Below are 68235 nucleotides of genomic sequence, written 5' to 3' on the forward strand. Positions count from 1 at the left end.
CATTTGGCACTTGGAAGCAGTGTGGCCACATCAGCACCTTGCTCCAGCTGGACTAATTCACCCAAAATTCTTGCCAGGACTGGTCTCCGTGAGCAAATCCGTGTCCACACAATACTCTGCAGCTCCTGCTGTGGCCTTGCCTTGAGGTTTGCTGCTGGCAGCTACGTTGTGTGCAGCATTGCCAGGAAGAGTGGGGTGCAGAGAAGCACAAACTGCCTGACTCTGTGTTACAGGGTGGCTTTACATATGAGTGCTTCTTCCATGTGGTTAACTGGAGCATACTAGGGGGTCAGCTCAGTTCTTTAAAACTCTGGGTCTTGTAAGTCTGAAGTTTAGTTCACCTGAAGTAGGCACTTGAGTCTTTCTTCTCAGCTGGGGTTGTGCTGGGCTGATTCTACCCAGAAAGGCTGCAGCTCTGCTTTTTCTGTTCCTTCAGTGCCTGTTCATCCTGCTGTGAGAAATTACAAGGAAAATGTTTAAAAAGTCTGCTGTGTTCCCTCATCATTGCAGTTGATGTTATGTGAAGGGGGAATCAAGACACCTCTGAGCTATCTTCTCTTAAATTAAAATGACCTTCTTGGATGCTCTGGTGAAGACAACTTCAAAGTAGTGATTAGTGGCAGTGCTTGCATTAGCACTGAGCGATGACATGGAAGGATCATAGGATTGTTGGGGGGGATTGGAAGGCATTGTTGGAAGGGACCTGAAAGTCCATGTCATTCCAACACCCTGCCATGGGCAGGGACACCTTCCCCTAGACCAGGTTGCTCCAAGCCCCATCCAACCTGGCATTGGACACTTCCAGGGAGGCGCAGCCACAGCTTCTCTGGGCAGCCTGTGCCAGGGCCTCACCACCCTCACAGGGAAGAATTTCTTCCCAATATCCCAATTCTGCCCTAATCCTGCCCTCTGTCAGTTTGGAGCCCCTTCAGGCACTCCAAGGCCTCCCCAGAGCCTTTTCTTCTTCAGGCTGAACACCCCCAGCTCTCCCAGGCTGTCTCCAGAGCAGAGGGGCTCCAGCCCTCAGAGCATCTCTGCAGCCACCTTTGGACGTGTTCTAGCAGCTCCACATCCTTCTGATGTTGAGGTCCCCAGAGCTGGAGGCAGCACTGCAGGTGGGATCTCACCTGAGCAGAGAGGGAGAAGATGAGTATGTCTTCCTGGAATCAGCCTTTGCCATCTTGACTGTGCCGCTGTGTTCCTGCTGTTTGAAATGAGGCCCTGCACAGAAACAGGAGAGTCACAGTGAAGCACCTTCTACCAGTGGGTTCCTAACTTGCAAGAAGTGCTGATTTAGCACCTGCTGTTTCCTCCTCTTCCAACAACAGCTAGACTGGCTCCAGTCCCCAGCCTGGGGCTGCAGGAGGGGATGTAAATAAAAGTCTTCCACAGAGCTTACGTGTCACAGGCTTGTGCAGACATAGCTGGGTGATTGGAAGGAACTGGAAATGAGCACAGCTGCTTCCAGTGGTCATTCCTGCTTTGTTTTGTCTTGCTTCCCTGGCAGTGGCACAGGTTTGGTCACCTGAGGAACTGAAGCACTTAAAGTGCTTGGCTAAAGTTGTCCTTCCTTGGGAGGCTGCAGAATTAGGCCATGTTGCTAGAGCAGTGTCTCCAACTGTATTCTCTTTGTGTTTCCTCTTCAACCTTTGTTTGGTTTATTACCAAGTCAGTAGAGTTCAGTCTCTGTTAAGACAGCTTGTACTGTTGCAGACACTTTGCTTGTGCTAAAGGTGTAGAGGGGAAGATGCCTGAAACTTTTAATTCATAGGTTTCCTTGTTTCCCATGCTTTAATGCAGCTGAGCTTTAAGCAAAATGGTAAAAAAAAAAAAAGTTGTGGGAATTCTTCTCATTGCATATCAGTAATGTTCAAAATAAGATCAGTTCTATTCTTTATGATATATTTATGTTATGGTTTTTAGCATAACACTTTATTTTTTATCACACTTATGTTTATAGCGTATTTAACATAACACTTTTCCCTCCTTTGCTTAATTATTTTCACAGTCATGGTCCAGTGGAGGACTCCAGTGTGTGTTCAGTGCATTTGCTTCCATTTAAGTAGGACTGGTTACCTGCTTGGAACTGTGTCTGTGCATAAATCCATGCCTTATTCCACCAGGCTACATCTATTATGTTTCCCATGGAGCCTGTCACTGGTTATTAAATGACACCAGTGCTCCCAGCAGGTTTCTGTTGGGGAAGGAGTTTGTTAGATTTGCTTAAAGATTTTTGTCTTTCGGATTTTGTGTCCTCTTGCCTTTGGAAGGGGAAATTTAAAACTGGGTTTGGCCTCAGTCAATACAAAGGCTAAAGATCTGGACAAGCCAAGTGTTTCCACTGAGTAACAACCAATCCTCTATACTTCTTGCTCAGTTTACCCAGATGGGAGAGTGTGCATCTCTATCCTTCATGCTCCCGGGGATGATCCCATGGGATACGAGAGCAGCGCAGAGCGGTGGAGTCCCGTGCAGAGCGTGGAGAAGATCCTGCTGTCAGTTGTTAGCATGCTGGCAGGTGAGCAGTGCTGTTCTCTCAGCAGGTCCTGAGTTAGCTGGAGCTGCCTCTTGCTGCTTGCTTTGTTAAGTGAGCAAAGCACGTGTAAAGCTGCTCAACAGCAACCACAGTTCTTAAAGCCTTGTTATTTATTTATTAATAAACCAGTTTTCTGAAAAGAATTGGAAAAAAATGCGACTGAATCAGTAACTAGGTGTTCCCAGCAAGGCTCTCCTTCCAGGTTGGCAGCAACCGAGCTGGTGGCGCTGGTCAGGTGGTTCCAGAGGCTCAGCTGGTTCCCTGCTCCTGGACAAAAGCTTCTTTGTATTTGCTGTGGTGTCCGTTCAGCTCTTAAAGCTGTGGATTAGAGCCAGTGTTGGATTTGGCTTTGGCAGCTGGAGTGTTACCAGATCTAACCAGTACAGTAAGCTGGAGCCCATGGCCTCTGTGATTCAGAAGCCAGCACCCTCCATTTCTCTTTGTTATTCCTGACCTGGGAATGTGCCCCACTCTGCCATCTCTGGTTCAGGGGAAGGCTTCTTGAGAAGAGACCTGGGGTGAAAAACTCTTTGTGCAGCCTTTTAAATGTTTTTTCCTAAATCCAGTGAGGGCCATGGATCAGCTCTGTCACGTACAGCTCCCTGAAAGATGGATCCTTTTCCACATAGTGGACAGAGCCACTGAACTGCCTGAAGAGGGCAGAGCCGTGTCCCTTAGAATTGGGTTTGAAGGATAGATGGGTTTAGAAGCAGCAAGGCTGATCAAAGGGCAAGCAGCAGATTCCTACGTGGGACTGTTTTAGCTTTGGAATAGTAACCTGCTGATGGGAAGCTGTGCAGGCAAACAGTACCTTGCTGGGCTTCCCATGGCCTCGAAGAGCTTGGTTTGTGGTGCAGCCTTACCTAGACTGGTAAGTGCAGGAGTCAACATGGTCTCATTCTCTGCCTGTGCATCCTGTTTTCCCATGGCCTTTGGAGTAATTAGGCTAAAACATCAGCTTCTTTCAGGCTGCTGGCCAACTCTCAGCTCTGGCTCTGCAGGTAGCATAAGCCCAAGTTTGCTAGACTGGGTGACCTGCACACCTAGTGGTTTTTACAGGTGGACCATCTCATGTTGAGAAGGATGTGAGCCTGAGGTACCTGCCATGAACTGGGCCAGAGTGGGTTTGGACTAGTGTGTGAAGGGAAATGGGCAGTGTGTGCTCTGTCTCAGTGCCTCATGTAATCCTGGGACAGTGTCCTGCTGTAGGCTGCCCACAAACCTGATGAGTCCTGTGTTTCCACTCACCTCTTTTCTAATGGGGAGCCTCCCTGACCCCAGCACTTCATGTGCTTTCTAAAGCGCTCCGAAATCCTCAGATGAGAGATGTTGCAGAAATGAAAGCATTCTCTGGGTTTCCTTGGTTTGTTTTGTTGTTTTCTAATAGAACAAGCCATCTCAGTGAGTGACAGAGCCTGTTTGGGTGGCCTGGTTGTGGGGGCTTTGTGTCTGGGAAGCTGCAGAACCAGGAAAGAACATTTTGCAGGGAGCAACGCGCGGTTTTAAAACCCCTTGACGGCGCTGGGGGTGCCCCATTGTGTTGGCCATGTGCGTGGTGGGGCTCTGCTGCTGGGAGCACAAACAAAAGGAAGTCCTTTTCCTCTGCCACTTGTTTCTCGCCTAAACTCGACCTTGCTGTGATATCCTTTCTCTTGTGGTCAGTTAAATCAGAGCTGTTTGGGAATCTGGGAGCTATCACTGGGTGTTCTTTAGTGGTGTTTCTGTAGTCCCAAGGAGGAGAAGTGTGTCAAAGCCTCGGGGGAGTGGCATTCTTGAAGAAGAAAGGAGGTCTTGTTCCATTGCCCACTTACCTTTCAGTCTTTCTTGTTTCAGAGCCAAATGATGAAAGTGGAGCCAACGTAGACGCCTCCAAGATGTGGCGGGAAGACAGAGAACAATTTAACAAAATTGCCAAGCAGATTGTGCAGAAGTCACTCGGACTTTAAGCTCACAGAGAGACTGAAGTGTTTTGTATTTCTCTCCACCTGGAAACGAGCAGTGCTCAGTGCTGGTACCAAAAAGGAAAACTTTGTAAAACTATTGGCCTAGTTCTTATCATTTGTTATTTATTTACCATCTCTTTTCTTCCGCTGCTCCAGAGAAGCCTCTAGTTCACAAGCTAAACTGTGTGGAAAAGGGATTCAGTGCTAGGGAAAAAATACAGAGACAATGCTGTTTCAAAGGCTGCTTGTTGCTACCTCACTTTGTGGTGTGGAAAGCCTGGAGACTTGGCAATCTGCAGCCCACCCTCACCCATTTGCTGTTGGAGAGCAGTGCTGGTTTGGGTCAGCTGCTGGAAGAATTAGTTGTGTTTTTTTAGGTAGCGTTGCATCTGGAGCAGTAGTAGACAGAACATAATCTATCCATTTTATGATACTCTCTAGGTTAAGGGCAGCATTTGCAGTCAGATCTGATTTGAAAAGTATAGTTAGCAGGAGAGGCTGCAAAGCAAGGTTATAGTTGGGGTGTGTTAGCAAAGAAAGGAACTTCAGAGAGGATGTAGGGAGCTGTGAGGACTGGCTGGGGATCTGGAAGGTGCTGGTGTTCCCGTGTGACACTGTGAGTTTGTACTGAGCCTTTGAGTCAGTGTTGGCTTAGCAGAAATCCCAAGAGCTGCTTTATTACTCCTTGAAGACACTCAGTTGTAAACTTTACACTCAGTTAGAGGGACAAGGTGTAAAGACTGGATTGTGAAACACTTGGATCCAGGTTCAGCCGGACAGCTCTGTGAGCTCCTCCTCTGGTGACACGTGGCTCTTGAGAGGATTCGGCGCTGCTGGCCTTTGCTGTTACAGCCCAGGTCACCCATTTTCAGGTGAACGAGCGAAGAGGAACACGATGAACTTGTTAAAATTACCTGTGACACTCTATGCTGAGTGCTCTTACGTATTAAATAGGAGCCAGAGAAGACAGGGACTGTCTTCTCGAGGATGGTACGATGCATGTTTTGGACTGCAGTGTTGTAGCCGATGTGAAGGGTGCAGGAAAAACCAGCTGATCAGTTCCTAAAACTGCTGAGGGGCCTCTGCTGACCTTTCTGCTTTGCAAGCCAATCTCACGTGTAGGTCCAGATCTTCAATTTACTACAAGCAATAACATGCCCATTGACAGCACACAGAGTCCAATTTTGTTGGCAGCTTTAAACGGGCTAAATTTGAGAAGGGCTGGTTTTCTTCTAATGTGAAGAGCGTGTGACATGGAAGGAGTCTCAGCGTGGAGAAAGCTTTACAGAGGTGGTTGTGTGCATGTGCGTGGTACAACTCGTCAGTGTTTCTGTCTTGCTCTCCGTGGTGCAGGTTGCACTGTGCCATCGTTCTGCACCTCTGAAGGGTTTGTATTGCTACAACTTGCTGATTTTTACCTCCTTGTAGAAGTAATTGTTGCTTTGATGTAAGGGTGGGAGGGGGACCGGGCATAGCTTGGGAGCAGAGATGACAAAATAGTGTTGTACCTAACTAGTATTTCAAGGCATACAGGAAAATGTAGCACTTTACACAAACTGGGAGCGTTTTTTGAATTGAAGTAGAGGGAGGATTGCTCCTGGGAGCACTGCAGCCACTTTGGGGAACAACGCTGGAGAGCTGCAAGGGCCATGTGGCCAACGATGGATTCAGCAGACGTGGCAAAAGTGGGGTTTGGTTAAGTGCAGAGTGTTTTATTCATGTGTGCTTGCTCATTATCTTGATTTTATGGTGGGATTTAGTCTGTATACTGAAAATAAAGTGATTATATTTTCTCCTTTCATAGGTGTACGCAAATGTATCGCAGTGGGTGTTTTGCACGGGTAACCACCTGGCCAAGATACTTGCTCCAAAGGAGTGGAAGGGTTTATTCTAACCCAGTTAAAACACGGGGAATACTTCAGGGCAGTGGAGGAGCTGACATGGTTGCTGTTGCTTGGCCTTGCAGGCAAATGTCTTGTCTCTAATGATGGCAGTGGGTGGGTAATTCAAAGAAAACTGCAAAAACCTGACAGCGGGCAGATGTGCAGTTTGTTTCTTGCAAAAATCTTGTTATAACCATGTGCCTGGCCTAGGAAGGTCTCGTGAACATGCAACAAGTGAATTTATTTGGAATGTGCTGATATTAGCCCTTGCATTTGAGAAGGACACTTAGATCATAGAATCACTGAATGGTTTGGCTGGGAAGGGACCTTAAAGACCATCTCATTCCAACCCCCTGCCATGGGCAGGGACACCTTCCACTAGACCACATTGCTCAGATGTCCAGTTTCTACTCAGAATTTCCATAGTCCCCAAATCTCTCTGTTTAGAAATAAAATCTTTTTTTTTAAGTGACTGGCATGCAGCAGGCTTGCTGACTCGGGTGTTTAAAGCCACCCAGTGAACATGCCTACCAGGCAGTCTTGCAGGTGACAAAATGTAGGCAGAAGTTCACCTCAGAGGACTTGGTGTTGAGGTGAGAACTGTCCTAAGTGGTGGCTGTTTGCTCGGCTGAAACCAGCTGTGAGTGTTTTTCATTGAAAGGAGTTCGTTGTTTATCATGTTCTTTGAGGAAGAAATTCTTCCCTGTGAGGGTGGTGAGGCCCTGGCACAGGTTACCCAGAGAAGCTGTGGCTTCCCCATCCCTGGAAGTGTTCAAGGCCAGGCTGGATGGGGCTTGGAGCAACCTGGGCTAGTGGAAGGTGTCCCTGCCCATGGCAGGGGATTGGAATGAGATGGGCTTTATGGTCCCTTCTCACCCAAACCAGTCTGAGATTCTGTGAAAGGATTAAAGGTGGCAGCGTGGTTGGCATGCTAGATTCCCTGTTTTATTTGCAGGAAAGAAAGAAACCTTTATTTTTCTACAATAAACTGAATCCTTGCATGCAGCACAAGGGTTCAGCTCGCACAATGGAGGTGTGTGGGCTCCTGCTGTGACCAACTGAGAGGGTCTCACAGTACAGGCACCTTATTGTAGGTAGGGAACACCTGAAAGTTCAAGCTTGTGAAGCTGCCCTGTGGCTCCCAGGATAGACTTTCCTGAAAGGCTTAATCCTCTCCCTTCCTGAAGGAACACACATATTGGCAGCATGTGCAGTACTGGCCAGTAGCAACGTTTTTCTGAGCAGTTGCCTTTTTTTGGCCTGAAACACTTATTATAAAACACGTTCACTGGGGAGTGTCAGAGCTCTACAGGTGTTACGCATGCAGGTAAAGTATGAAAGATTTTAAAGAATCTTGTTCTCTGGATTATATTTGCTTTAAGGTTTTATATATATAAAAAAAAACAAAACCAAAAAACAACAGAAAACAAACCAACCCCCTTCAACAAAGCTGTAAAAATGCGAGCAACGTCCTCTTTAAAGCCTTTGTATATACACACATCCACACACACATGCTGTTGTTTTTCCTTGGCAGAGGGGCTGTGTCAGAACACACACAGTGGGTTGTGAGACATCCATTAACTGGGTTGGTGTGCCTGTGTGCAGGCGGGTGGCTCTTTGAAAGTGTGAGAGGCGTTGGAACCACATGAAACGGCTGCAGCTTGGGGGCAGAGCCAGCCCCGGGCTCCCTGCCAGCATTTTTTTTGCCTTTCTGGAGCGATATCATGAATGGAAGGTGGTGTGCTGCCTTGGGATGGGTGAAATAGGGAAGCTCTGCTTCTCAAGAGGGTCCCTGCTGTCCTCCCAAAGTTGTGTCTTGGTGAGGATGCTCTGTGTGTTTTGCCCCTGTGAGAATGGAAAGAAGAAGCAGCACAGACCTGAAATGTCCATACCCAGTGCCAGCTGTGCTGCTTACACTGGGATTGTCTTGGATATGGGATGGGTGCAGCTTTTAGCTCTAGAAAGGGGCTGGAAGCAGCAGCTTCCCCTGCCCCAGGGGGCTGTGTGTGCTGTGACTGAGCCAGGGCAGTGGCAGGGATGGAGGTATGAGCACTGGGGGTTCCCACACTACCCTGACGAGAAGTGGCACTGGTCACATGCCCTATGTGGCTTCTCTCTCAGATTTCCATTGGAGGAAGAAGAAAATCATAGAATCACTGCCTTTCAGCAAGTTCAAGGGCTGAAGGAGTGTGAGGAAAGGGATGCTGAGGGTCTTGCTGCCAGTTGGAGGCATAGCTGGGGGTCTCAGAGGGAGGAAAAGGTGAAGGAATCTGGAGAATTCCTCTAGCATCTGAGGACCTGAGCTTCCAGCCCCAGCGAGGGTTCCTGGTGTCCCCTCTCCTGCAGCCAGGTCCCATCTGATGTCACAGGCACCAAAGTGCTGTGCCAGGCTCTGTGGTGCTGCAGGGATGAAACCCAGCACTGAGGAGGGAATTGCTCAAGCCAGTTAACATTTGGTGGTCCTGCTCAGTGCTCTCGTGGTCCCCTGGGAGCATGGGATGGCTGGGAGGTTTGTGCCTTTCCCAAGACTCCAGCACTGGTGATCTTCCTGTCCATCCCAGCCTGCTGGATCCTGGTCCTGCCTCGGCTGCCAGCCCCTCTTCCAGCCTCAGGACAACCAGCCAGGTGGCTTTTGAAGGTGGCTTGCACCCCTCGAGATGGGACTGGGTAGCAGTTGCGATGATGGGACTCGTTAGTACATAATTGATGGTGGTGACACGGGCTGTGGGTTATTACAGGGGAACGGCCGGTGTGAGCAGTGTGTGCATGAGCACTCAGGAGCAATTTGGGAGCAGGTCTGTCTGGTCATGTCCCTGAGGGGCGTGGGGGGAGATGAGCCAAGTCCTGGCCTGAGTCCCCTTCCTCCATGCATGGGGCATCTTGACTGGGGGATGAGACCGTGGCTCTGTCCCAGCTCTGACAGGAGCCATACGGAGGGGGTGGCTGGGAAGGGGGGTTCCCTGGGACAGGGCTGAGGAGTGAAGGCAAATACCCCCACTGGGGCCACCCCTTTGGTGGGTGTGGGGTTGGGTTCAAAGTGGCAAAGATGCAGGATACAACATGCAGGGGGTGGGAGGCACCCACACGCTTGGGTGCAGGGCCTAGCACAGGGAGGCTCTCCACCCACGGCCAGGATGGGAGTTTGTCCCTAAAGCAGTTTTCCCCACGCCAAAACAATTTGGCAAATTGAACCCAGCTGGGGTGGCATGGGGATGTTGGGTGAATCAGGGTTTCTTTGCTGAATCTGCCTGGGATGGGCTCACACAGACTCCTCTCCTGCTGTGGTGCTTCACCAGGATCCCTGTCTTCTTCTGCCACTCAGAAGAATATCCCTTGGAGATCTGATAAGATCTGATCCCGGTCAGGTCCCTCCAGGTTTGGTCAGCAGGTCAGGTGCTGGGGGATCTCACCCTGTGGAACAGGCATGTTTAGGATATGCCTCCATCTCCAAGCTGATTGTGAACTGCAGAGCTTGTCCCCAGGGATGTCTCGCTTCCGCTTGCCATTCATCCTTCTGGGAGCTAGGAAGTGGTGAAACATGTAGTGGACCAGGTCAGGGGGATTTGCTGTGATGCAATGTTGGAGGCCTCTGCGGTTGAAGTTCCTTCCTTGAAGTCTCTGGGCTTGCTGCGAGGGTGGCTCAGGAGGGGCCTCGCTGAGCTGGAGCTCAGCTTTGCTCACTGGTTCTTGCAATGGAGGAGGATGCCAGCTGGGCAGGGTGGAGGGCAGGTGTTTTCAAACCCACTTTCCCTGGAGAGGCAATTAGAAGTTGAGTTTTGTCCTTCACCAGATCCTGCTTTGACACGGGAACCTAGACATGGCCTTAGTGGGAGGGCAGGGGTTCAAGAACTGCAGTGACCTCTGAGGGCTCTATATGAAACTTGGCTGTATGAAAACACTGGTATTGTTGGAGAAGCCTCTTGTCCAGACTGTCTCCATCCAGCCTCACTTTTAGCATTTGATGCTTTCAGCATCTGTCCCTTGAACACCCAGTCAGTGACGAGAGGGCACCTGATTTATTTTACCAATTCATTACAATCCCCATCCAACAAGGCTCATAGGTTGAATTCCCTCTCATATGTTAAATACTTTCTTCTCTACCCAGAGAAGCTTTGGCTGCCCCATCCTGGAAGTGTTCAAGGCCATACTGGATGGTGCTTGGAGCAACCTGGTCTAGTGGAAGGCGTTTCTGGCCATGGCAGGGGGGGTGGAATGAGATGAGCTTTAAGTTCCCTTCCAACCCAAACCATTCTGTGATTCTTCTGTAGATACTCCTGTTCCTCCTGTGAGACCCACGGAGAGTGACAAGGGTGATCTCCTTCCCTACCACTTCGAGCCTGGGCTGAGCTTGCCCCTTCCCCACCACAGCCATTGTACTTTGGCCGGTTACAGGAAGCTGGATGTCACCACTGAATGATTTAGGTTGGAAAAGACCTCCAAGATCATGGAGTCCAACCATTAACCCAGCACTGCCGTGTCCCAGTGTCTGAGAATCTTGGGAATGCCCAACAGTGCTGGGGAGCAGGGCAGGAGCTGCGGTGCATGGGGTAACCACTCTGAGGATGCTGCCTCTGTTTCTGTGCTAGTGGAGACCAGGCTCCAAGGGCTGGATGGCAGGCACCTCGGCACGGGAACCACATCCCCACCGGCATCTGCACAGCTCCGAGCACAGGGGCCCGTGGTGCTGCAGATGGAGTGACTGGGCAGCAGCACTGCACTGGGAGAACTGCCCTGAAGAAAGTCTTGGAAAACAATAGCAATTGTTCTGTGCCTTTGTTCCCTTCCGTCCCCGGATGTCGGAGGAGATGGAGCTGCGCTCGGCTGCCGGCGGGTGGGCAGAGCGAGCGTGGCTGCCTGTGTTCCCGCCGGGGACCGGGGAGCCCTCCGAGCCCGCCCTGCCGCCCGCCCTGCCCCGCCGCCGCCCGGTCCCGCCAGCGCCTCCAGAGCCCGAGTCAGCGCTCGGGTAATAATTAAAGCTTGACACTGTCACATAAGCGAGCGACAGAACTGGCTGTGATTCTCTGTGTCAGGGGGCAGGAGGTTTTCTTACGGCTGCAGAGCAAAATGATGCTGAAGCTGCTGTTCTTCACCGCAGGGACCTCGGCCTGCCCATGGTCCGGGCAAGAGGGAGGACCTGGCCCCAGTCCAAATTTGCTACCAGCACTGGGTAGAGGCTTGTGATGCCCACACCATTCCCTAATGCCCCAGGCAGTCTGAGATGGACTTCTGGGAGGGAAGGTGCTGACTGGTCCCTAAACAGGGAGCCATGGGATCACTTTGGTCCAAGCAGCGCCCTGCTTCCCATTTTCTATCCCTGCTGGTCCTCAATGGGCCCAAGCATGTAGGGGCAAATCCCTGGGTTCCCCTGCTGTGGCTCTTTGTGCCACTTACCACCATCTGCCTGTTGTGTGTGCTCACTGCCACTGACCAAAGGGCTACAAGCAAACGTGGAGAAGGGTTTCCCCCAGCACTGCCAAGGGAGATTCCTCTCCCCCTGCCAGAGCCAGCCCCTGGGGTTCAGGCATTACCCCAAGGCAGCCTGCAGAGAGAGATCACAGATCCCAGAATCACAGAATGGTTTGTGTTGGAAGGGACATTAAAGTTCATCTCATTACAACGCCCTGCCATGGGCAGAAACACCTTCCACTAGATCGGGTTGCTCCAAGTCCTATCCAGCTTGGCTTTGAACACCTCCAGGGATGGGGAGTCCACATCCACATCTCTGGACAACACTTAGCACGGGGCACTTGTCATGGGGTTTGCTTGGCACAGCTGACAGCTCCCCATGCAGGGCCCTCAGGTGTGTGTGTTCAGCCTGATGAGCTGCTGCTCCTGATGCAGGAAGGCTCAAATGTTTCCAAACTCTACCTGCTTTGCACAATCCCACGACCTTGGGACAAGAGCTGCTGCTGAAGGAGCATAGAGCACAGGCAGTAAGCATGAAACAGGAATGTTGCCTCCTTCCCCTTGGCCTCCAGAACGCTGTTTGTTCCCTTTGTGGAGAGATCTCAGCTGACCTCAAAGCCAAGCAGAGCTTTCCCATTGCAGGTGGAATAGGGAGTGCAGGTCACACCAAGTGACGTGTGAGTCCCTCTCCTGCTCTTTTGCCTCCATGTAGACTGGGGGCCTATAAAAAATAACCATTTCTATAGTTGGTGTGCTCATGGTTTCCTGAGTTGGATGCCCTCCATCTATGGGGAGCTGCCTTACTGAAAAGTGGTGAGTCTGGGTGTCCTGTGGCTGCAGGGAGGTGACTCGGCCTCTTCAACAGGTTTGGGCACACTGAGGGAAGGTGGCAAAAATTAGAACAACCATGTCACCGAGGAACAGGCAGTAGTGAAGAGCTGTTGATCACATGCAGGAGGCGAGGGGGGATGCAGCTGCAGGGTGCTGCACAGCCCTATCCGGAACAGCTCCAGTGCAGGAGCACAGTCACAAAGCCTGTCTTTTCCCCTGTGCTGGCGAAAGTTAAGTGTCTGCTTTTTGGAGCCCTTTCAGAGCCCGCCAGCTCAGCTGCCATGTGTCCTCCAAATGCAGGACAGGACTCTCAGCTTGCTTCTGGCTGCCTGGGTAGGGACATGGGCTGCAACCCGCTGCCTGCTGCCATGGCCAAAGCCAGGGAGCCCTGCCAGGGGCTCCCAACTCCTTCATTCCCTGGGGCTGGCAGTGGCTGTGTGGACACAGAGGGCTCTGGGATGTGAGCGATGCTGGTGGCTCACCGCTGCCCGGCAGGGGCCGCTCCCAAAGGCAGCTCCGTGCTGGGAAGCTGGCAGCGGGACTTGCTGTATTGGGGTGGCTTTGTGCTTTTTTTTGGTGGTTTTCCTGAAAACGGTGCCTTTTGCAATCCTCCCAGTGCTTCACAAAACTTTTCCTGGCAGAACCTCTCGAAAACTTCTGGGAATTCATTTTTTGAAAGGCATTGGGGTCAAAGACATTTACACTTCTGTACAACGCTGACAGGTTTCCTGGTGCGAATATTTCTTGCCGGAACTCCTCTTTATGTTGGTGGGTTGGACTCAGGGAGCTGAAGTTGCTCCAGGAAACAAAGGGAAAATTTTCAACCTGGGAGAAAGGGCAGAGGTGATGAGGGAGGAGCCTTGGAAACAGCTGAGGATGGAGACCTCATCCTGCCATCCTGGGTAAGCTGTTCCATTTGTTCAGCCCAAACTGTGATACGTGGAACTGCGATCTGGGATGTCACTCTGGGAACAGTTCCCCCCATCCCCTTCATAACTGATCCCAAAGGGCTGATCCCCACCCTGCTGCTCAGGTGAGACTGGCTCCGTGTGCTCATTGCTGACCTCCAGCTCCATCCCCATGGGTGTGTGTGTGGCAGGCTCCACTGGCCCTGCCAGTGCAGGCAGGAGGGCAGACACAGGCTGGGGACAGCACAGGATGGGTATTTGTCAGTAGGTTACTTATGGGGTCCCTCAAAGCTTTGCCCTGTAAGCACACTGTGTTTCAGAGAGAAATACTTGACGGTCTTAGAGGTCTTTTCCAACTTAAAGGATTCTCTGATTTCCTACAGATGTCAGGAATAAAGACTGAAATGAATAAGGCATGAGGCCCTGAAACACGACTTTGTGTCTGCAAATAATAAGGAATGAGTTACAGCCTTGGAAGAGCAGGAACGCTCCCCGTGTGCAGGGTCCAGCCTGTCCCTGGCGTCGAGGAGGTGCCCTCCTTGCACTGTCCCCTGCCTGAAAGCTCTGCTTGGAACAGATTGCCTACAGATGGGTCTCTCAACCTTTCCTAACACAGGGATGGCCAAACCTTTTTGGTGAAAATCCAAGGACCATTTTGTTTGGAGCCGCCACATGGTTTTATTTACACCCCATGCGAATTAGGCAAACGACTCACTGTTTGTCTCTTTTATTTCATCCCCTCGTGCTGGCTTCTGCACATAGGAATGTGTGCCTGGGTGCTTAAGGAACTATTTTGCAGACCACTTCCTACTGTCCTTGGGACACAGGGCAGGTCCTGGACCTAACGTGACAGCAGGCAGCGATGTGTCCCTGTCCTTACTTCACACAACAGCTCGGTTCCCCTAGCAGGGAGGGAAGTGCTGGGCACTGCCTGAGCCTCTCCACCATCGTCTGCCATGCCAGCATCCCCAGCCCAAGGATGGGAAAAGCCCTTGAGGACCATCGACATCCCTGTCCTCACCAGGAGGCTGTTCATTAATGTGGCTGAAGAGCAGACTGAGCCCACCGTGTCCTCCGTGGTCATCAGTGGGGGCTTTGGCTCCCCCACCTCCTGCCTGAAAGTCCACAGATCTCCCTGCTTCTGGAGGGGACAGCCAGAGCTGTATCCTTGGCTCTGGAGACATTCCCACCAAATGTTTTTTTGGACAAGAAAGCACTCAAAGGTGCCTGCATCCTCTTTGGAAAAACAGTCACCCTGGAATCTCTGGCAGGACTTTGCCTCTCTCCCTGGACCCTTGCAGAGCCTCAGCAGGAGTCTTCCCCAAATCCATCCTCTCTCAGGGCGGTGCTGCCAGCTCCCAAAGCCACGCTTAACTTGACACATGTGTGCGGCCCTGGGAGATGTGGCGGCTCTGATTCTCATTTGTGCCACCTTCCCCAGTGCCAACCTGACGGGGGCTTCCCCTCCAACATACCCAACTCTCTGCCAGACAGGCCCGGGGTGCCTGTCCCCATCTTCCCACGGTTTGGGGTCCCAGTGGGGTGGCTGCTGCCGGTCCCGATCCTGGCGGCTGTCCCCAAAGCTGCGGGGAGCATCAGGAAGGGCTGAGCCTGTCAGGGAAGGTGGGATGGTTTGTACCTCCTGCATCCCTTGTGGTCACCTCCAGCAGCTCACATTCAGGACCTCCAGCAGCTCACATTCAGGACCCTCAGCTGCCATTCAGGACCCTCAGCTGCCATTCAGGACCCTCAGCTGCCGTGCAGGACACCCAGGTTTGGTTGTGGCTGTGCCACTGAACACCATGCCCAGCATGAGGATGAGGGTGGTGGGGAGCCAGTGGTGCGTCACCTCTGCAGCTCTCTCTGCAGTGGGGTTAAGCTCTGCTTAAACTCTGATCCCAGTAGAGCCCTAACTTGGGGGATGCCCAAAAGGAGGCTTTTTGGAGAGAAAGAGCTCCATGCAGCCCTATTTGGGCTACTGGACAAGCACACAGCCACTCTCCAGGCTCTGAGCCAGAGGCACCAACATTCTGGAGTCTTGGGGTTTGGTACAGCTTCTCTTGGGATTTGGGATCGAGGTGCAGGGTGCTGCATGCCACCATGGGGTGCACTCCTTGGGCTGCACCCTCGCAGCCCCAGCACAGCAGGTTTTGGGGTGTGGGCAGGACACAGCCATGGGTCCAGCTCTGCCTGATCCTCTCTGACAAAACCCCCAGTTTGCGACACAGTTTTTGGCGTTGGGTCCTGGCCATCCGCTTTCTATTCCAGCGCTCGCCTTGCAGGAAGGCTTTGGGGATGGGGGGGGGCTGGGAGCCTGTTTCAATTGTTTGGGGAATGGAAGTGACTTGTTCTGCGGCTGGAGGAGCCCAGCAGAGCTCGCTGCGTGCAGGGAGTTTTTCCACTGCTGTTGCTCCCATTGGAACAGCGGAACCTTGAGGGCTTCCCAACTGGTGGCGTTCTGGCGGCAGGGCCGGTTCTGGTGGCTGGCCCGTGGGATGGAGCCTTGCCTGAGGCACAGGCTGTGCATCACTTACAGGCTGTGCATCGCTACATCAGGACCGTTTTGGGGGGAAATATGCATTCTGTGGGGTCTGGTTTATTTTTGGGCACGGTGGAGTGGTCTGGAGGAGTCAGAGGGTCTCTCATCCAGTACAGGCTGGGATTGTGCTGCCAGAAAAACAAGGCATTTAGAGGCAGGAGGTTCTCACCTTGGTGCCTCCAGGCAGGGGTGAATCTCCCACCTACTCCCATGTGAGCCCGGAAAAATGAATCACCAAAAATGAAGTGAAGCAAAGAAAGAAAGCAAAAAATAATGATTAAAAAAAATCCCTCCCCAAAGCCGCCTTCCAGAGGGTTGGGCAAAAGATAAAAGCTCTCGGAGGAGCCGGGACTCCTCCTCTCCCACCGCCGACCTCTCATTTAAATGTCTGTGCGGAGGCTGCAGCCGGCACTGCCTCGGCGGGCCGCCCCAAGGGACCCCCGTCCCCGCCCCGCCCGCCAGCCCCAGCCCTGCCCCCGGGGGTGATGCCCACGCAAGGCAACGGCAGAGCCGAGGCTTAGAAGCCTGGGGTGACCCATCCCCGAGGAGGACGGATCGGTACTGGGGTGCTCCGGGGGGTCCCACCACAGAGCATGCGAGAGCCCCCGGGGAGCTGAGCCGAGCAGCGCCTGCCGGGGCAGGAGGGAGTGGACAGCAGGGGTGTCCCGGTGGATGGACCCCCTGAGACCAGCCCCCCCGATGTCGGCTCCGCTGCTGCTCTGGGTCATCCTCCTCCGCTGGGCCAGCGGTGGGGGCTTCATCCGAGGAGGCAGGACGTGGCAGCACTGCACAGGTAGGAGCGGAAGGCAGGGGGTGGGTGGGCTGCACACCGCGAGGGGGGTGTCAAGACAGGTGTTAGCCCTGCCGGGAAACGTGCTCCCATGGATGGGGTGTTCCCTGCACTGACACGGCAGACCCCAGAAGATGTGCTCTGTTTTGGGGGGCATGCCTCAGGTGGGTCAGCCTCTCACTGGCAGCCCAGCCCCAGGATTCCAGGTGCCTGTTATGCCTCAGGTGCTGCAGCTTCCAGCACCCATGGCCAGCACCCATGGACAGCGGGTAGTGGGATCGTTCCTGCACCTGCAGCCCCCACCAGCAACCCTCTCAGAGCTGTGGAGAGACCTGTGTGCCTGTCCCTACGGCACAAGCATTGTCCCAAGGTCTGCTGGCCCGGGGGACAACATGAGAGGGGAAGGGCTGGAAAGAGGAGACGTGAGCCATGAAGTCCCCTTGGAAAGTCCCTCCTGCCCCAGACTCTCCTGCTCTCTGACAGGCACAATCTGCACCCTCTGGGAGTAAATGTCTCTGTCCCACTGCCCCCAGCCAAGGAGCTGGCAGCTCCAATGGTATTTCCAAGAGGAGCCTGAGCTGAAGGGGATCCCCATGCCCTGGCTCTGCCATCCCATCCCCGTCCCTGTGCTGTGTAGGCAGTGAAACCTGAGCTCAGTTTTTGGGGCTGCTTGGGCCCAGGCTCTGTATGTTTGGGGTTTGTCCCAGCTTGATGGTGCCTGTATTTGCATTTTATTACAGCACAGATGATGTGAGAAGGACAACTGGGAGAGACTGGAGAGTTTCTGCCCACTGCCTCTTCCTTGAGGTGCTCAAGTCTCTCTGGCAATGTCCCTGCCAGGGATGTCAAGGCTGAGGACCCCAGCACAAGGTGCCCTGGCACCATATGTACTGCCCAAGCTGGGCTGGAGCACCCCAGCTGCTCTCCCAGCCTTAGCAGTGCCAGATATGGGAGACAGACAGGGATGCACATCTTTGGGTTTAGAGATTTGGGTTTGGTTTTGGGACTCGGTCCCTTCCTGGCCCACAGCCTCCAGCCCCACCTGAGCTGTCTCCTGGCTCATCCCCACCAGCCCAGGGGCAGTTGAGGACTCCTAAACCCCCCTGCAAATCCAAGCCTGAGTTCAGCTTGTACTTTTTGCTGGGGAAAATGGAAACTGGCCATTCCAAGAGTGGTGCGTTTCTGAAATAAGCCATTCGAGTTAAACCTCCCCCAACGAGGCTTTGCTTTAGGAGCAGCTTAAACCAGTGGTGGGGCAAGCAGGGGGCATGCAGAGTTGCCAGGCTGGGAAAGATCTCACTGATCTCTCTGCTCTGGGCTGAATGAAGCAATATGAGCAGATTCCTCTTTGCTCTGCCCACCTGGAATTGGGCTGGCCAGGGGTGCCAGGAGGAAGCGCTTCCCTTCTCCAGCTGTTTTGGATTCAGATACATGGCCCAGCCTTGCTCCCATCTCCCTCCCTCCCAGCTCTCCCGCTGTGCCCCAGCAGCCGGGATTTATTAGTACAAATTGGAGCTAAAAGCTGAGTCTCAGTGGGGTTGGGATGAAATCAGGGGTATTTTACTGTAGCCAAGTGCTGCTTCATCCCCTGGGCATCAACGCTCTTCTTTGCAGACGATGCAGGTCTGCCAGGGAAGCATTCAAAAGTAAAAACAGGAGGGTGCCAAGGCCAGGAAGGTCGGAGAAGCCCCCACAGCAGGTACAGCGCTTCCTGTGGCTGCTGGCTCGGGGCTTGCTGAGACATCAGACTGACGGTCACCCTGGCACTGCTCTGTGGGGTGGCACTTTGTGGTGCCCATGCATGGTGTGTTCTCACCGGGGTGATGCCCTGGGGCTGGGCACGTTGTTTTCTTTTCTGGGGAGAGATTAATTATTTATAATGAGTGGTTTTGGTGCCTGCTGGGGGAGTACGTGTGCGTGTGTGCAATTAGGGCTGGGTTGGGACAGCCTGAACCGGGACTGAAGGGTAGAGCTCTCCCCATGCCCCATAAGCAAGCCCACAGTGTTGGATCCCTGCCTGCTCTCCTGGTTCTGGCTGCAGTTGCTGGTGCTGGTGTATCCCGAGGAAGCTGGGGCTGCCCGGCTGGCAAGTCCCAGCTCCACTGACAGCATTCAGAGCTGCATTAGTGGGGTGGCTCTGCACACCCGGTGTTCCTGCTGTGGGGATGGAGACGCCAGCCTCGGTCTCTGGAGGGCAAATGTTCCCTCTGGCCCCAAAGCAGGGGCTCGGGGTGGACCCCAGGCAAGGGCCAGCAGGCTACTGGGGCACACTGAGCCATCCTGCTGCCATGGGGCACCCCAGCCAGCGCAGTGGGGGCCCCATCCCACAGTGGGACAGGGTGGGATGGCTTTCACCGCTGTGACATGCTCCGCTGTCCCTCGGCACAGACCTGCGCCCGCTGGACATCCTCTCGGAGGTGGTGCCGGCCGGAGCGCTGGCCCGCGGCATGCGGGTGTTCCAGGTGCAGGGGCTGCGCGGCTTCCAGCTCGCCGCCTCCCGGCCCCGCGCCCTGGCCTTCCCCGCCTCCCGGCTCTTCATCCACTGCGACCGCTTCCCCGAGGAGTTCTCCATCATCGTCACGCTGAGGGTGCTCGGCGTCCCCGCCAAGGTGAGCGCGGCCGGCGGGCACAGGGCAGGCACAGGGCGAGGACAGGGCGAGCACAGCGCCGGGCACAGGCGAGCACAGGGTGGGCACAGGGCGGGCTCAGGTTGGGCACGGCGCGGGCACAGGCTGGCACAGGGGGGGCACAGGGCGAGCACAGGGCGGGTACAGGGCGGGCACAGGGTGGCACAGGGGGCCACAGCGCGGGTACAGGGGGCACAAGCGCGGCCCCGCAAGCCCGCGGCAGGCAGCAGGCGGGATCCCGTTCGCCCTCCCGCAGAGGAACGAATACATCTTCTCGCTGATGGGCAGGAGAGCCCCGGCGTGCTGTGTGGTGGCTGCCGCTACGCCCCCGACAAGCTTCACTTCCTCTTCTGAGCCAGGAGCGCGCCGGCGGCTGCAGACCCGCGTCACCTCCCAAACGTCTCCCTCTCCGACGGCCAGTGGCACACGCTCGTCCTGCTGTCTCCGGCCAGTCCTTCTCCCTGACGGTGGACTGCAGCATCCCCAAGGATGTGTAGGTCAGGGGGCAGCGGCGGGGTTCAGAAGGGCGGGCGGGGCGGTGTCCCTCCACCAGCATCTCCCCGGGCCATCAGTAGATGCCATGAAATTGTCCCTGCCTTTTCTCTGCCCGTCCTCAGGGTGGTGGAGACGCCGTTTCCAGCCTCGCTGTCGGTGAGGAGAGCCAGCTTCTACCTGGGCAACAGGCGGAGAAGGAAAGGCGTGTTCACGGTAGGTGACCCATGGTGTGGGGTGCCCACGGGTGCCCGGGGGTGCTCGTGGCTGGCCGTGGGGTGACCCACAGCCCCCTCTCAGCCCCCTACAGTGGCAGGGCAGGAAGCAGAGGTAGCTGTGGGTTCTTGTGGAGGCAGTGAAAGGCAGCTGCAGCTCTGAGCCCCATGTCAGTGCTCCCCTCACACCAGCTGTTAGATTGCATGAGCTGGGCATATGGGATTTGATAAATGTGTGTGAATCCCATGGAGACTTCTGCATCCCTAGGAGGGAGGGCAATGAGCAGGAGTCGGGCAGAAAATCCTAGGCATGAATCACCTGCAGTTCCCATTCTGTGGTCTTGCTGGACTTGCTCTCCATCCCGCTGCTCCCACTTTCCCAGGGCTTGCTGAGACAGCTTGTCCTGCTGCCAGGAGCCGATGCCACCCCTCGGATATGCACCACCATGAACTTCAAAGTAGCAACGCTCTCTATCCCCACTGTCCTCCAGGATGCTCCCATGAAGCCAGCGAGCAACGAGGTGCTCAAATACCCCTACGGTCAGTGCCCCCCAGTGCCTCTGTCAGCCACCCCTGCCTCTGTGAGGAAAAGCCTTTGTGTGTGGCAGAACATGGAGCAGGAGCAGGGGGGGAGAAGGTGCCACCAGCACCCTCTGTTTCTCACGGTGTGGGATGGGATCCCTGTCCAAAACTCCCCTGGAGAGACAGGGTGCTCCTGCCCGGATCCCTTAGCAGCACTGGGCTCATGTTAGTGGCCCCACACAGGCTTTTGCCAGTCTGTGTCTTCCCAGGTTGGTGCTGGGTTGCCATTTCCCCCATTCCCTGGTGCCCATTATCAGGATGAGACCGGGACATCCAACCCTCCTACCTCTCTGTTCCTCCACTGTGTGTGCTAAGAGGCTCCTGCCTCACTCATCTCGTGGCCAGAGACTGACACGAAGGTGACCCTGGGGTCCCGTCCACGCTGCACCAAGCAGGAGAAGGCGCAGTTCTGGTTCAACGCCTCCCGACGAGGGCTGTACCTCTGCAACGGCAGCGCCTGGGTCCCCATGCTGGAAGGTACTGCTGGGGAGGTACTGGCACTCTTTGGGAGGGAGGGAGGAAGGGAGGCTCTTGCAGCAGAGCAGGAGCTGACATCTGCCCTTTTGATGGCTTTGGGATGGGAATCAGCAGCAGAGTGAGGGGGCCTGCCCCCTGCCCCTCCCCTGCTCAGCCAGGCTTTGCTTTGTTCTCAGTGCCCACACCAGCACTTCCAGAACTGCTCTTGATTCAAGTGCCTCTGTGGTCCATCCACCTTCTTCTTATCCATCTCTCCTGGGGCTTCTCAGGGCAGGATGAGCTCCTAGTCTGTCCAAGAAGGACAGCTCACCCCATGTAGAGCCATGTTCAGGGGGTTGTGCTCCCTGCCATGGGTTCCCAAAGGTTGTGGTGCTCCTGGTGCTGAAGCGCTTGTGGGGTGGACAAGGAGGAGCAGAGAGACTCATCAGCTGCCAGAAATACTGGGGCAGCATTGGGAGGGTGGCAGAGGCAGGTCCCCATATTGTCATGGCTCTGTTGGGACACTTTGTGAGGAAAACAGTGGGAGCACCAAGCTGAAAAAAACAACCAGAGCCCGGGTGGATGGATGTTATTCAATAATGACATGGATTTCACCCACTGGCACTCTCCCACGCACTCTAGGCAGTTTTCCCAGGATCCCTGGAGAGGACATGGAGTATGGGATATGCCATCAGCCAAATCATGCTTCCCTTCACTCCTCTTCCAGCATTTTTCTTCTGCTGATATCCACTGGGTGGGCTTGGATGAGCCATTTGCTCCCCACAGGAACTGGCAGTCACTGGATCCCCTATCCTTCCCTGCCTCTGGAAGTCATCAGTACAGATTGGCACCATGTCCCAGGACACCTCATGCTGGGATCTTACTGACCTGTGCCCCTTGGTGCCACCGACACTGGCCCTTCTCCAGTGCCCAGCCATTTGCCTTTGGGGCAATTCTGGAGGTTTCTGCTCCTATTTCTGGTGTTAATTCTGTCTAAGTCTTCTCTAACCTCTCCCAGAGCTCATGCTGACTCCAGCCAGAGCCAGCAGCTGGGCAGGGTTGCTGCAGGTGAGTGTGGGCTAACCTGGCTGCTCTCAGCAGCCCAGTGGACTGTAGGTCTCTTCCTCTCCTCCTTGGTCTTTTGAGGATAAATATATCAAAGTGATCAAAATCCATGGCATGGGGATCTTCCCCGCTCCCAGAGGAGACAGCCCTGCCCTCCACTGGGGAACAGGCAGGGATGGATGGGGCTGGATGTGCTGCCCATCAGGGTGGAGTCAATCCTTTTACCACCCCCTTGGTTTGGCCCTTCACCCCCAGTGACACCAGGACCTTCCCTTCCCCCATAAAGCTCCACACAGCAGCAACTGCCACAAAGCCGGCACGAGGCCTCTCTCCAGCCAAAATTATCTGATTTTAACCTCCCCTCTCTTTTTTTGTGGTCTCCCAGTCAAGCACAGGCTGGACTATGTGGAGGAATACCAGAACCTGGTGACCAACTCGGAGACGATGGGGATTGAGGTCTTCACCATCCCGAAGGTGGGACTGTTTGCAGCCACGGCCAACCGGGTCACCCCGCCGGGATCGGCCGTCTACAAATGGACCGACGGCAAGTTTGTGCCCTACCAGAACATCCGCACCTACCAAGCTCAGTCCTGGAAGTATTTCACCATTGGGAAGAAGGTGAGTCTGCCTGGAAGGTGCCTCTGTGTTTCAGTACATTAGAGTGCAGTTGCCCAACAGTGGCTTCTCTGAAGCCCAGAGTCTTGGGCATAGTTTCGGGAGTGAATCTTCCTCTCTTTGGTGGAGTCACGCTGATACATGTGTTCAGCTGACCAAGGTCTCTCCAGGGACTGCTGGCTCATCTGTGGGCTGCCTGCTGTGTTTTTTGCTGAGGCACAGCTGCATCCACCCAAGCCATTTCCAGCACCTGATCCTGGCAGAGTAGGTAACTGCATCTCAGAGATCTACCTGTGGTCTTAGAGAGCCATCAGAGCCTGCAGCTCCCTCCCAAGACCCACTGATTTCAACCTCCTGCATTTTCAAGCTCTCATGCTTTTAAATCATTCTGGGACTTCAGAGTCACCTCTCCTCCCCTGAGCAGTCTGCCATGGGACTTGTGAAGAGTATCTGCCTGGTTCTCTCCCCTTGGAAGCTTATCACTTTTGGAGGAGCCCTGGGCAAGGCACCTGCTGAGAGCCAGCTCTGTGCAGGGCTCCTGGGGAGCTGAGATCATTTCCCCTCTGGCATGACCCATTCTAGCTTTGTCACTAGGGTGGCTGCAGGGCTCCTCTGCTGCCAACCACATGCTGCAGGGTACAGAGGGGTGGGTACCTCCAGGCTTGGTGTTACCAACAGCCCTGCTGGTTGGATACAAACAGGCCATGTCCTCTGTTGGTGGAAGGGGAACATGACGGTGGGGTCCTGCAGAAAACCTGGTCAGGCCCTGAAAGTGCAGCTGTGTTGCAGTGCTGGCTTTGGGCTGGGAACATGCCTGGCATCCCCAACACTGCTCTCCATCACTCCACTGCACCCTCACAGGCAGGAGACCTCCCCACTGACTGTTTCCTCCCTGTGGGCTGTGGCCCTGTGCCTCTTTGTGGCCTAAACTGGGGCAAAACCTCTGCCACTTCATCTGAAAGACACTGGAATGGTGGAGACAGCATGACAGAGGTTGGATGTGCTCCCCACCTTGCGCTTGGCTACCTCTGCTGCACCACAGCTGTCCCTGACATTTGCACAGGGGTTTCTTGGTCTGGAAAATGTTTTGTCTCGGGGAATTGTTATCATTATTGTCATTGTCATCATGTCTGCGATTTTTCTTCTGAGCCACCTTCTTTACAGGAAGGTTTGGTAGCCTGAACCTCCCTCCCTCCCCAGTCCATTTCACATCCATGCTCCCCATTCCTGAGGCTGGTGAGGCGCAAGCAGACACAGCTCAGCTCTCCCTCCCCTTGTCTAAGAGGCTGTGACTGAGAGTCGTGTCCCTGCCATGCACAAACACCCCCACAGGCCACTGGGTCCCTGTCCCCACTTTGAGTGCACTGTGGTGCTTGGGGACTGCTTAGGGACCCCAGCCAGGGCCACCTTGTCCTACAATAGCCACCTCATCCCTGGTCCCCCATCCCACCTCCCCACGCCCATTCTTGCCCATCCTCCTTTGAGAGGAGAAAATCAAGCTGTCCTGGCTTATTCCTTTTCAGATCTTCCTAGCAGTGGCGAATTTTGAGCAGAACGAGAGGGGTCAGGAGTTCTCTGTAATATACAAGTGGAGCCGCAGGAAAGCAAAATTCATCATGTACCAGCGGATCACCACGCACAGCGCCAGGGACTGGGAGGCCTTTGTCATTGAGGGGGAGGCTTTCCTCGCTGTGGTCAACCACAGAGAAGGTACCCAGCCCTCATATTCCCTACAGGCCCTGGGGTGACATCTGGGACCATGACAAGTGCCCCGCCACAGGTACCTGCTCAGAGCATCCTCCGGTTGCTGTGGAAACCCCGCGGCTCCCTGTGCATCCTCTGCTGGAGCAGAGTGCAGGGCAAAGCCAGGGAGATGTGCACACAGCTGGGAGCGTGGTGTCCTTCAGGAAGCCTGGAGCCATGCAGACCCTCCCATTATAGGGGAGAAGAGTGTTTGGGGAAGTGGCTGATGCAGTCCCCCTCTGGGTTTCTGGCAGCAGAAGACAAGGACAAGAGTGGGGACAGTGTCTGTGCTGAATCTCTGCTTCTTTTCATTTTTATCCCCAACGCTACGTAACCTGGTAGCACCCCAGGCTGAGCCTTTTGCACATGGGAAACTGAGGGAACCTGAGTGAGAGCCTGCTGACATCCCTCCCTCCCTCCCCGGGCACCCTGCAGACATGATCCAGCCTTGTTCCCCTTCCCAGGCCCTGGGAATAGTTCTGTGCTGGGACATGCACTCCTCAGCATGGAGGGATGAATGGGTCGATAGCACAGCCCTGGATCTCCAGGATGCTCCCAGCTGGGTTCAAAACACTCAGCTAATGGGCTCTCTCCCTGCCATCAGGGCTGGCTCCAGGGAAATCAGCTCCTCTGGCACCAGGCTCGGAGCTGGTGGCGGGTTCCTTGGGCACCTGTGAGCTGGGCTGGAAACTCCATGTGTCACCTCTTGGACCCCACCATGGCCAGTTTGGATGAGACCTACTCCCATGGCAGTGTGGTCCCTCCAGCAGACATGCATGCAGGGGTTAAAACCACCATGGCTAAGCCAACCTGGGGATGTTTCCTTTGGAGGCAGGTGGATGGTCAGTCCCTGAAGAGCTGCCACTTATCCATGTGGCCATTCCTACACATTCTCCCTGCAGCCTTTCCTGCCCAAGTCCCTTCTGCTGCAATGAGGATTTAAAGCCAGCTGGGTCCCACACAGGTGTGAGGTCGAGATGCTTGAGCAGAGCCCAGGAGCTGGATGGAGCACATGCTTTGGTGCTGGGGGGCAGCCCACGATGCCAGGAGCTGTGGGACTGGCCCCAGCACACAGAGCCAGCCCGTGGGACCACCAGCAGAACTTGGCTGCCCTGGGACACTGGCACGGTGCCTCTGGGCTACTGCTCCTTTAGGGACATGGCACCCACCTGTCCCTCCTCTGCCAGGGCTGCCACAAAGCTGCCACCGTACGCTCAGGACAAGCTGCTGGTGTGTGCCATGGGATGGAGGCTCTAGGTAGGGATAGAGGCTCTAGGTGTAGGTGGAGCCTCTAGACAGGAATGGAGGCTCTAGTTAGGGATGGAGGTTCTAGGGAGGGGTTGAGGCTCTAGACGGGAATGGAGACACGAGGTAGGGGTGGAGGCTGTAGAATCTCTTCAGCTACTTCTTGGGCAGCAACAGGTGACATGCTGGCAAAAATTCACGTGGTTGAACCTGTTTCTTAGACAAGCCAGGTATCCTTTTCCCTCATAGTGCGTGTCTGTCCATCTGTCTTCCCCAGGGAACAACCACAATATAGATAGTGTGATATACAGGTGGAACCCCAGGACAGGGTTGTTTGAAACTAACCAGACCATTCCTACCTCTGGAGCCTACGACTGGGAATTTTTCACCGTCGGACCGTATTCCTTCTTGGCTGTAGCTAACACATTCAATGGCACATCCACTAAGATCTACTCACACATCTACATCTGGCTCAGTGGGTCTTTCCAGCTCTTCCAGTCTATCCTGGTAAGGCTTGCCTATTGCTCCTCAGTCCCCCTCTGGGTTTAGGTGAGCCAGCATGTCTCATGGTCTCCCTCCCCACAGACATTTGGTGCTGCCGACTGGGAGGTTTTTCATATTGGGGACAGAGTCTTCCTGGCTGTTGCCAACAGCCACAGCTATGACAGTGGGATGCCAGCGCCCTCCAACTTCTATGCCATCAACTCCTCCATCTATGAGCTGAACATCACCGCTCAGATGTTTGTTAAATTCCAGGACCTTCTCACCTACAGGTACCTTTACTCGCAGTCAGGGTGCTCCTCAGTCCATGTCCTTCCCCTGAGCAGCCCAGAGGTCTCATAGAGTCATAGAATGGTTTGGGGTGGAAGGGACCTTAAAGATCATCTCATTCCAACCTCCTTGCCACAGGCAGGGACACTTCCACTAGATCCAGTTGCTCCAAGCTCTGTCCAACTTGTCCTTGGACCCTTGCAGGGATGGGGCAGCCACAGCTTCCCTGGGCAACCCGTGCCACAGCCTTTCCTCTTTCAGTTTAAAACTGCACTCGCTTGTCTCCAGGAGGGTTCCTGCAGGTTTTCACACTGCCAGGGACTGAGACTGGTGGAGAGGGTGATGGGTGACAGCTCCTTGGCACCAAATCCCAGTGGGAGCTGGGAGAAGGCCCTGGATTTGAGAACGAGGCTGGATTTCTTTCAGGAGCAACCTGGGAAGAGCAGGGTTTTCTGTGTGTCATCAGGGTGGCAGAGATTGGAGTGGGGTGGGCTCAGCCCCATGGACACACAGCCCCTTCTTCAGCTGGCCACACAGGGGCCACCTCACCTGCCCCTCTGCTTTCTTCATGCCCAGTGCCCTGGACTGGGAGTTCTTCTCGGTGGGAGACGACTCTTTTCTGGTGGTAGCAAACTCCTTCGATGGCTTCACCTTCTCCGTTAACAGCATTATCTACAGGTACTGCAGAGGGCAGGGCTGGGGAGCTTGGGCGTTGTTCCCAGCAGGAACGACCCTGCATGGGTGTAACCTGGTGCGTCTGCCCAGGGAGGAGGGATAGGACTGCTCCCTGCTTTCGGGCAGGAACGAGGAGCCCCAGTGAAGGACATCCCACCCCGAAACAGGGGGGAAGTGGGAGATGCCAGCCCCAGGGCTCAGCTTTCCTGCCCCTCCCAGGTGTCCTGGGAGCTAACTGCCCTTCCCGTGCAGGTGGCAAGGCTACGAAGGCTTCGTGGCAGCCCATCACCTCCCCACCGTCGGCTGCAGGGACTGGGAGGTTTTCCACACCGCCGAGGGCTCCTACCTGCTCTACTCCAGCGCCAAGGAGCCGCTCTCCAAGGTGCTCAAGCTGAAAACCACCTGAGGTGGCTGAGACATGCTCAGCTCATCGCCAGGACGGGGGCGAGCTGGGCATCCAGGTGAAGATGGACCGCAGAGCCCAGGAACGGCTGCAGCGTCAGCAGTGGCTGTGCACTCTGCAGGAAGGGGAGGAGGAGGAGGAGGAGGAGGAGGGAGCTCCAGGGCTCCCTGCAGCCTTGTCTGGGGGCTGGCAAAGGGGCTGAGACCCTGCTTTGGTGCTGTTTCTCCTGGGAAAGCTCTCCCACCATGCTTCAGAGCCATGTCCTACACAAGGTTCCTGGCACCCAGGTGCTTCCCAGGGCTCACTGGGACCTGACACTTGGCAGTCTCCAGCTAGGAGGGACCCAGAGGTGCCAGTGGCTGTGGCCAGAGGTTGCACAAAGCCAGGGAAGGAAGAGACTGAGCAGAGCATGAGCTGGCAGGGTGGGTGCATGGCAGAGGGGAGTAAACATGTGAGAAACTGCGGAAAAAGGTCGGTCCAGGCTTGGCTTTGGCTGCCCAGTGCCTGGTGCTGCGATGCTGCTGAGGACCATCTGGTTTGACATTGCAGCCACTCTTGGTGTCACCTTTGGTGGCATCCCCACCCCTAGACACTGCTGCGGGTGCCTTCCCCCCCTGTTGCTCTGCTGTGGCTGGTTTGGGTTGTCCTTGACATGTCACGTGTGTGTTGTACAAGCCCGTCAGTGTGTACAAGGACCAGTGCTGGTCCCTGCACACCTTTGCCTGGGGTTAGCGACTCCTGAGAAAACCTGCTATGCATTTGGACAAATCCAGCTACCACGGGCACGGGAAAGATCCAAAACTGCGCCAGGTGAAACTGTGGCCTCTTTTCTTTTCCTCGCCTTTGCTTGGGGACTCTTTTGCTTAACCAGAGCTCTAATAAACTGTGTGCACCCAGCCTTCATCCCATGTGAGTACCCAAACTGCTCTGCCCATGGCAGAGGCATCCCTTCACCCAACAAGTCACCCCCGGATGAGGTGGAGCCATGTCCATGTCCATGAGGATGAGGTGGCCCTGAGCACAGCAGTGTGCCGGGTTGAGGCTGCCCCTCTGTTCCCCCCCAACCCAGGACCCTCTGCCTCACCTGACTGTCCCAGAGCATCACTCAGTCTTCCCCAGGCCCAGGTTTCCTGCTGGAGCTGGGCCACCCACCCTGGAGCTGCGGAGCCCTCAGGATGTGCCAACCCTGCAAGAAGGACTGAGGAGTCACAGCTTGAGCTGCCCCAGGGTACAGACCTGGGAGAGGCTCTGCATCCCTTCCTCCTCCCCCTGTTCATTGCAGCTGCACCTGGCTCTGCCAGGAAGGACCATTTCTCGCTTGTGAGATGAGGGAAAATTTGATTTGCTTCCATCACGCCAAGCCACCAGCAGCAGCTCAAATTCAGCTCTGAGAAAGGGAAAGATGAGGCAAGATGTACCAGATGCATTTGGGCAGCTGGTCCCTGCTTGAGCCAGGCTGGGCTGAGGGTGGAAGGGATGGCACCTAATGGAAGTCATGCTGGTACATTGAATTTAGGCTGGTCTGCTTTGGGAGAGATTGAAATAGGACAAGATCAACCCCCCCGAGCACCACCCTCTGCCCCAGACACCCAGCTCTCAGCGTAGCACAAACCCTGAGGCTTTTCCTGTGCGCGGGGCTTTATTGAGGAGCCAAAGGTTTGGGAGATCCCCCCCCCAGGTTGCTGGAGGCAGGCAGAGGCTGCTGAGATGCCACATGGAGCGTTGGGGATAATGTCCTGCTTTCCACAGGGCTTGGAGCCAGGATGGGGTGACCCCACTGCAGTGACCCTCGGCACCCCAGTGACCTCCTGGCCCCACAAACCCCCACCCCCATCTCTTCCCACCAGGTGCTTGACCTGTGCAAACTACGAGCGTGTGGCTGGGGCTGCATTCCCTGCGAGCCCAGCTCTGGCAGGGAAAAAGGGTCTGGCTGGGTGTATTCACCCCCAGGAACATGGTCTCTGTGGACAGGTCTGCGTGAGGTGTCCCCAGCATCCCTCCCCCGTGTCCTTTGCTCACGCTCGGTCCAGTGTTGCTGGGGAGGGGCGGTCGGTGGCACTTGTGTGCAGGATTGGAGCAAGCACTGGGGGAATCCCACCAACAAGCTTTGAAGCCCACAAGTCGGCCGCTGGCTCCCTGCAAAGAAGCTGTGAGCTGGCACCCCAACCCCGCACTACAGGGCAGTGCTGGTGGTCTCTGCGTGGTCCTGGGTGCTCGGCAGTGACCTCAGGTAATCCACGTGCTTGCAGGCGTCCTCCTGGTTGTGCCGGACGTAGCAGATCACGTAGACGATGACCATGGCGAACCAGCCGAACATGGTGATGAACATGGCCACGTCCGTGGTCCTCTGGCGCACGCTGCAGAAGTTGACGCCGGCATCCAGGACCTGGAGCAGCGGCTTGCCCACGTACTCCTCCCGTGGGGCCGTGTGGCAGGTGATGTCCTGGACAGAGTCAGGGTCCAGTCGTGCCTCCCACAGCACCTCCTGCAAGGCGCACTCGCAGTGCCAGGGGTTGTTGGCCAGCCGGAGCTTGGCATTGAGTGCCAGCAAGGCCTCCTTGGGAATGCTGCGGATGCGGTTGCTGGAGAGGTCAAGGGTCCGCAGCCCTGCTGCCACCCCTTTGAAAGCCGCCCTGTCGATCTTCTCAATGGCGTTCCTGGAGAGATCGAGTTCCTCCAGGTGGGAGAGGTGCCTGAAGGCATTGCTGGGGATCCTGGTGATGCTGTTGGCATCCAGCTTGAGGAACACCGCGTCTCTGGGGATGTCCTTGGGGATCTCCTCCAGGTGCCGGGAGCTGCAGAGGACGGCCTTTGCCCCTGCCCGCTCCGTGCACTGGCAGCTGGGGGGGCAGGAGCTGCCCCAGGGGACGCAGAGCAGAAGGCAGAAGAAAGCCTGGGCCACGCTGGCGGCCGGTGTGGTGGTGGTGAAGGTCATCTTGCAGCCGGGCAGCTCAGCGTGGCTGCCGGCAACTCCCCGGGGGCGGCAGCAGCTCCTGGGCAGCAGGGCGGCCCCTCGGCGCTCCTGCAAAGCCTCTCCCATCGCTGGAGGGAAGCGGTGGGTGGAGGGGATATGACACGGCATTATTTCCTGGAACATTGTGTAAGGCTCATGTGTGATGTGCCCTGGCAAAGGGGTGGGAGGCTGGGCTCAGGAGCTTGGAAAACAAGGGTGGAGTGACACTGGCTACCATCTTGTCCAGAACAGCTTAATTTGGCCTAAGTTTAATTATACACAGAGATGCAGAGAATGAAACCCCTGCCCCCTGCCCCTATCTCTGCAGAGACCACCCAGGTAGACAAAGGGTGCTGCAGGAAGGAGGTGTGGAGGCAGGTCCAGCCTGGGAGCCTCTGCCCCATCCTGCTGCCAGTTTCCAGGGGCAATGTGATGCAGAAGCAGCAGTAAATTCCTATCTTACCAACACTGAGTGTTTAAAAAAATGATGAGTCAGACTGCACGGATCATCAGACTGACTTAATCACCACTGGGGTTTTAAATAACGAAATCTGGAGCTCTTTTGCTTTCCCTCCCCTTCTGGTCCATGAGCTGGTAACAGTCACATTTCCAAGGGTTTTGCCAAAGAAGGGTTTGGAGATGAGTTTGCTTTTTAAAGTAAACAAAGAGTAAGGTTTGATAGCCTAACTCTGGGGGCTGGAGGTGAAGAGAGGAGCTGCTACCACAGTAAAGGGGGTGATGTGGAAACCCCAAGGGACACCCTGGTGCTGTCAGGGGCAAGGCAAGAGTTGAAGCAGGTGGGACACCTTTCCTCTGCCTCTGGTGCTGCTCACACCTCTCCTGCTGCCTTGGCCAGCCTGGGGGGAAGAAATCTCCATGGAAAGAAGGGTGAGAGACCAAGGGAGCCTTTCACTTGGGAATTAAATGGCCCATGGTGATGTCATTAGGGGCACTGAGTTGTTGTCCCCCCTGGTAGCAGCATCCTTCTGCTAATGGCATTCCCCTGGGAACAGCAGCATCCCTCAGGTGTGAGCATCCTCGGGGTACCACAGGAGGATGCTCACACCCGAGGAATGCTCATACCCGAGGGATGTTCATACTGGGTGGATGCTGCCCATATTTTAGCCCGTGGCCCTGCCCAGGGCTGGGGCACTGTGGGCTCTGCCAGAGGAGATGAAGTTCTGCTTCCCGGGAATTCCTCTTGGCCCTACGAAAGGTACCGGGCTCCGCCAGCTCCGTCTCTCCGGGGGAATGAGGGCGAGTTATGCGATGCCGGTCCTCACCGCCTGGAAGGGCTCAGAGGGGCTCTGAGGAGTAGCAGCCTCCCGGACCCCAGGGGTGTGCGGGGGCGATGCCCCGACCCGCTCTCCTGCCCCGCCCCGAGCCGGGACCCCGGCGGGCGGCACGGACCGCCCTCCGCCACCCCCCGCCGCCCCGAAGCCCCAGGGGTCCCTTACCGGCTCCTCCGGAGGCGGGCTCCGGATCGCGGTCAGTGCCAATGCGGGTGCGGTGCGGTGAGGGTGCCGTGCCTGCGGTGCCGGTGCGGTGCGGGTGCGTGCCGGTGCCGGTGCCGGTGCCGCTGCGGTGCGCGGCGGCTCGGCCGCGGATTCGTGTCGCTCGGGCCGCCCACCTGTTGCTGCGGCCGCTCCCAAGGAGCCCCGGGCCGGGCGGTCCCGCCGCGGCGGCCACCGGGCGGTGCGGAGGTGTGCGGAGTGGGGGGGCGGTGCGGGGGAGACGAGGGGAGTGGGACCTGGGGGCCAGGGCGGTGGAACAGCCAGGCAGCATCCCCACGGGGCTGCAGGAGAGTGGCCGCGTGGAGCACCCCTGTACGGAAAATTAAGTGCTGCTAATGAGGTTTCGGCAGTTTTCCGGAGGCTGCCGTCCAGACTGCGGGTCTGGAAGCTTGATCAGCTGCTGTAAGGGGCGATCGATCGCCCCTTCCCTCCCCGGCCATGCCTCCAGGCTGGACCTCCCTGCACCCGTGTGGGCTGTCAGCAGATGGTCTCCTGACCTCTCAGCAATGGGAGACCAGGAGCAGATATCAAACAGTCCACGAGAAATGGGAGAAGGTGCCGTGCCAACACCTCGGAGCACATCTCCCATATCGACTCCAAAGAGGTCAAATCATCTCAAACACCCATGTCTAGTAGAAGGTGTTCCTGCCCATGGCAGGGGGTTGGAAAGAGATGGTCTTTAAGGTCCCTCCCAACCCAAAGCACTCTGTGATTCAGCCATCATTGGGGGTGAGTCAACAAGCAAAGTGAGTTTGTGCAACAAGACTGGGCTGAGAACATTCAAACTGGGCTCATCCTGGAAGTGTGCTCCAAGCATGGCCTTCAGGAATGGCCCCTGTTGAAACAGCATAAGAGACCACCAGCCTGTAGTTATTTAATACATGGTTTATTGAGCTGGGTTGAATACATTGCCAACATGAGCCCCCTCTCCTCGCCAAGCCCCAGTGTGTCACTGGTGAAACTGCCTTTGTGCTGTGGTGGCCACCAGTGTGGGATGAATAGCCCAGGCTGGTCAGTGTCTGATCCATCAGGAGAGGGTGGGGGAACTGAAATCCCACCCTGAGCAGTCCCAAGCATAACCTGCTACTGTGGGGCTCCTCTGGGTGACCAAAAAATGTCTTCACTGTGCCTAGTTCTCCCCATGGCGGGTAACAGAAAATGTGAGTGAAAGATCCCTTAAAAGCAGGGATATCTGGGATTGACACACTCCTGTCCCCTCTCCTGTCCCTTCCTGCTCAAGGGACCATAGAGCACGGATCACCTGGTCCCAGCAAGCTTTCCATCCACGTGCACCAGGGGGTGGGGACAGGCAGGTGACATTTAGCTGGTGCCTTGGCTCAGACAGAGGGAGGGAGTTCAGCGACAAGCCGAGCTCAGCATACACACACAGGATTACATATCAGTGTGGGGCATGGCAGGTGGGCCAGTGCAGAGCTATGAAACCATAGATATATAAGCAAGAGCTGCTCACACGTTTGGAAGTGCTGGGTCACAGCTCAGGACCATGTTGTTGGGTCTGAGACAACCAAAGATATGGAGACAGCTGCCACAGGGGGGACTCCAAGCCTTCTCCAGAGCAATCCTTTGGGATCTGTGGCATGGGGGCTGCCAGGGCTCAGAGCAGGAGCAGGGAGCAGAGATGGATATCCCTGTGGAGTAGCTGGGGCTGGTGAGCCCTCAGTGTCCACCCCGAAGCCAAGAGCAGGTTGGAGCTGAGGGAGGGATCACCTTGCAGGAACAGCCCTGTGGCTCTGCATGGCCCAAGCTCTGGGCTAGTGCTGTGGGCTAATGTGGAAGCACCAAGACACAAGCTGGGGCTGAGCTTGGTCGCTCAGGTGACTGGGATGCACTGTCTAGGCAGCCCCTGCCCCCAAGGAGGAGACACTTTTCCTCCCAGAGACCTGCAATGTACATTCACAGCAGCACCCAAAGTACCTCATCTCCAGCAGCTTCCACGGTCTCACAGGTGAACTGGGGTGGAGCTGCAGGTCCCAGCCAGAACCTGCTCTGGGGCAGCAGGAGCCCTGGCCTGTGCTTGAGGCCTCAGTAGTAAGCACCAAGGAGGGTTGAGACCTTGTGTAGGAGCTCCTTGTGGTTGGCATGCAGGGGGATCCTCTTATCCAGCACCTGCCAGCGGATGCACAGCTCCGGGTCGCAACCCTGAAGGAACTGGAAGGGGACAGACATCGTAGATGTGCTGCTGGTGAGGGGCCATGCCAGCCACACTCAGCAGCACTTCTAGTCCCCAACCTCCTGCCCTTTCTTTTTGGGGCACACATTGGGGTGGCACCCCATGTTCATCCCCATGTTATTCCCCCACTCTGTGCAGCTGGAGAACCCCACTCCTGCTGAGAGGTGGGTCAGGGAGCCACGGGGTGACAGCCCCGTACCGAATTCAGCCGCTTCATCTCCACGTCGTTCTGGTTGTCGAAGTGGACACTGACAGCGACCGTCTCCACCCAGGCATTGTCCGTGTTGCGGGGGTCATCCAGGTACCCCTTGTGTACCTGTGCTCAGTGACAGAGTTGCCACGTCAGCAGAGCCCCCACCACATCTCTGAGGGCACCAGAGGCCCTGGGGGTGGTGGGGTATTGCCCTGCAGCTCCTCTGCCCCACTGGAGACCAGCACCCCATTTCCACTGCAACCGGAGCCACGGAGAGCGACTGCAGCAGGCACAGACACTGGAGTGGGCAGCCACCCCCCCCGCTCTCTGGGCTGCTCCAGACCCCCACACATGCATTACTGCATGTCTCCACCTCCTCCAGCCATTCCTCCCTGGTGGGAGCAGTGGCCACCAGTGGCCCCTGTACCCTGGGATGCCCATGTGGCCCTGTGACACCATGAATGGACACATGTCTCTGTACTGTGGAGATGTCCCCATGTGCCTCTACTGCCTGGGGTGATGCCTGCATGCCCCCATCCCAGTGGGACACTCACGTCACCCAACACCACTGGGATACCCGTGTGCCCCCCACCTCAGTGCCTTGTTTCAGCAAGTTCTGGAACTGGGGCCAGAACTCCCGGCGGAGGATCCACTTGAGCTTCAGTGGCAGTGTCTCCCCCGGCTCCAGTGACCCCTGTGCCAAAGGAGATGTCAGCCATATGGCCTGTCATCAGCACAGCCCAGCCTCCCTCCCTGCCACCAGCTTGGCCATCAGGCAGTTGCCAGCCACCACTGCAGATGATGCCACAAGCTCTCGTGGTGCCTCCTTTCCTCCCTCTCCCGCCTGAAGCCCTCAGCTCTGCCCAGGCAGATGTCTGAATGTGCCTGGTGCAATGTCTGTGAAAGGATGCTTTGCCAATGGCTTAACATGCTCCCAATGAAGGACATGTGAGAACTGAAGCTGTGGAGGAGGAGGAGGAGGGAGAGGCAGGAGACAGGGGCTCAGGTGTGTGGGTGTTTGTAATGGGACCATTGCTCACCCAGCAGCCCTGGCATGCAGATGCTCTGCAGGAGGGTCAGAGGTACCTCCTCAGCCAAGGCCACAACATGTACCTGTCATTCCCCCTTTTCTGTGGGACATCCATCCATCCATCCATCCATCCATCCATCCATCCATCCATCCATCCATCCACTGCTCCCATCTCCCATCTCCATCTTCTGCACCAGCTGTTTTCCCCCAGGTCTTACCCCAGGCAGAGCCCAGACGTCTGACAGTGGGTACTGGGCTACCAGCACTTCCAGCATCTTCTTCAGACTCTTCCTTATAATGGACCCATCCAAATTCCTCCTCCAGCTGTGAGAGAGGTCCCTGTCATGCTGCAGCTGCACTTGGCTCCCCTCCTCCCAGCAGTGGTCGTATTGGCAGAACTGGGTTTGGCCAGGTCCCAGTCTCTCCAAGGTGCTTCCATGCCCCCTTTTCCATCCCACATGCCCAGCCCCATGCTGGAGCAGGACACCTTCATGTCCCCACACACTCACCGGGTCACGACAGGGTGCAGGGCATGGTTGGGCCCAAAGCAGTGCAGCCTCCCACGGCCTCGCAGCCCCGTCCTGCCCATGGGGTTCCTGTCAGAGTGAGAGTGAGGGGGTTGGGACGGTGCCACAATCCCTCTGTGCACCCCTATAGCACTTCCCTACCACTGCACCCCACCTCTTTTGGGGTGCTGTGGTGGTTTTTTGGGGATGAGCCCTGAGCATGATGCATGCCATTATCCCTGCCATAGGAAAGCGGGATGGGCTCAGGTGCCCCTGGACTCTGTCTCCTGGTGCTTGCCTCCCAGCCCAGCTCCCAGCTCCCTGTGGTGGCTGCACTCACAGTGGCAGCCCGTCCTGCACGGTGTAGAGCCCGTGGAAGCTCTGCCGGTCGATCAGCCCATCCATGGTGTTGTAGTTGATCTTCAGGAGAGACTCCAAGGAGCTGGGGGTGGGAGGCAGCCCGGTAGGGAGGGCTGGCTGTGCCACCCAGGGAAGGGGTAGAGGAGTGGGGAGCCGTGGGGGAACACTCACAGGCTGAAGGGGTCCTGCACAGCCATGTCTTTGTGGTCAGCCGAGTAGGCAGGGGGGTCATAGAGCGGGAAGTCCACCTGCAGAGCATGTGGCTGTGTCAGGACTCCCTTGCATCTCTGCTCTGGTGGCAGGCAGGGACTGGGATGTCCAGGGACACCTTATGCCCCAGTGTATTGCTCTGCACAGCTTCTAGCATCACTGCCCTGGCTCTGCTGGGGGCTGAGCTCAGGGTCTCGGCTGATGGGATCATGCCCCCATGGAAGTCAGTGCTGGATCCTGTCCCTGACCCTGAGCCAGCCCTGCTTCAGGAAGTGCAGAGGCAGGTGATTGTACCCTCTGTCTCCAGTCAAGCATCCCCAGGCATCCCTACCACTGCAGATCCCAGCAGCAACTATGCCCTTGTCTCTGGGAGAACCTCAGTGCAGCTGCTCCAGGAAGACACTTGTCTCAGGGCTTGGAAGAACAGCAGCTCCCAAGTGCAATGATGGGTCTATTCCTCCTCCCACCACTGCCAGGGTCTGCCCCACACCCCCTCCTCCCAGCCCCACTGCCCAGGGTCACAGATCTTACCTCCCAGGGCACCTTCTCATCTGGCACAGGGAAGCGGAGGGTGTGAGAGCCTGGGTACAGGAGGTTTCGGGCAAGCACATGGTACGGGGGCTGTCTCTCCTCAGCTTTCCCCTCCAGGTCAGCCTCCTTGAAGTCCAAGGCTCTAGAGGAGCCTGTGAGACAGACACAGACAGCAGGGTCCCACAAAGCAGGACACTGAGTCCAGTACTGCGGACCAGGGCTCTGCCAAGGGGGCTGGCTGGGTCTCTCCACGGGGATGCTGACATCCCCTGGGGACCTGGACCCTGGCTTCCCTTCCAACAGGTCCTGGAGGAAACCTCAGGGAGGGCTGAAATGGCCACAGGAAGGGATGGATGGCCTCATGGAGCCACCAAAGCTCCCAAGACCAAAGGAATCTCTGCCTTGATGTTGAACAGAGAGGTGCAAGGGCCTGCTCAGCCCTGGTCTGGGGCCCTGGGCTTCCCTGGTGCTGCTGAGGTTGAGCTGTGCTCCACTTACCCACGGCTGGCAGGTCCTCCCCTGAGCTGAAGCCATTGCCCCGCAGTGCCTGCATCATCCACCTCAGGGCCTGGGCACTCTGGTGCACCTGTGGGGGACAGCAGAGGGTCACCCCCCGGGTCCCCCTACCCCTGAGTAGTGCAGGATCCAGCCCTGGCAGGTGGCACTGCTGCCCTTGGCACTGGCTGCCAGTCCCCATGGGCAGCAGCGATCCTGGCTGTGTCCTGATGTTTGCCTTGGAAAACCACCTCCAGGGAAACATTTTTACAAAGCATGTGGAAATGGAAGTGGAAACAGGAGGTGCCAGGGCTGCGTCAGCTCCCTGGCCACCCCACTGCTTGTGTGGGGTGTGGGATGGCTTCACAGAGTCCCCATCTCCCAGAGGTCTGGAGGGTCCTCTTAGGCCAAGGAGAAGAGCTGGGTCAGCTCTAACTCTTTGGTGACCAGTGGAGGCAGTGGCTCATCCCACCACTTCCCACTTCGGAGTCAAACAGAACATTCCTCAAAAACCTTTTCCACTTGGATGCTAATGGCAATGAAACTCAAACTGTCTGAAGGGGTATTGATTCAGGCAGATTTTGTGCTCTGTTCAGTTGACTCGGCCCCTGGAAAATATTACCTTTCTTGGGTAGTTGCTCTGTTTTTGCCTCACCTGGTCTTCCAGAGAGCCCAGTCTCTGCTCCACCACCCCCGTCCTCTTCACCCGGTCCAAGTCCAGCAGCTCTGCCAGTACATCAACCCTGGAGGGACAGTGCAGATCACAACCCCCTCAGCAGCCACTCCTGCACTGATCCCAACTGCTCCCTGCTCAGGGCGCCAAAGGATGGAAGGAACTCTCTGTCTCAGGAGTGACAGTACCTCTGTGCAATGTCCCGGATCATCTGCTCTGTGTTCTGTTTCTCCTGGCACTGCTGGTGCTGCAGGTAGTTCTCCTTCAAGAACATCTCCCATGAGAGGAGGGCAGCTTCCTCGTTCTTCTCCAGCTTCTCCTCTGCCGGAAGAAGGGGATGGCAGTGCTGTCAGATCTCGGGGCATCTCAAACCCCAGGACCACAGCCCAGGTGCCCAGCCTCGTGCCCTGAGGCTGGTCCTCACTGAGGACCAGGGAGGGAGAGGGAGAGGGAGAGGAGAGGGAGGCTGGTCCTCACTGAGTTTGTGGTGCGTGGCCGGCCGGCGGAGCAGCCCACGGCGGACCAGGAGCTGCAGGTGGTTGAGCAGGATGAGGGGCGGGGGCGCGGGCGGGCGGCCGTGGTACTCCTCAATCAGGTCGTGCCGCTGGAACTTCCAGATCTGGTCCGTGTGCTCCTGGACCTGCTGGAAGGTGTAGCTGGGGCAGAGCCCAGGTGTCAGCCGTGCCAGGGGGGTGAGGGGGCACATCATGTCTGAATGGTGTCCCAGCTCCTACCCATCTCCCTGATCAGCCCTGACCCACAACTGCTGCTTCCATCACATCTATAACCCCCCAAGAGGGATCCCGCTACTTCCACCAGACCTCTAACCCCTCAGACTCACTTGAACATGGCAATAAGGAGATTGAGGAGGAGGATGTTGGTGAAGAGCAGGTACAGGCACAGCAAGATGACCGTCAGCCACTCTGGGAAGATGGGCTCCTTGTTGTCCGCGTTTGTCTCTGGGCACTTGGGCTTGTAGGGGTCGGTCCCGTTGGGGCTGCACTGGTCGATGTTGAAGTTGACCCCTGTGGGAGGGCACAACATGACTCTGTGGCGACCAAGCCTCAGGGTGTCCCAGGGAGCACCAGGCAGGGATTTGACCTCCATCTGCCACATCCCAGGTGCTCTGCTCACTGCCACCTGTTGGGAATTCCATGGGCCAACATGGCATGATTTTGGTACATTGGCCTTGTCACAGCCACCCTGCTCGTGCCATGTGCTGTCACAGGCTGGAGTCCCTTACCATCGATGTAGGAAGGAATCTGCCCAAAGATGGTCAGGTAAGAGTGGTAAACCACGCCACGGAAAAGCCACTCCACACGCTCCTCGTTGTGGATCAGGATAGCCTGCTTGGCCACCCCAAAGGACACCACCCACACTGCCAGCAGGAAGAGGAAGAAGAAGACATCCTTCATCTGCAAAGACAGCAGAGGGGAAGGATAACTGTGTCCTGGAGCAAACTCCTATCCAGGAGGGGATAACAGGGGTGGCACATCCGGCTGCTCTAGCAGGATGGTCCAGCATCACCCTGGCAGGGTTGAAGGGGAGCTCTCACCATGCGCTTCACTATTATGATCTTGGGCCCCAGCGTTTTACTGACTGTGAAAATGTGCATCAGGCGCAGGCAGAAAATGATGAAAGCCAAGGACAGGATGATACGCCCGGGATATAATGTCGATGGGATCAGCCTGGGCACAGAAGAGAAGGAAGGAAACACCTCAGTGCCACCAATGAGTCATATAGAATCATTTAGGTTGGAATTACTGTGAGGGTGGGGAGGCCCTGGCACAGGTTGCCCAGAGAAGCTGTGGCTGCCCCATCCCTGGAAATGTTCAAGGCCAGGTCGAACAGGGCTTGGAGCAACCTGGACTAGTGGAAGGTGTCCCTGCTGTGGCAGGGGGTTGGAACAAGATGAGCTCTAAGGCCTCTTCCAACTCAAACCACTCTGTGATTCCATGATTCTATGAAAATACTATCAAGCTCTGCAGCTTACCTGCAAGTCAGCCCTGCGATAAAGACTAGGATGGCGCAGATATCCAACTTATTCCAGAAGTCCTTGATGTACAGGGAAGCCATTTTCACAAGCCCAAGCCCATCTGGATCATACAGCAGCTGTTGGGAAGAGAAGAGGAGTTGGGTGTAAGATACTCATGTGCCTCACGGAGGGGAGGGATCACAGAGATCAGCTGGCCATCACTGGACACTCTCGCTGACCCAAAGGTAACCTAAGCCTATGGCCTTTTCTATACAGGCATGGAAGGAGCATGGGGACACCTGGGACATGGGGGTCTTCAGGCTGGAGGAGAAAGGCACTGAGGCATTGAAGCAAAAACTGAAGAAACCTCGAATATCAAGCAAAGCGTGGAGATGCTGCGGGGAATTCACCCAAGGAAGGAGGTGAGTCCTCCATCTCCTGACATTCCCCAAACCCCCATGTTCTTCTGCACGTGCACATGGCTAGGTCAGGTGCAGCCAAGGAGGTTCTCCAGCCTCAGAGATGGGGGGATCTGGTGGTTCCATGTGCTGGGGGGACCTCTCCGAATGGATGGTGACGTGAGAAGCAGCACGGGAACGTGAGCTGCTCAGGACGTCCCAGGAGCCCCCAGAGGGGTGTCTCTCCTCCTCTGCCACCCCCCAGCCCTGGCTCTGCCTGCCCCGCACCTGGCGGGTCTCCTCGCACACCAGGGAGAAGAGCCAGAAGTAGATGAGGTATTCCCGCCAGGACGGCGTCGGCTGGAAGTCAACCATCAGGACATAGGCGAAGAGCAGGAGGAAGGTGAAGTAAGAGAGGATGTTCATGAGGAAGATGACGACGGGCGCTGTGAAGAAGGCTCGGAGGCGTGTCAGGCAGCCCATGGGCTGCAGCCTCTTCTCCCTGCTGGGAGCAGGGGGGGTGTGGGCTCAGCTGCCCGGCGAGATTCCACGGCAGCTTCCTCCAGCCAGCCACAGGGTGAGGCTGGAGGAAATCCCTGTCTCCGTGCATGTGTGCCCCAGGAGCCAGAAGTACCTGAAGGTGATGAGGTTGGTGTAGAGCAGGGGGAAGAACAGCATGCATGTGATCACCCGCCAAAGCCCGTTGTCCACACACAGCTTCCCCCACCAGACCTTGGTGAGAAAGGCCTGTGAGGAGGGAGGAAGAGGAGTGTTGGTTACAGGGGATGAAGGGCAGAGCCCCACTGCTGCCTGCAGAGAACCCTGGATCTTGGGGACACTTGGACACGTCCCCTCCCAGCACAGCTGCTGGGAACCCACCTGGACACCCCCGTGGGACACAAAATTCATGTTCTTGGCCTCCAATGCCAGCTGCAGACAGGTTGTCTTCCCCCAGGCTTCAGAGACACGGGTGAGAAGCTTCTGGGCTCTCTCTTCATCCTTACGGTAGCAGTCTGTGAACACGCCTGCACGGGCAGGTACCAGGGAGATGAGGCTGAGTTCCGGGACAAGGCACCCACAGAGTCACCCTTTGCAGCAGGATCAGGACATTGCACCTCACAGTGGTACTCCCTGCGCTCCCACCACCACCTGGCAGAGCCCTTGGAGCATCATGACCTCGATTCTGATGACGGGACCCCCCCATCACCCCCAGACATCTCTTAGGCAATGCCTGCCAGCCCTATGGGGTGCCCTCCTGCTCACCAATCGCCTTGTGCTCGAACTGCTCAGCCAGGGCCAGCATGTCATCGGTGGTGTCTGTGTCCTCCTCCTCCTTGGCCAGCTCCTTCAGGATCTTGCTGCAGGCGAGTGCAGCTGCCATGCAGTCCTGGCTCTGAGACAGAAGAGGGTAAAGAGAGCGTGGACACTCTGTCTGTCAAGTTCCATCAGTCCTGCCAAGCCCTCCCCAACTCCCACGGGAGGGAAGGTGGGTGTCCCAAGCAGACTGGCACTCAGGATGGACAGCTTGCCGTGACAAAAGCTCAGCTGGGCTCCTCTCTGGGTAACCCACTGCCACAGGGAATACAGGGACAACCCTGCCCTCCTCATGGGATGCATTAGGTGATGGGATGGAGTGACTCCTCAGTATGCTCGCCATGCCACCAGCCACACTGCCTCTTGTCTTGGGGTGCTGTTTATGGGTGGAAGCCTTCTCCAACCCAGCTGCCGTGCCCCTGTGTGCTCAGCCCTCTCTCAGCCTGTGCAAGGACTAGCCCACTTTTGGCTCAGAGCATCCCCTCTTCCCATTTTGGCCAGGAAGGGAGGGATCTGGCCTCATGGTGTAGCTGGGGATGGACACCAAGTCCCCTGAGGCTGTCTTCCCTTTGGCTGAGGTCAGGCTTGGGACAGCTTGCCTGCTATCCCAAATCCCAGCAGGTGCCACTATTAGGGCTTGGGGCTGGAAGGTTTGGCCCCACCTGAGCCCCTCAGCCATGACCACCAGCTCTAGGTTGTGATACCTGGGCCCAGATGATTTCTGCCAGCTCCTTGCGGTTCTGGACCACAGCCCAGATGAGCAGGTCTCGGACAGGGTCCATGGTGAAGGTGACTCGGCCGGCAGAGCGCTTGTAGAGGGACCGGAGACTCGACCCCTGAACCTGCAAGGTGTGTGATGGTCAGACCTGTTCCCTCAGCACAGAGCCACCCAAACCCTGGGTACTGTGTCCACCACCCACGGAAGGGACTTTGCCTAGATAGAGGGGTGGCCAAGACTGGACTTATCTTGGAAATGCCGGGATCAGGTGGAGCTGTGCACCCACCCCACTGGGTCCTGCCCACCAGTCATGCAGCCACATGGTGCTGCAGGGGGAGGAGGGTGAGAGTTGCACCTGGAATGCAGGGCGGATGACTCGGGCAGGGCTTTAAGGGTTTTCCAGTAGGATTATTGAGCAGACAAAGAGGACAGAGACCCAGCTGCAACCTCCAGGACGGCTCCCTGAGCTGGTGCCCCCTCCCCACCGCAACCCTGCCATCAGGTAACCTGGAGATGCGTACGTTCAGCTTGATGTGCGGGACGGGGATGGAGAGCCGGGGCCGCTCCGTGTGCTTGGGCTTGGGGTACAGAGGCTGTGTGGAGCAGCCCAGCAGCTCCCGCAGCACCTGGGAGATGTGGTGCAGCTGGAGCCTTGGCATTTTGGAGCCGGCCGTGTGCTCTCTCTCCTCCAGCAGCACCTTCTGCAGCTTGCTGTGGAACAGGCAGGATGGTGCCAGGTTGTCATACAGGTAAACCAGGGTGTCCCAGGTGACAAAATCCTTGAGGCGCACTCCCTGCTCCAGGAACAACTTCACAAACTCTGGCTTGTTGGAAATCAGGGCAGCTGCCATCACGGGGTGGAGATCTGTGGGCTGGCAGGCCAGAGGCAGAGGTGAGAGGCTCCATGGTCTCAGAGCAGAACCCCACCAAGCTCCACACTCAGGGAAGATTTTATCCCTGAGTGCACAAGGAGTTTTCTGGATGTGAAAGAGCATCTGAGAAGTACTAGGACTCGTGGGACATCTCCAGAGACACACTGGTGGATTAGTACACTCGATTCTCTGGCAGTGGAGCCCTCTGCTCGCTTGGCTGCCAGGTGGAGGGATGGATAGAGCAGAGAACAGCTTTCCCAAGTTCATGAATATCACACAATCAACAGAATGACTTGGTTTGGAAGGGACCTTAAAGCCTATCTCATCCCACCCTCTGCCATGGGCAGGGACACCTTCCACTATCCCAGGTTGCTCCAAGCCCCATCCAGCCTGGCCTTGAATACTTCCAGGGATGGGGCATATACCCCCAGATATTTCATTTTTTGATTCCTAGTTCCCTCCAGCTCTTCCCAGTCCCATCAAAGGTACATGACCTGGGGGAACCCAAACTGGTGACCAAAATTGGAAAATCCCTTCCAAGTCCCACAGATCCATCAGAAAGGATGGATAAACCTGTTCAGCTTTGACCTCTGCTTGGGAGCACTTTTGAAAAACAGGAGATATTAAGAGCCCTTGGCAATGCAGTGGGAGCTCTAAAACTCTCCCCAAGCACAGCTGAGGTGAGAAGTGTCCTCCATATCTACAGCTGTTAAGCCTGACCAGACAAGCATCACAGATACTGCCTTACTTTCCAGTCATGGTCATCTGTGAAGATCTCACTCCGGGCAATGTCCACCCTGTTCCAGGCCACAGCTAACTTCAGCTGGTGATCCCAGTTCTCACGACCAAAGTGGTCCTGGTTTCGGGATGCTGCATGCAAAGTGCATATGTTAGAACAGAGGATCAACCTTGGAGGTGTGGCCCTTTGTTATAAACATCTCTTCCCAATCAGCTCAGCATCACAAGGTTTGGGGACCACTTTGGTGATCCTGTAAGTCAGGCAGCTGCAGGAGGTGACTTGACCCCCAACCTGTTCACCTTGCCCCATCCTCCTAAGCAGCCCCTCACCCCTCACCTTTGAAGAGGGCCTGGAGGATGGCCACATCCACATCCTGCTGGCCATATTTGCCCTCTCTGAAGATGGTCAGGAGCTGCCGGCTCCGCACTATGTCTTGGATCTACAGGAAGAGCCATGGGCAAGATATCAGCAGCAGCATCTCCTCCCTGCTGCTTCCCACAGCTCCCTGCCCTGTGCAGGGCAATTCCTCACTCCACTCGGGTTGCCTGCAGAACCCCTGTGCTGTGGCCCACAGCCTGGCTGTGGTTGATCCCAAACACTCCCTCTCTGCCCAAAGGGAGCAGACAGCAGAGGAGCAGAGCTCGAGGCCACGGGGTGCTCACCCCATGAGCTTTAATTTCCTGCTGGGAGCCTTTCTGCTCATGGGCTAGGGCCCCTGGGGACCCCTTTGGTCTCCACAAGCTCAGAGGAGCCTGCAAGGGGCTCACCTTCTTGGTCCACTCCACCAGCTTGCCCTCAGTGAAGAGCTCATAGGTGTCATGGAAGAGCACACTCAGCTTCTGCTGGACCAAGGCGATGGTTATCTTGGACACGGGCAGGTTGGCCACCTGTGCGATGACATCGGCCACACGGCCAGACCCTTCCACGATCACACAGGGCGTCCCATTGGTGATGGCGTTGTAGATGGTCTGCAACAGGGTGGGGAGGCTGGTCCTGATCCCACCCAGGCACCATCAGACCCTTTCTGCTGCTCCCAACACTCCTGTCAGGGTGGCACCGCGCTCGCTCCGACACCGAGACCAGCCCCCCGGGAAGGAGCTGCCCCCACCACCTGCCCCATCCTCAGCTCGGCAGCAGCAGTTCCTTACATCGAGAGTCCCGGGGCCTCCTTCCAGAACCACACACACGATGGGGATCTTGATGGCAACACCTGCAGGGAAGCAAAATCCAGGGTCACCTCCCCATAGGGCAGATCCCCCTCATGTGGTCCCCTCTGAGTGGTGGGTTGGGAAAGGCAAAGTGAGAGCATTGTCCCTGACATGTCAGGCTTCAGGAGAGGAAGGGAAAAATCATAGCAGGTGCTTGTCTGGCACGTCAGATCAGACACGTGGTGTCTGATTTTTGGGGGTGTCCTGTACAGGGCCAGGAGTTGGACTCAATGATCCTTATGGATCCCTTCCAACTCAGGATATTCTTTAATTCCATGATTCATGCTTGCTGATGTATGTGTGTGCATGTGTTAGAACAGAAAATCATCTGCACAGCAAGAAGATGCCACCTGGAAAGCTCCTTGGAAGCCTGGCCCTTTGGGAGAAATGACTTTCCCTGATCAGCTCAGCAACACAAGGTTTGGGGACATCTTTGGTGACCCCATAAGTCAATCAGCTGGTAGAGAAAGGGTCTTTGATCTATGTCACTGAGGAAGCAGGTTCTACATTTATCATGGCAATCCTCTCAGGTTGCTTGCCCAGATCTTCCAGGGATGCCACAGCCACTCACTGGAGCCCAGGATGGACACTCTCACCAGGGAATGGCCCATCCCTACCTCAGGCCGGGCTGTGTGTCACTGTTACCTCCTTTCACCTTGGTCTGCTCCGAAATGAACTTCTCCAGCTTGGTCCTCAGGGGGATTTCCACCCCGTACCTCCCATGGGTCCCATCATCCACCAGGATGAAGTGGGAGTGGTTGCTGTCCAGGCACGACAAGCTGCCTTGGTTCTCCTCATCCAGCACGTACTCAGCAGGAAAGCCACCCTGTAAGGTGCAGGAGGAGACACTCTGGGAGAAGCCTGGCACAGGAGCACCTGATAGCCAAAGTAACCAGCATGTGGGGCCAGCATGTGGAGACAGTCTGGCCAAACAGCCGTCCCCTGCCCCCCTACCCAGCGCTCACATCAGCCTTGCCCCACAAACCCTCACACCCACAAGCAAATATCAGCCCATGACCCTGGAAGTGTCCAAGGCCAGGTTGGATGGGGCTTGAAGCACCCTGGTCTAGTGGAAGGTGTCCCTGCCTGTGGCATCCTTGGAACTGGATGATCTCTAAGGGGCTTTCAAACCCAAACCACTCTGTGACTGTGATTCTATGACCTGGTGCACTCCTTCTGGTGCAGCTGGGTTGTACTGGGACTGGCAGCCACAGTGACATCTAGAAGCAGCTGTTCCCACCACAACTGTTGGCAGGACTTCCCCGGCAGCCGAGGTGTAGGCAAAGCAATCCCCCCTTTGGCTCTGCCCGGCTCACCATGGGGCAGACGAGGCTCTCCCGGTTGTACACGGTCCCCCACGTGGCAATGCCAATGGTGACAATCTCGCCCTCCTTGTGGCTGCAGCTCAGGATGAAGTCTCTCACTGCCTCTCCCACCTGTTTCATCACACCAGCATGGGACCCCCCTGTAATGATCCAGGCTCCTGGGGGTCACAGAAGGTCATGGAAAGGGAGAGGTTCTGCTCACAGCAATCTCCAAGCATCCCCCTTATTCCTGCAGGTCCTCAGGGATGCTCCATCCCTGCCCTGGCAGCACAGGACATGCCTTCTTCAGCACCTCTCTCAGTCCAGCTCCCTCTGAGCTTGCCTGCAGTGACTGAGCAGGAACAACATCCTTGGTGGAGGTGGTCCAGGCAGGGACCTACAGGTCTCCTGGACCAGCTCAGCTTCTCTGGAACAGCCCAACTCAGGGAACCTGGTGTGGCCAGGTGACATGTCTCTCACCCACTACCATCACAGGGAGACCCTCTGCATCCAGACAACCTTTAAAGGTCCCTTCCAACCCAAACTATTCTATGATTCCATGATTTGATGATTCTGTGATCTCTTACCTGTTGTCTGGGCCACCTTGACTAGCCCTTGCCGGAAGATGTTCTTCAGCCTTGGCTTCATGATGAAGTTTTTGGCTCCCCCGGTGACTGAGATGAGCAGGTTGGGTGCATCAAGGCCCCAGTGCTGTGTCATGAGGTGGTAGATGACCCGTGGAGGGGTGTCTGAGGAGACACGCACATACTGCAAAAAAAAGGGAGCATATACATATTTTGGGTATAAACAATGGGGTCAGGGTAACAGGCCACCTCCACCACAATCCCTCCCTTCCCACCAAAGAGCATGAGGCTTCCCAACACCATTTCCCAGCATAGTCATGTTGCTGCTGCTCCAGGTCTTTGTCCATGACCCTGTTCCCATTAGCTTCCCTGTGAACAAACATTCCCAAGACAAACCTAAGGACAAGGACAGGGAACAGCCACTCCTTTAATCACAGGTCTCACAGTGTGAAGAGCAGCCTTGTGGTTTCAGAAATGGACTAAGACTGAGAGGGAAGAGGGTTCCTGTCCCATCCCCCTCCTCTGCTTGGGTCAGCGTTGCCCTTGGGGCAATCTCACCCTTTTCTAATATTCTCTCACTCAGGAGGGAAATACTCCCACGCCATCCACCATGGCAAGGCCCAAACACTGGCTCCCCCTGCACCACAGGTGGGACAAACCAGTCACCTTCCCTGTCTTCTGCCCCAGGCCCGTGAAGCGGATATCACCGAAGGCATCCGTCGGCATTTCCTGGATGTGCCTGCTGGGGTCCCATTCCTTCCCCAGGAAGATGGGAGGCTTGGCACCATCGTCCAGGTGCTGTTCCCTGAGGTAGCCACACTCACACACGATCCTCCTGAAACACACACCAACTTTGTCGAGAACAGCTGAAACTCGAAAGGCCCAAGGCCAGCCCTCCTGTTCTCCTTAGGAACACCGTGGGTACCCACACCTCCCACCCAGCCCCTCCTCCAGCTCAGAATTTGTGCAGAAACAAAGGTGTTGTTTGGGGGGAAACTTAGGAAAAAAAGAATAGATATTTCCACCTGTAGAGATTTAGCACACAAATATTTAGGATTGAAGTGACTGCCTGCAAAAGCATTGGAAAGGGTTAGGGTGTCTGGGACACAGAATCTCAGCCATGTGGTGACACACAGCAGGGTGAAGAACCAGTTAAAAAGGGATTTGGGAATCCCTGTGATAGAAAGGTGGGATTTTCTGGTGCTGTAGCTTTGTCTCCAACACCTGCTTCTGCTCTCCTGGCAGGGGAGGGGAAGGAGGGACTGCCTGACTTACCCAGAATCTGATGTCTGGGAGCTTTCCACAAAGTAGGTGCACTCCTTCTTCCGGATGTTTTCAGGAATCCAGGAGATGAGATTTTCCTGAGGGAGCAGGAAAAGCAGCAAGGGGTCAGGGTTCCTGGAAAGGGCCAGAAGTTGTGCCAGGGGCCAGACACCCAGGTGGTGGGAGCACATCTGGGTGCTTCTTTGGATATGAAGGATGAAAGCTCCACCGCTGTCTGCAAGGACAAAGCCACGTGTACCCCCAGGAGAGGGGATATGAGTGCTGAGCATGTACCTCAGATATCTGGGGGTTTTCTGTCTGTCCCTAAAACTAATCTGATCCGTTATTAATGCTCCTGTTAATGAGCACTCATTATGCCCATGTGTGTGCCCAACCACCCCCTCTTCAGGAGGTTCCTGAACTTGCCTTTTCATTGCTGCCAGTGGGGAAATGTGCCTTCCGCCTGCTCTTCGAGACACTGCTACTGCTCTGCTGCAGGTTGGGGACCACCTCAAAGTCACTCATCTTCCTGGGGTGTGTGGCAGGGTCATCTCCTCTCTCAGGGCACACCTTGTTCAGCTCGGAGGGGAGCACCTTGGCGCACCGGCCACGCACGGACATGGCTCCTGTGTCTTGTGCTTCTCAGCCTCCTCTCTCCTGTTCCTAGGCTGGGAGGTCCTGAACATCCCCATCCTGAGCGCAGCAGAAGAGAATCAGAGAATCAGGCAGTGGTTTGGGTTGGAAGGGTCATTAAAGCTCATCTTGTTCCACCCTCACCTGCCATGGGCAGGGACACCTTCCGCTAGACCAGGTTGCTCCAAGTGCCATCCAAAGGGGCCTTCAAAGTAGGATACCCATGGACTGAAAGCACCAAGGAGCTTTATCCATCATTCCCTGGGTGGAGACTGTTCCCTGGGAAACCTGCCATCCCCTCACCACGATCCTGACACAGGGGCCACATGGGTGGTGAACCAGTCTTGGTGTGCACCATGTTGCCCTGGGGTGTCCACAAATTGCCCCCACCACCTTCAGCCTGCCAGCCTGCAGCTCTCCTTGCCTGCTCTCTGCTGCAGGCAGCTGGGATATTTCTGGCAGCAGGGAGAGCAGGAACTAGGTCTCTTGTGTGAGCAGCCCGAGTGTGGCCCTGCATGGAAAACCTGTATAGACACATGCTGGCTGCAGAGACCAGGTGCTCCTCTGTGCAGGGTCCAGTGTCCCCTGCAAAGGTGCCCCAAGAGCCCTGAGGTGCACACTGGCTCCCTGCATGGTGGGGGCTGCAAAACTCCTGAGCCCCCACTGAACACTCATAGCCCCCTTTGCTGAGATGGGAGAGCTGCTGGAGCAAAGGGGGATGGTGTCCCCCGAAGGGGCATGGTGTCCTCTCAGGGGAGCTGGGATTAGGTAACAGAGGAAGCATCAAGCTCAGGTGATGCTCTGGCCAAGCTGTGGGGTTTAAGGAGGATTTTGGCTGCCTTTCTACAAGCCAAACTCTGAATCACACCCAAGGGTGGGGAGTCCTTGTGGGAACAAGGAGTGGTGAAGAAAAATCATGAAGCAGCAAGGGAAAGCCCTTTTACCAGCCTCCCCCTTGGGATCTACACAGCCCCACTGACCTTGGGAGGCAAATTTTGGCAGACTGGCTTTCTGCATCAGCACAACCCGCAGCTGATCTGATTTCTTGAGAAAGAGTTGTCAAAATAAGGTCAAATGCACCCTTAATTCTTGCCTGTGGCCCCCCAAGGCAAGCAGGGTGATGGGGGCTTGGGGCATGGACAGAGGCAGCTCATAAGCCCATGCAGGAAGGGCTCCCACCCTGAGTCCTCCATGGGCACCTCGGGAGAGACAACTGGGCTTCACACCTGGAATACACGTCCTTAGGAGCTCAGGGACAAGGGCAGAGTCTCTCCCGCAGCACACGCTGCCTGCCGCCCCAGCTTGGGGGATCAGGTCACCCCTCGGCCGCACAGGGTGGTCTCAGCACCCATCGGGACGGGGTGCAAAGCCGAACAACTGCATGGGGACCTGCCCATCGCCCTCCCCTCCGCCGGCACACGGAGCGGCTGCCCGTACCTTCCCCGCAGCATCCTCCGGCCGCATCACCGGCTCCTCCGCTCCGCTCCTGCCACAGGGATTCAGCCTCTCGTCCCTCTCCTCCGGCGAGTCATTTTGCCACTGGAGACACAGGTGACGAGCGGAGAATAGGGCAGAGCTGCCTGCAGGGAGGAGGAGGTGGCAGGCGGCTGGCAGCTTCCCAGCAAATCAGGCTGCGGAAGCGATCCCTGCCGAGGAGCTGCAGCGCCCAGGCAAGCCCCGAGTTTGCTGGAGAGGCTGAGTCACGCTCCCCACTCCCCGCAGTCCCGCTGCCGTCAGCTCCACGCGGGGCGAGACGCTCCATCCCGACCCTCCCTCTGGTCCCAGGGGCTGCTGGGACCCCAGCACATGGATGCTGCCGGAAAGGAGCGGCGGCGCTGATGGAGGCTCGGGTGCGTTGCAGGCTCGGCAAGTGTGACGAAAAATCCCTTCCCTAACTGTCAAACAGCCTTTATATTACAGAAGTGTATTAACTTTATGTATGTGTGCGCATATATATATATACACACACACTATATACATTAATGATCCACTGCAATGTAATGAGGCAGTGAATTTTACTGGAGACTTTGGTATTGTTCGTGCTGAGGTAAAACAAATGAAAGGACAGCCCAGCCCTGGAGAGGAGAATTTTGCTTCTGCAAAGCTCAACACAGTCCCCAAGGGATGAAGAACATCCCTGGGACACCCAGGGTGCTGCAGGATCCCACCCCTCCGGCAGGGCTCTGAGACCCTCCCAGCATCGTTCGGTGTCACAGGTCAGTCACTGCAGCCAGGGGGACTCAGGGATACCTGGATCGACAGATAAGCAGCAGAATACTGCAGAAACAGAGCAGCTTTGCCAAGTTTTACTGTGATTGGAGATTTGGTAGTGTGGGTGTTAGTGCTCAGTCAAGTCGTGTTGTACCTGAGCGTTTGATGGGTGTGAGAACCCCATGTAAAACCACATTTGGGTGCCCTGATTTGGCTGGGACATCTCGGGCCCAAGAAGAAATATTTACCCTTCTAATTCCATCCTTTGCACCCCAGCCTGATGCCTTGGTCAGCACAGGCCAGGCATGAACTTTTATTGAGGAACCTCATGTGACACCACAGGTGACAAAAGCCTTTTGGCTGGTGCTTCCCATCTCCCCATTCCAGATGCTCTCCTCCTCCCATTACTCTCTGTGCCCTAAATGAATCCAGTCTCCAATGGATTTACAGCCACTTAACTTGCATTTGCCACAAGATTCACTTAACAAAGCCAGCATCCATCTTCCTTGGGAAATGTGCTAAGCAGCAAAGCCGGGTCAGGCCAGCATCCAAGGCAGTGGATGCTACAGCAGTGAAGAAAAGGAGGCTCAGAGGGGACCTTCTCATTCTCCACAACTCCCTAACAAGAGCATGGAGCCAGGTGGGGGTTGGGCTCTTCTCCCAGGGAACAAGGGACAGGATGAGATGAAACGGCCTCAAGTTGTGCCAGAGGAGGTTTAAGCTGGATATTAGGGAAAATTTCTTCACTGAAAGGCTTGTCAAGCATTGTAACAGGCTGCCCAGGGCAGTGGTGGAATCCCCATCCTTGGATGTATTCAAAAAAACATGTGGATGTGGCACTTGAGCACATGGTTTAGTGGTGAACGTGGTAGTGGTGCTGGGTTGATGATCTTAGAGGGCTTTTCCAACCTTAATGATTCCATGATTCTGTGATTTTATGATGGTAAAACATCATGGGGCAGTGCTGGGAGACAGCTGGGAAGAGAGATGCTGCTGGATCTAAAATGGAGATCCACATCCTTCAGGTGTGGGGTGAAGCCCTGTGCCCCTTCAGGCTGCAGTGGGCTCAGCTGGGACGAGGCATTAAACCAACAAGCAGGATCCAAATGCAAAGGCAATGCTGCAGTCACCTCCTTTAGCACACTTTCCAGCCCAAGGATGTGAGTGTGCACAGACCATCCATGCTGGTTGCCCTAAACAAGAGCAAACAGCTGAGCTGCTTTGTTGGGAGAACAGATGCCACTAATAAGGCAGTAAATAAATCCATGTGCAACACTTTACAGTTTGGTTGTAATTACCTCCAAGCTGCCAAAAGAGCCGACGCCAGAGCTGCACACTAATGACACATTAATGGGAATGCTCATCCGCTCTCTGCTGGCTGGTTCTCCAGAGACCAGGGCTTTTATTTCATTTCTGCACATGCCAAAACCACCATGGTCCAGTGAGACTTGCCTGGAGCCAGCACTGGGGTGGTTCCCACTGCTCCTCCTAAAAGCCTAGCTAAAAACCAGCAAGGCTGAGAGCAATTCCCAGCAAGTTAATATCCATTTGTGACAGTGGGAGGATGGAAGTGGGAATAGGGAGGACTCTGTCTGCCCTCTGAGGCTGTGCCTGCACACATGTCCTGTGCCCCAGGTCACATTCAATTTGTGAACCAGAATGCTTTTTCCTGCCAAAGAGCAGCAAACCTGCTGGTGCTGGGGAGGCTCCGCTGGGATCAGCCCCTCACTCCAGGTCTCTCTCAGCTGTTACCCAGCTCGGGCTCAGTCCTCCCAGAAGCCATCGTGGTGCTGTCTTGGCTGTGGGTGCTGGAGGCTGTCCTGTGTTCCAAAGGAGGAACCTTGCAGCTGAGCATGGAGGATGCCTCTCTCCTCAGGTGGGAAGGCATTCCAGTGAACTGGCAAGGGAGGACATGTCCCCTGGTCTGCCAGGAGAAGGGGGTCTCTCCTGCCTCTTCCCCCAACACCCCAAAGATATTGTTTGTGCCTCTCTCTCTGAGGAGTTCCCATGAAGAATGCCTCCTTCCAAGGGATCCATTAGAGGTAGCCTGGGACCTCCAGAGAGGGCTGCTCGGAGGGAGCTGCTGGGAAATACTAAAAACTCACCTCCTGCTTGCCAGTGTTTTCCCACCTGCTCCTCCACGAGATTTCCATCTGTGCATCCACCTCCAGGGAAGAAGGCACCGAGGCCATGCTCTCCCTGAGCAGCCTCACCCGATGCTCGGCTGCCCTGGCTGGGGCAGGAACAGCCCCCAGTGCTCTCAACACCTAAGTCTGAAGCCTATCCCAGGGAAGGACTGACTGCCAAGGCGGTAGGGAAGGATGGGAAGCAGCTCAGCCCCAACACTGGGAGCTCCCCCAGCAACCGAGTCTGCCGGAGGGATGGGAGCAGGGTGGCAGGACAGGCCTGGAACCCTTCAGGACACATGGCCACGGCACAGCTCTTGGAGATGGCCCCAAGAAGGGAGGGGCTGTGGGTTTTTTCAGAGGAGACCCCCTAAATATGAGGCCCAGCCTGGCTGGGGCCACTTCTCCCACAGGCAGTGCAGGCAGGTGCCCTTTGGCCAGGGCTGTGCCAGCCTGGAGAGCCTCCCCAGGGATCGCAGCCCTCCACAGCACAGGGGTGTGCAGGGCCAGGAGAGGAGAGGAGGATCTGCCCCAAGCCTCCATCTCGGCCTGTTTTTTCACCGTGGCCCTCAGAAAAGCACACACCAGCCCCTTTGGGATCCGCTCTAGTAATCTCAGGGGATTTTCCCTTTAACTTTCCCTTCCCCTTCCCCTTTCATCTTCCTCTTCTGGACTGTATCCCCATGGAGATGGGCAAAGCAACCCAGAACTACCAGGAATGACCCTCTCCTCCAGTTCCATCATCTACATTCCTCCCCCTCTACTGGTTCTTCAGCCATATCCCACCCTCTCCCACGGCCGCATCCTTCCCTCTCCCACAGCTCCCACTCCCCCAGTGCTACAGCAACAAGCAAAGGAGCAGAAGAAACCAGCTGAGGCTCAGGTAGGAATACTGAGGGGTTTTAATTCACGGGGCCCACAGAGGCTCCGGTTCAAAGGGGATGAAGGGGAGGCGGCGCACGTAGTCCCCCGAGGCCAGCTCTTCCTCCCGCACCCTGTGCAGCCGCTCTTCCAATTCCCTCCGCACACGGTGCGGGGGCACGGGGGGACTCTGCTCCCTATCCCCGTCGGAGAATCGCCGGCGACGGCGACCTCCAGGACCCCGCGGCTGCTGCTGCTGCTGCTGCTCCTCCTGCCGCGCTGCCGCTCCTGCCGCCAGCGCAGCACGAAGGATGGAGGTGGCGCCGGCGGCGTTTGCCCAGCTCCCTTCCAGGGTGGTCCCTGCTGCTGGTGGGCTTGTGCCAGTGTCACACTCCTAAACTGGCTGGGGTTGGCATGGACCTGGCCCAAGTCCCTTTTGAAGAATCGCTACTGTAGACCAGTAGTGGTGCGAGTCCTTTGCCTCCCTCACTGCTGAGGGACTCGATGACAGATTTCATTAAAGTCTAAGGCTGCCTTGGAATTTGAGACTTGGAAAGAGTTGCTGAGATTGATCCCTACTGCTGGCTGCTTCTCTTCTCTCTGCTGGCTCACAGTTATCCCCGAAGGTCTTGTGATATTATGCACTGAAGCTCAGTAAGGTTTGGCCCTGGCCTCCAGCACTGCACCAACTCCCTTCAAACTGCTGGACTGCACCACTGGGATCAGGGCCTGTGACAGTTTCCTCTGTCCCACAGCAAGAAGGTGCTCCCTCCCAATAATTAAGTCAAGTTTCATTGGACAGGCTCTCAAGTTCTCAGAGTCTGTCCCTGCAGTGCAAATCCATTCCCGAACTTTCTGCTCTTCCAGTGTTAGCCAGGTCGTCCAGGAGTTTGGATCTCTAATGCAACACCTACTAAGGAATAAGCAGCACAAAGCCCTCTGTAAGCACTGCCAAGCAGCAGGAGGCACACACCCCCCTGCAATCACACCAAAGACACAGCCATAAAAATAAAAGCTTTTTATTTATTTTTTTTTTTATATACCATTACAGAAAGATCTGAATAACATTCTCAACAGGACGGGCAGCTCCGGGGCCCAGGGGATGAGTGCAGGCAGCAGGCTCCAGGGTCTGCCCTACTGTGCTCCCGAGCTGCTGCTGCTCCTTGCCCAAGGAGACCCAGCACTCCCAGCATCAGGGTGTCACCTTCTTGTAGGTAATGTGGAGGTGCTGAGTCATGGGCTGCGTAGTGGTTGCCATTGAGACAGTTTGTTCGAGTTTCCCATCAGAATTGAGCCTGAATTTTCTGGTAATCTAAATGGGGGAGGGAAGAAAAGAAATAAGGAAATCAAGCAAACAGCATCCATGGGTAAATCCCTTACCTGTGCTTTCTACCTTCCCTTTGCCATCCTCGTGCCTGCTGTCAAGGATATCCTCACTACAGCAGGCGAGTAAACAAGGAGTAGTCTCTCCTAAAGCAAGCAGCCTTCTCCACAATACCAGCTCCAAGCCCATCATCCATGGAGCAAGGCAAGGTCCTGGCACTACAGCTGACATCACCTCAGTACAGACAGGCATCTGTCCTCCACATCCCTCCACCAGAAGAGTGGCTCCCTGCTGGCAGCTCAGGGAGATGGATGAGCCATCATTCACCAAGGCAGCCTTCCAAACCCCTTGGGCTCTCTGCAGGTCCCCACACCGTGCCAGGGTAAGGCAGGACACGACTACATGAGGAGATTGGAGCCTCGGCCTGCACCTGCAGCCAGGTTGAGGTTCAGCCCTGGGCAAGAGGGAATAGCACTGCCATCTGCCAGGAGGGCTCCACGGGTGACATCATCCTCATCTCTGCACCTAGGCAGGCTGTGAGCCCACTTGTGCTGCACCAACCCTTGAGAGAGGCAATTTGGGGTTGCCCTGTGGAGCTGGACCACTTGGGACCTGTGCCAGCAGATGCCTGAAGCATCCAGTGTTCAGCACAGGTTGTAGGGCTGCTCTGAGCTGTTGTCAAAATAAAGGAGAGAAGTGGGACCACCCTTTTGAACCTCAGGTGCTGTTTCAGAAGGATGAGGGTGTCACTCCAGCCACCTGGCCCAGCAGGAGAACAGCCACAGCACCGTGTGGGTGACGCCAGGGCACGGCAGCTGCAAGCACAACTCTTCCACAGTCATTTCAGCCAGCCCCATTTAGAAATTCCTAACGTCCAGAGGTTTTTCCAAACTCATTCATTGCCTTGAAGTCACTCAAGGGCACATCCATAAGCTATTGCCAGTCTTTCTGCTCCATACTCTCTGTTCACAGATCCACTCGTATGCCCACAGTGGGCCCTTAGCTCCCATATCCAACATGTCCTCCTCCTGGAATCAGAGCTATGCAGGGGTGCAGAGGACACGTCATTGTTCCAACATCCACAGGGGCAACAACAGCAGGAACACACACATGATGCTTGGATTCCTATTTGCTGCTCTGATGAGGCTCTCTTTGTAATGCACCAGTGTTCTTCAAATTCCCTAAGCAGGAAAAAGTGCTTAAAAGGATACAAAAGTCACTCATCTTTAACATGGGGGACCCACATGCCTTGGGGGGACTCTGCTGATCTCCATCACCTTTCACAGGTGACAGGGCAGCTCTGCAGGTGCCTCACCTGGTGCCCTCAGTGCCCACATAAGGCCAGGACTGTTCTGACCTTTACAAGTGCTTGAAAACCTGCTGGTTCTCCACGTGCTCGTCACAAACCGAGTGACTCAGCGTGAGGGTCTCCCTTACTCCTTGTATTTCTCCCTTTAAACATAAACCCCTGACTGAGTCTGGGTCTGGACCTGGGTCTGGACTGCACACCCAGGCTCCACCAGGAGCTTGGAAAGCAAGGGGATCCTCTCAGAACCTCGTGACTCAATGGGAGGGTCTCCCTTACACTTTGTGTCTTCAGTCTCTGTGTAAAACATTCCAAATTGATTCAAATCCACTTTTCCTTTGGATGTTTCACCCATGAGTAAGTAATAGAGGGAACCCTGCCACATCAAATTTTAAGTTGTGCTTTCAGAAATTTGTATTAAACCTGCTTTGATAAGCCCTTTGATGGTGACTCTTCAAGCAACCTACACCACTCATAACACAGCCTGGCCCAGGGAAAGGGTCTTCCTGCCTCCATGACAGCTCAGCTGAGCCACAGCCAAGCCAAATCACTTTTCAGCAGGAATGTAATACAGTGAAGTTTTCTCAAAGTGAGCAACTAAAGTATCAGCACACGTGCCCCTCTCACAACACCTGTGGCATCTTTGCTTCCATGGGCAATTTATGCTATTCTTGGTGAAGGAGAAAAGGTGTTGGGAGTTGGTTACTCTCTCATTCTACATTCTCCTTCACCAGCAAGGCCTCTCAGATACTCACTGGGACCAGTCCCTGGGCCTGAGCTGCCCTCAGGTGCCAGATGAGCATGGACCTCCAGCTCCAGAGGTTCCCTCTTCCAGCCAAAGCCAGCCTTGGAGCCCTCAACTAGGAAGACATCTGCTGGCTTTCTGTGCTTCTCCCCCTCCTCCTGCCAGACCATCAGCTCACATTTCAGGCAGTGACTCAGAGAGGACAGTCCCTTTTGTTTAAATGTCTGCAATTAAGAGCTCTGCTCCCTTGCTGATATCCATAGTATCTAATGGCTTTAGTTTTGCTACAGAAAGGAGGCAACACAGCTGTTCCTGGGAAAGGGGAAACCCAGCAACTGAAAATATGCATCTAAAGGCAGGGGAGTTAGGACTTTCCAAAGTTAGGACACTGTGTAGGCACATGAAATTTTTGTCTACATCTGCACAAACTTGTGCTCTCTGTTGTCTATGGGTAAGTTTTGTGGCACATAAAAACCAGATTGTGAGAGCTTGTTCAGCCTCACTGTCTCTCTCAGCTGCTGGTCAGCCACGACAACTTCAGATGTGACACTGAGACCTCAGGATGCCACACTGCCCCCAGCAGTGCCACTGCATCACAGCTGGCTGTACCCCTTCCAGCTGTGTCAACAACCCCCTGCTACACACTCAAAACAAGTCAAAACCCAAAAATACACACTCAAAACAAGTCAAAACCCAAAAATACACACTCAAAACAAGTCAAAACCCAAAAAAAGACCCTAAAAGCAACTAACCAAGGCTGGAGCTGATAGGAAATGTCAGCCCTGCCCTGCAGCCACAGATGGGAAAAGAGCCCAGAGCAAGGTGTGAATGTCTTGAAAAGCAAGTTAGCAAGACCTTAGGTGTTCCTAAAATATCCTGATGAGGCCCAATACTGACTGTACCTAATACGTGCACCCTCATCCTGCAATCAATCCAGAAAAACAGCATTAAGAACTAACCTCACTGCCACAGAAGGGTATTTAGACAAGACTTTCCTATTCTCTTCCCTAAGGACCTGCTACTGGCCCCTGCTGGAGACAGGATTCTGGGTTGGCTGGTCTGATCCAGCTCGTCAGTTCTTATCTTAATGATCCCTCTGGGTCTCATAATGTACAAAATACCTTCTGAAGGCTGTTACAGAAAGGATAAGCCAGGATGCCATGCAGTATTTCCAAGAACTCCTGATGGCATTCTGTAATTAAAGCATGCTAATTAACCTATCCTGTCAACTAGACTCCTCCTGGGGTGAGCAATGCTACGGGAATTGTTCACTGTGTGTGCACTCACCTGCTCTACGTGGGGCTTCTTGGCAAAGGAGATCCTGGCTATGGAGTGAGAAGCTATAGAGAGCTCTTGTCCATTCACCTCCCCTTCCTCCACCTCCACCAGACCTAGGTTGAAGCAAGGGCATACACATTATTAGGCTACAAAGGTTATTTAACTATGTCACAATTATTACTGTGGCCTTTCAGCACTTAAAAGGGGCTTATAAAAAAGAAGGAGGATTTCTGTGATTCTGTGACTTTTTACACAGGCAGATGGGGATAGGACAAGGAGAACAGTTTTAATCTGAAAGAGGAGAGATTTAGATGGGATATTGGGAAGGAATTCTTCCTTGTGAGGGTGGTGAGGCCCTGGTTCAGGCTGCCCAGAGAAGCTGTGGCTGCCCCATCCCTGGAATGTCCAAGGCCAGGTTGGAAGGGGCTTGGAGCAATCTGGGATAGTGGAAGGTGTCCCTGCCCATGGCAGGGGATGAACTTTAATGTCCCTTCCAACCCAAACCATTCCATGATCTATTAGGGTACATAACATACCATCACTCTCCCTGTAGAATGGTTTTATTTGCCCAAGTATTATTGACAACTGCAAATCCACACGCTGTGAGACAGGGAATGCTGCTCAGAGAAATCCAGCCAGCCTTACTCACACCATGTGGGATGAGTACCACACGGCAACTGGCACTTTTCCCTTAGCATCTGCCATTTTAGATGCAAATTTAAGCACCAACTGGGGTTTAACACTTTCACTTATAACACTTGAGATGTGGTTCTCTCTAGTTCAGTCCCTGCCAGGTGTGTAACGAGTACCAAGGTGCTCCATCCACACCGTGAGAGCCTTCCTGGTTGAGACCTGCGGGTCCAGCACCCAAGAGCAGCGATGCCCAAGGGGAAAGTTAATTAAATAAAACTGTGAGAGGTGCAACAACTTTCTGAGAAAGTGATGAAATGGCCCAGCGAGGTAAGGACTTCTTCTTTTCCCCAGCATGGGTATCAGGTGTGTACCTGTGTTCTGGGCACTGATGAAGGCCACCTTATTAGTGTCAGGCTTGAGGCGGATGAACCCACATTCCCGGTGCATGGGCTTCCTGGTGTCCAGGTGGAAGGCGTTGAACCTGAGGGGAAATCAGAGCACAAAAGCTGATGTGTTTCACATGAAAAGACACTGTTTGGCCTGGCTTCCTCTTATTTAACCATGTGAGTGCCTGCAGTATTCTTTGAAGGGTAAACAACTGACAACACTTCACAGCTGGGAGATGGAAACCTGGAAAAATGTGGTTACTTTACAGGCACAGCTATTTCTTAGAGCTGGAGTTAGTTATTTCAGCACAAGCTCTAGATTTTCCACAGCTCCTGGGTCTTTCTAAGAGCTAGCTCAGAAACCCCTCAGGAACTCAGACATTTCATATATGCTGAAGCCACACTCTGCCTCAAATACTTCCTTTTCTCCAATAAATATCTGGAATCACTGTATCATCTTTAGCTTTTACACCTGGCAAGTTGTCTTTTCTGTGTATTCCTTGCTGCAGGCAGCAACAGAACAGACATATTTCTCCCATCACCCCCTTCAAAAAGATAAATTCAGCTCAGATCCTTATTTATTCTTCAGGAGGCCTTAAAAACCGTAGGTTTGGTCACCCATCATGTGGGTGATTATATGTATCACATGTGTTTATCTATTATATTAGTTGGGGCCATTATTTATTAAAGCAGCACTGAGGGCTGAAAAGTCCAAAGCAAGTGTTCCCTATATGAAGTAACAATGGATCATACAGAGTCAAGATTCCTAAAAGACCAGCAGCACAAGGTGCAGCACATGGCACCCCTACACCCCACAGAAACCCACTGGCTTCAAAGAAGTGGAGACAAGGAAGAGGGAGCACAGCTAAAGGAAGAATTAGGAAGAGTCTGGCTGGCTTGCAGCTGCTTCTGGCTGTCCTCTGGGTACAAATACACAAATTACTCCCCCCATTTGGCTTTGCCTCTCAATAAAAGATGTCTCCTTTTAACCATGTGGCTACAGGAAGAGCCAGGAATGACTTTTGTCAGTGGTGCAGGGCTGCATCCCTGCTAAGGGCTGTCCGAGCATCCCAGCCTCTGTGCTCTACAGCCAGTGAAAACAGGTACCCTATGGAGCTCTCATGGTGGGAGAAACAAACTTAAATCAGGCTTTTTTCAGTGCTTGGAGTATTCAAGGGGTACTTGTATAAGTATCAGTCATGCAGCACTGCTCCAGGAGCCAGGAGCTCTGTCCTCCAAGCCTGTTGCCTGTTTTCCTGATGCATCCCAGAGCTCAACAGATCTAGGCTGTGTATCTTCTTGGCACAAAGAAAAGGACAAAAAAACCCAGGTGACTCAAATCAGTAACTGTTCACAAGCTGGAGAGGGAGGTGCAGCCAGAGCATGACTGTCAGAGCTTTGTTTCTTTTGGAAACTGGACTAAAACTGTCACAGGCTGAGCTGGCAGCTCTGTCACACTCGAGGAACACAGGGCATCTCTCACACAACACTTACATCTTGTAATTATTCTTTTCTTGGTTTTCAAAGCAACACATTTTCCAACTCACCCCTCCCAAACGAGCACCAGAGCAGCACTGAGCAGCAGCTAACATGTCACTTCTCTCTCTCCAGATTTCTTTTGATTTCTCTTGGAACAATCACTTGCAGCCAAAGCAGTTAAGCTACCTGCCTCCCATCCCATATGGTTTGACAAAGACTAATTCTTTTCAGATTTCTACACTGGTGAAGGCTGAGGACCACAGTTTGAAATGGACAGACCTGGCAGCCATGCCACAGCTCCCTCCCCTTGTTCTATCTGTAAGTGGGAGTCTCACAAAGAATGCCAAGTTTTCAAGGAAAATAAAAGTCAGACCATGTAGTCACATACCACGACATCATCTCATCTGGTAGGTGAAAATCTGTGTACTTTGCCATTGGAAAAGAAACACAAACATATCAAATCACACTGGAGCCATGCCTGCTGCACTCCAATAGCTGCTGCCAACACAGGCAAACCCTTGACTTACGAGAAGTTGAGCATGGGCTGCCCCACGTGAGAGATGTGCACTTCTTCCAGGTACTGGAAGGGCTTCATTGTAGGGAAGGTGCCATCTCCGGGCGGGTCCGAGAGCCAGGTGCCCAGCATCCAGGACAGGGGTTCCATCACAGGGTTCAGCTGGGGAGTCTCTGTGGAGGAAGAAAGAAAGAAGAAAGAAAACTCAGGGATCTGTGCTCTACAGCTGGCTGGAGGTGAACACAAAACACCTCAGAAACGCTGCAACAACACTTCTCTCCAGAGCAGCGCCACCTCCAAGGTGCAAGGGGAGATGGGGAACAATGAACAGTCATGGAAATTGGGTCTGTTTCCAAACCTGCTCCTAGCCTTACATAGAACAAGAGCACTCTTCCAGGTGGTCCATTTCTGACTCCTCTCAGTAGTCTGATCCGAAAGGAAAGCCCCCTCCCATCTACATGCAAGAAAGAAGATGACTGAAATCTCAGTGTAAAGAAAAATCACTAAATTGTAACAAATTCTCTAACGCTCTGAGCTGATCTTTCTCAGGCACTGAGTACACGCCTTCCCTGTTTTCAGAGACCAAGGAAGAGAGTCCTCACTTCAGAGGAAAATCAGGCTGTGTTCATTTTTAAGATCAAAACAGTGACCTGAACTTTACACAAAGAGACGGGCAGGGATCATTCAGAAGTTGTTCTGCTTAGGTTCTGGACTAAGTGAAACATTTTAAAAAGACTTGAGTGCCTGTAAGTTAAAGAAGAGAAAGACACTTCCCTTTGTCACTGCATTTATTAAGGAGCAACCAAAGTCTGTTTCACAGTTAAAGCTTCTTTAGGAGAGCTTTGATAAACAACAGTTTAGCACTTTGCTTTCAGGGGTGGTGACCTGAAAAAAATTAATCAGAGAAACGGAGACAGACAATTTAAAGCCACGTGAAAAGCAGAGCAGAACCATTACTAAGGTGTAAGTAGGGAAAGTGAGACAGCACCCCTGGGATCCTGACTCCCATACAAATGTGTGCCCACTACTCTAGGAGTAGTCTGTTATGCAGACAAATATGACTGAAGTATGCTTAAAGCATGTCCTCCTCCCCCTCACAGGATAAATGTTTCATCCTAGCAAGGTGGGAGTTCCAGGGGAGTGTTTTCCACACCCAGTGAGATCACCAAATACAAGAACAAGCTGCCTGTCTGGCTGGTCTGAAAGGCTGCAGGGAGAAATCGGGCCTAAAAAGGTGATGTTGTGGTCAAAATTTGCTTGATCAGTCTGAGTTTCACTGTGCTCTGTATAAAATATCAGGCTGAAAACACTGAGTAAGGAGGAAGAACAGACAGTCTGTACCTGGAATGCCAAAGGAGGAGGAATAGAAGCTTTCCTGGGTAAAAGAGATCACTTTTGGTACTCATTCTCCCACAGACAGGCAGGTTTGGAAAGCCAGCCTGCATGTCAGCAAGGTGCTGTTAATAACTCTGCTTTATCCTGAAGTATTTTGCAAAGTGAAGCGACATGACAAACATGAGAGCTCACCAGGAAATAGGTAATAAAAGTCTACAGCATCAGAGCCAGGCTCTGCAGAGCGCCCTTCCAGCCTGTGCATTCCCCACCAGCTCATCCAGGGGTTGGGAAGGGGTTCCCACACCCCACACAGCAGCATCAGTGTACCAGACAGTATTTCACTGTACTCATTTCTGCATTTCCAAGTGGAGAACACACAGTTCTGTGGGTAAGGAGCCTTCCACTCCCCCATCCGACTGGTGTTCGCCTTTCACTCCCTACTGCAGACACTGCATTTCTTTCCAGGCTTTTTGCAGGCCCCACTCCCACTGTGGAAGCAAAGAGCAAAGCTTTGGAAAGGCTGGAAGAGCCTGCAGCCTGGGCTGCTGCTGCCCTCTCCTGGGTCAGCATCCCAGGAGCAGGATGCTTTCTGTCACTACAGTGCTTTAATAGGGCACTTCTTTTCTTCTGCTTGCAGCACTTCAGGAAAAAGCAACAAAACAACACTGGAAAGGAATGGTTTTAGCCATTGCTACTCTTTATACTCCATTATAAACCAAGAGAAGCCAACTGACTGTTTCCAGCCCCCCCAGCTTGATCTCTGCCTTGCTGTGCAGCATCCAGCCTGTCTGGAGGTGCCTGACTGGGCAAGCTGGTCTCAGTTCCAAGGAGCTGGAATTCCAGCCAGCTGAAAAGTGGAGATGTAACTGTACATCCTAAGTCTATGGCACATGGGCAAGCAACATGGCCAAGAGACCATTCTTACTTTTCCAAACTACCTGGATGGCAGCAAAGCCAATGTGAGTTTTTTAGTTCTCATGTCACTGAAAAGTGCCAAGAGCAGCAGAAGTGCTGGTGGGAATAAGGAACAGAGACTCATTGAAGTGTAGAGGAATAGACATCCTGATCTCACTCCATGCAGTGCTCTTCTTACCTTCAGTGTTGCTCTCTGACTGGTGGACTAAGTCCATTTGCCTCCCTGGCAGCCTTCTGTCAGAGGGCTGGGCTGGGAGAATGGAAAAGCAAGAGTGGAGCCAGACAGGAGAGAGTCTGATTGAGTCCATAAAAAAAAAAAAAAAGTAGTCATTTGAAATTTGCTTTTTATGTCATGTTGGAGCAGGTAAATGCAAGACTATTGTAGCAACAAAAAGTTCTTTGCTGAGCTGCTTTGTTTCGAACAACAGGTTTAAAGATGCAGTCCCTGTCAAGAGAAACTTCTCTGACCCTGATGAAGGAGCCTGTATGTCCCAAGGATCTAAATCCTGGCACATCACTTTTACAAACAACCTGCTAATGTGGCTTAAAAAGTAAGCATGTGGTGATATCGAGAACACCAACCATGTCTGAGAATCTGCACCCTGGTCACCCTTGTGCATGCTTAAAGCTTCACACTCAGATGGGGTCCTCTTAATGCTGGTTCTCTTGCATCCACATGCACAGTTCTTTTACCCAATAACAGGGAAGCTCCCACTGCAGCCTCTTTCTTAACAAGGGCACTCCTACAGTCACCTTCCCCTACCAGATTACACACTTCCTTGAATCCAGAATCTCCAAGACCCCTGCTCCTCCACAACCTGGTCTAGTGGAAAATGTCCCTGCCCACAGCCAGGGGTTGGAACAAGATGAGCAGCAAGGTCCCTTTCCACTCAAACCATCCTGTGATTCTATGAAATCCAGCTGAAATCAGCCACGATGCTCACAAGTTGCAACAGCTTGGGAGACAAAACCATAGGCCCATAAGCAGCTTGATCTCTTTCCTTCAGGAAGCCACTCAGGCCAAAACTGCCATGCCCAGGCCCTGAGCACACAAGTCATCTCCTTTTCACCACCTGACCCCTGCTCCATCCCTCCAAACTCTCAGATGGACAGTTTCCACATTTTTCCCATTCACGGAGGGTTTAGAAGTCAAATCCCACCCCACACTGTAACACAGTCAGACTGTAACCAGCTGTCCAGGCTTTGCAACAGCAGACACGGCGCTCTCCCTGCTGTGAGACAAACCAGACACAGTGGCTGGAGAGCCCCCTCAGGCCACGGCTGCACAGCAGGCGTGACTCTCAAGTGGGATCCCTGGCACAGAAAGCTATGCTGGCACAAATTCCGACGCAGCTTTATCAGCAAAGCCACAGTGAGCAGCCAGCTGGCTGTTAACAAGGCAGCTAACCTACTCCCCTGAGCTGGGGAATACTTGCTGCAGGAAACTTGAGAAAAAACCTCAGACAAACAACAACAAAAAAAACCCCACCAAAAAATCCCAAAACAAAACTCAAACTAACTCACACTGTCTTCAAAGTACAGGGTCTGCAGCAACAGCTGGCAGCCTCCTGCAGTTCTTCCTTCAGCTGGGTCGCTCTCTGGGTTTAACTCATCATCATCAAGGTTCTGGTAACCAAGGAGCAGCCTTGTTCAGCATACTCTGTCCATATTTAAGTACAGAAGGTGGCTTTGTACTCTGCTGCTCTTCCCTGAGAGCTGCAGCCCTTCGTGCACTTTGTCGATGCTCTCCCTAGCAAATGAGTAAAGCATTCCTACCACCAACATGCTCTGGCTCCATCATGGAATATGCTGAGCTGGAAGGGATCCATCAGGATCATTGAGTCCAACTTCTGTCCCTGCACAGGACACCCTAAGAATCCCACCACGTGCCTGAGCGCATTGTCCAAATGTTTCTGGAACTCAGACACCTTTGGTGCTGTGACCACTTCCCTGGGGAGCCTGTTCCAGTGCCTGACAACCCTCTGGGGGAAGAACCTTTTCCTCATATCCAGCCTAAACCTTCCCTGACTCAGCTCCATGCTGTCACTGGTCACAAAGCAGAGACTGATGCTGCCCTCCACTGCCCCTCAGGAGGATGCTGAAGACCCCAATGAGGTCTCCCCTCAGTCTCCTCTTCTTCAGGCTGAACTGAGTGATCTCAGCTGTTCCACACAAGGCTTCCCCTCCAGACCCTTCACCACCCTCATAGCCCTCCTTTGGGTGCTCTCTAATAGCTTAATGTCTGTTTTTATATTGTGGTGCCCAAAACTGCCCCCAGAACTCAAGGTGAGGCCACCCTAGGGCAGAGCAGAGCGGGACAATCCCCTCCCTGGTCCAGCTGGCAATGCTGGGCCTGATGCCCCCCCAGGACAGGGTTGGCCCTCCTGGCTGCCAGGGCACTGCTGACTCAGGGCCAACTGGTCACCCACCAGGACCCCCAGGGCCCTTTCCAGCCTCTCCTTCCCAGTCTGTCCGTACATCTGGGGTAGTCCCATCCCATGTTCAGAATCCAGCGCTTGCCCTTGTTAAGCTTCAGACAGTTGGTGATGGACCATCCCTCTTATTTGTTGAGGTCTCTCTGCAGCACCTCCCTGCCTTCCAGGGAGCCAACAGCTCCTCTCAGTTTAGTGTCCTTGGAAAACTAACTTAGCATCCCTTCGAGTCCTGCATCCAAGGGGTTAATGAAGATGTCAAAAAGAACTGGGCTGAGAGAACCCCACTAGTGACAGGTGCCAGTCTGATGTCACCCCATTCACTGTCACCCTTTGTGCCCAAGCCATGAGCCAGTTGCTCACCCATTGAGTAACACAGTTATCCAGCTGTGGGCTGGACATTTTGTCCAGAATGATCCTGAGAGAGACAGTATCAAAAGCTTTGCTGAAATCCAAAAAGATTACATGAACTGGCTTTCCCAGATCAACCAGGTAGGCTGCCTTGTCATAGAAGGAAATCAGGTTCAATGACAACATGCTGGCTGTGACCAATGACTATGTTATTTTTCAATACTTCTCAGAATAATCTTCTCCATGATTTCACCAGGCACTGAAGTGAGACTGACAGGCCTATAGTTTCCAGGGTTCTCCTTCCTGCCCGTCTTGAAAACTGGGACATTTCCAGCTTCCAGTCAGCTGGGAGCTCCCTGGATTTCCCACACTGCTCAAAAATCAAGAGGTTTTGTGATGACATTAGCAGCTCCTGGGAGCTGATTGTTCTTACAGTCATGGTCCTCCAGCTCAGGGCACTGAGACCCCCTTGGTCTGTCAGCCGTGTTGGAGACAGAAGCCTTGTCTCTGTCCCTGTTTGTGAGGTGACCATCCTCATCCTGGAATGGGTTGATGTTATTTGAACACTGTCTATTCCCATTGATGTATTTCAAAAAAACTCTTTTTATTGTCCCTCACATTTCTGTCCAGCTCCAGCTCCAGTTGAGGTTTGGCCGTATCAATTTTCTCCCTACAGTGGCAAACAGCATCTCTGAATTCTTCCCATGTCACTTGACCTTGTTTCCACTGGGCCCATACCTTCCTTTTGTGCCTTATTTCCAAGAGAAGATCCCTGCTCAGCCAAGCCAGCCTTCTGTCTCAGCTGCTTGACTTCCAGCATTTGGGAATTGCTTCTCCTGTGTCCTTAGGAGGTGAGGTTTGAAAAGTGACCAGCACTGATAGACTTCAGCATCTGCAAAAACATTTTCCCAGGGGACTTTACTCCCCCATTCCCTGCTCAGCTTGAAATC

General features: G+C 54.6%; 5 protein-coding genes across 6 annotated transcripts in view; 2 read left to right on the forward strand and 3 right to left on the reverse strand.

Annotated features, from left to right (window-relative positions):
• Positions 1–6280, forward strand: part of UBE2G2 (ubiquitin conjugating enzyme E2 G2) — a 19493-nt gene extending 13213 nt beyond the window's left edge. The window contains exons 5-6 of the mRNA XM_018083152.2: positions 2378–2518; positions 4370–6280. Of these exons, the coding sequence (XP_017938641.2) occupies positions 2378–2518; positions 4370–4482 (254 nt within the window). The 3' untranslated portion in view covers positions 4483–6280. The remainder of the gene's footprint in view (positions 1–2377; positions 2519–4369) is intronic.
• A 10465-nt stretch (positions 6281–16745) lies between these two features.
• Positions 16746–27783, forward strand: LOC103763462 (thrombospondin-type laminin G domain and EAR repeat-containing protein). The gene is given in 14 exon segments (XM_018083098.2): positions 16746–16839; positions 19225–19445; positions 19720–19744; positions 19747–19896; positions 19899–19956; positions 20081–20171; positions 20554–20710; positions 21098–21229; positions 22659–22891; positions 24412–24598; positions 26154–26383; positions 26462–26649; positions 27224–27325; positions 27575–27783. Coding segments are annotated over 14 exon segments (2022 nt in total). The 3' UTR covers positions 27729–27783.
• Positions 27784–29406: 1623 nt separating this feature from the next.
• Positions 29407–30765, reverse strand: LOC103763463 (leucine-rich repeat-containing protein 3). The gene has a single exon (XM_008930233.2). The coding sequence runs from the start codon at positions 30763–30765 to the stop codon at positions 29899–29901; it is 867 nt and encodes a 288-aa protein (XP_008928481.2). The 3' UTR covers positions 29407–29898.
• A 2313-nt stretch (positions 30766–33078) lies between these two features.
• On the reverse strand, positions 33079–50982 carry TRPM2 (transient receptor potential cation channel subfamily M member 2). Its single transcript, XM_018083170.3, has 33 exons — positions 50827–50982; positions 49183–49449; positions 48769–48854; positions 48160–48328; positions 47497–47677; positions 46922–47088; positions 46251–46431; positions 45546–45607; positions 45165–45365; positions 44734–44836; positions 44407–44528; positions 43308–43658; positions 42773–42910; positions 42018–42147; positions 41634–41779; positions 41389–41501; positions 41043–41259; positions 40375–40493; positions 39937–40069; positions 39625–39796; positions 39223–39406; positions 38859–39037; positions 38570–38702; positions 38364–38451; positions 37712–37799; positions 37214–37365; positions 36644–36720; positions 36453–36554; positions 36116–36202; positions 35825–35930; positions 35169–35270; positions 34583–34699; positions 33079–34361 (listed from the first exon to the last, which is right to left on the reverse strand). The coding sequence occupies exons 2-33, from the start codon at positions 49375–49377 to the stop codon at positions 34236–34238; spliced, it is 4527 nt and encodes a 1508-aa protein (XP_017938659.1). The 5' UTR covers positions 49378–49449; positions 50827–50982; the 3' UTR covers positions 33079–34235.
• Positions 50983–55590: 4608 nt separating this feature from the next.
• Positions 55591–68235, reverse strand: part of THAP4 (THAP domain containing 4) — a 19454-nt gene continuing 6809 nt past the window's right edge. For both annotated transcript variants that reach the window (XM_018083150.1, XM_008930203.2), the window contains exons 2-5: positions 62266–62425; positions 60245–60354; positions 59250–59353; positions 55591–55899 (exon numbers count right to left, since the gene is read on the reverse strand). In XM_018083150.1, the coding sequence (XP_017938639.1) occupies positions 55780–55899; positions 59250–59353; positions 60245–60354; positions 62266–62425 (494 nt within the window). In that variant the 3' untranslated portion in view covers positions 55591–55779. The remainder of the gene's footprint in view (positions 55900–59249; positions 59354–60244; positions 60355–62265; positions 62426–68235) is intronic.

The sequence above is a fragment of the Manacus vitellinus genome, unplaced genomic scaffold, assembly GCF_001715985.3.
Source record: "Manacus vitellinus isolate BGI_N305 unplaced genomic scaffold, ASM171598v3 scaffold_60_pilon, whole genome shotgun sequence".
Classification (NCBI taxonomy): Eukaryota; Metazoa; Chordata; class Aves; order Passeriformes; family Pipridae; genus Manacus; species Manacus vitellinus.

What these genes read in the sequence shown, in the direction of transcription:
- LOC103763463 (XM_008930233.2), bottom strand. Translation starts at nt 30,765, where the DNA reads ATGGGAGAGGCTTTGCAGGAGCGCCGAGGGGCCGCCCTGCTGCCCAGG.
- TRPM2 (XM_018083170.3), bottom strand. Translation starts at nt 49,377, where the DNA reads ATGTCCGTGCGTGGCCGGTGCGCCAAGGTGCTCCCCTCCGAGCTGAAC. An exon ending in CAAGGTGGCCCAGACAACAG is followed by an intron (nt 47,089 to 47,496) that starts GTAAGAGATCAC and finishes TGTGACCCCCAG; the next exon opens with GAGCCTGGATCATTACAGGG. An exon ending in GATTCCTTCCTACATCGATG is followed by an intron (nt 39,407 to 39,624) that starts GTAAGGGACTCC and finishes GCCCTCCCACAG; the next exon opens with GGGTCAACTTCAACATCGAC.